The sequence below is a fragment of the Saccoglossus kowalevskii genome, chromosome 15, assembly GCF_978046115.1.
Source record: "Saccoglossus kowalevskii chromosome 15, keSacKowa6.1, whole genome shotgun sequence".
NCBI lineage: Eukaryota > Metazoa > Hemichordata > Enteropneusta > Harrimaniidae > Saccoglossus > Saccoglossus kowalevskii.
Genome location: NC_140655.1, coordinates 18,284,843 through 18,345,790, shown reverse-complemented (window position 1 = coordinate 18,345,790; position 60,948 = coordinate 18,284,843). Strand labels below are relative to the sequence as shown.

Genomic DNA, 60,948 nt, shown 5'->3' with positions numbered 1-60,948 from the left:
AGTTTCCATGGGAACATGGAAACAATGCAGTTTTCAGAACAGCGTAGTTTGTTCCGAGGAACTGGACGTTACATCGCCCGCAAGCAACTTATTATTTTATTATTTTAAAGTGTTCGCCGTTATCAAGCCTTTTCTCAATATTGTTTGAAGGCGGAAAATAAGCAGGCTTTGCAAAACATGGAACACCACATAACTATTTACGGGCTGTTTAGGGCAACACAACTGTGTCAAGTTGGTGCTAATTTTCTTGTCACGTGATTCATGGCCATGACACTGTTTTCAAGTGAAAAATTCGCCTATTAAATCGACGTTGTGTTTTATGATTATGCATATAATGTTAAATCTATGTGAAAATGAGTATTTAATACAATAAAAACTATCTCTACACGATGGGCAACACAATAATAAAACTTCCACCCTTAGAATTTGTGATAATAAGATTTGTCCAACTAAGTTACCGATCGGACAAAACCCTAAGATAGTCTTTGCAGTATCCAATAGTAACTACGATATTGACTTCCCAAGTACCACTAGACAAGTCCATGTTGCTCGTTAAACCACATACTTAAAGCGGCTCATCACAAACCAATTTTATGGCAAGATCGTAAATTGTTTCAGATACTTGCATGAAGTACTTGCCTTGAGTATCACTTAAGTTTAACGGAAATTGCCCGAGACAAGCATACACCTTTGGCTCAAAATAATCCCAAGCATTTGTGCACAGAATGATGTTGATGTACACACTTGCAAATTTGATGACGCAATTTCGATATTCAGTTTTCAGCATCACTAGTAGAACATAACTATGTTCAAAGAATTATATCTTGGCCAACAATTGTTATTAACAGGGTGGGTTTAATGACAAATTTATGAAGCGGAGTGTTACATACATTGGTAATGGCGGGGAAAGGGTTAATATCAACGTTAAATACAATGAAGTTCAAGGGTATGTATCTAAAAGCACGTAATAAGACTAACACTTCGCAATGTTTCTATATCGTTCTCCGGTTGATTTTATTCTGAAGTAAAATAGACAAAGTAAGATACTTTTCATACATCAAATATTTTCAAATTGTAGTTACATGATAATTATAATGACCTGAGCTATTATCAGCAATATAACACATGTACGTGGCCGTAGACTGTGGTTGTTTCCTGAAAAGATAAGATAGAAGCGTTAGCTTGTTTCGTTTCTAAATTAACCTATATTTTCCCGCCAAAATGTTGGTGCAACGTTTTCTACAGTTTTATGTATTGTGTCAGTTAGTTTGTCTACAGGTTTGGACACAGTTATTGACAAAATAATAATCGATTATTTTTATGTTGGGTTTATAGGATTGAGCCTGGTGATAAGTTATTTTTAATTTCCCAAACGAAAAAAGTTATGTTAACTCATCGTTAACTTAGTGCTCGCTAATCTCATGGTATTTGCGTTGGGTACTTTATCATACGTATTGGGTTACGGTATATGTACACTGGTAGGTCGATCGGCAGCACAATAATGACCGATACGCTGAGTGGTCGAGGTGTATAATGTCGGCAATTTAATATTGGTACGATATGAATATTTTAAAATCTAAAGAAAAACAAAATAATGACCCCACTCTTCTGTAGATTATATGATCCAGCAAATCTACATAGGCAAAACCACTAAATAAAATTATCGCAAATATACAAGAGAATTATGTACGAAAAAGTAAAGAATAAACAATATTACCACAGTTTCTTTCACATGTATATTAGTAATCACCACAGTTGCTTTCACATGTATATTAGAAATCACCAGTTTCTTTCACATGCACATTAGCAATCACCAGTTGCTTTCATATGCATTGTAGTGATCACCACAGTTGCTTTCACATGTATATTAGCAATCATCAGTTTCTTTCACATGTATATTAGTAATCACCAGTTGCTTTCATATACATTATAGTGATCACCACAGTTGCTTTCAAATACATTGTAGTGATCACCACAGTTGCTTTCATATACATTGTAGTGATCACCACAGTTGCTTTCATATACATTGTAGTGATCACCAGAGTTGCTTTCAAATACATTGTTGTGATCACCACAGATGCTTTCATATACATTGTAGTGATCACCACAGTTGCTTTCATATACATTGTAGTGATCACCACAGTTGCTTTCATATACATTGTAGTGATCACCACAGTTGCTTTCATATACATTGTAGTGATCACCACAGTTGCTTTCATATACATTGTAGTGATCACCAGAGTTGCTTTCAAATACATTGTTGTGATCACCACAGATGCTTTCATATACATTGTAGTGATCACCTCAGATGCTTTCATATACATTGTAGTGATCACCACAGTTGCTTTCAAATACATTGTAGTGATCATCACAGTTGCTTTCATATACATTGTAGTGATCACCACAGTTGCTTTCAAATACATTGTAGTGATCACCACAGTTGCTTTCATATGCATATTAGTAATCACCAGTTGCTTTCAAATACATTGTAGTGATCACCACAGTTGCTTTCATACGCATATTAGTAATCACCAGTTGCTTTCATATACATTGTAGTGATCACCACAGTTGCTTTCATATACATTGTAGTGATCACCATAGATGCTTTCATATACATTGTAGTGATCACCACAAATGCTTTCATATACATTGTAGTGATCACCACAGTTGCTTTCATATACATTGTAGTGATCACCACAGTTGCTTTCGTATACATGTTAGTGAACACCATAGTTGCTTTCATATACATGTTAGTGAACACCACAGTTGCTTTCATATACATGTTAGTGACACCACAGTAACTTTCATATGCATATAAGCAATCTCCACAGTTGCTCTCATATACATTTTAATGAACACCAAAGTTGCTTTCATATACATAATAGTGAACGCCACAGAAGCTATCATAGGCACATTAGCAATCATCACAGTTGCTTCCATACACATGTTAGTGAACACCACACTTACTTTCATATGCATATAAGCAATCTCCATAGTTACTTTCATGTACATGTTAGTGAACACCACAGATGCTTTCATATACATTGTAGTGATCACCACAGATGCTTTCATATACATTGTAGTGATCACCACAGTTGCTTTCCTATACATTGTAGTGATCACCACAGTTGCTTTCCTATACATTGTTGTGATCACCACAGTTGCTTTCATATGCATTGTAGTGATCACCACAGTTGCTTTCATATACATTGTAGTGATCACCACAGTTGTTTTCATATACATTGTAGTGATCACCACAGTTGCTTTCCTATACATTGTAGTGATCACCACAGTTGCTTTCCTATACATTGTAGTCATCACCACAGTTGCTTTCACATACATTGTAGTGATCACCACAGTTGTTTTCATATACATTGTAGTGATCACCACAGTTGTTTTCATATACATTGTAGTGATCACCACAGTTGCTTTCATATACATTGTAGTGATCACCACAGTTGTTTTCATATACATTGTAGTGATCACCACAGTTGCTTTCCTATACATTGTAGTGATCACCACAGTTGCTTTCCTATACATTGTAGTGATCACCACAGTTGCTTTCATATGCATTGTAGTGATCACCACAGTTGCTTTCATATACATTGTAGTGATCACCACAGTTGTTTTCATATACATTGTAGTGATCACCACAGTTGCTTTCCTATACATTGTAGTGATCACCACAGTTGCTTTCCTATACATTGTAGTGATCACCACAGTTGCTTTCATATGCATATTAGTAATCACCACAGTTGCTTTCATATACATTGTAGTGATCACCACAGTTGTTTTCATATACATTGTAGTGATCACCACAGTTGCTTTCCTATACATTGTAGTGATCACCACAGTTGCTTTCCTATACATTGTAGTGATCACCACAGTTGCTTTCATATGCATATTAGTAATCACCACAGTTGCTTTCATATACATTGTAGTGATCACCACAGTTGTTTTCATATACATTGTAGTGATCACCAAAGTTGCTTTCCTATACATTGTAGTGATCACCACAGTTGCTTTCCTATACATTGTAGTGATCATCACAGTTGCTTTCATATGCATATTAGTAATCACCACAGTTGCTTTCATATACATTGTAGTGATCACCACAGTTGCTTTCATATACATTGTAGTGATCACCACAGCTGCTTTCATATACATTGTAGTGATCACCACAGTTGCTTTCATATACATTGTAGTGATCACCACAGTTGCTTTCATATACATTGTTGTGATCACCACAGTTGCTTTCAAATACATTGTAGTGATCACCACAGTTTCTTTCATATGCATATTAGTAATCACCAGTTGCTTTCATATACCTTGTAGTGATCACCACAGTTGCTTTCATATACATTGTAGTGATCACCACAGTTGCTTTCATATACATTGTAGTGATCACCACAGTTGCTTTCATATACATTGTAGTGATCACCACAGTTGCTTTCATATACATTGTTGTGATCACCACAGTTGCTTTCAAATACAGTGTAGTGATCACCACAGTTGCTTTCATATGCATATTAGTAATCACCAGTTGCTTTCATATGCATATTAGTAATCACCACAGTTGCTTTCATATACATTGTAGTGATCACCACAGTTGCTTTCATATACATTGTAGTGATCACCACAGTTGCTTTCATATACATTGTAGTGATCACCACAGTTGCTTTCCTATACATTGCAGTGATCACCACAATTGCTTTCATATACATTGTAGTGATCACCACAGTTGCTTTCATATACATTGTAGTGATCACCACAGTTGCTTTCATATACATTGTAGTGATCACCACAGTTGCTTTCCTATACATTGCAGTGATCACCACACATGATTTCATATACATTGTAGTGATCACCACAGTTGCTTTCATATACATTGTAGTAATCACCACAGTTGCTTTCATATACATTGTAGTGATCACCACAGTTGCTTTCATATACATAGTAGTGATAACCACAGTTGCTTTCATATGCTTATAAGCAATTACCACAGTTGCTTTCACATACATTGTAGTAATCGCCACAGTTGTTTTCACATACATTGTAGTAATCACCACAGTTGTTTTCATATGCATATTAGCAATGACCACAGTTGCTTTTATATACATTGTAGTGATAAGCAGTTGCTTTCATATACATTGTAGTGATCACCACACATGCTTTCATATACATTGTAGTGATCACCACAGTTTCTTTCATATACATTGTAGTGATCACCACACATGCTTTCATTTACATTGTAGTGATCACCACAGTTGCTTTCATATACATTGTTGTGATCACCACAGTTGCTTTTATACACATTGTAGTGATCACCACAGTTCCTTTCATATAAATTGTAGTTATCACCATAGTTCCTTTCATATACATTGTAGTGATCACCAATTGCTTTCATATACATATTAACAATCACCACAGTTTCTTTCACATGCATATTAGTAATCACCACAGTTGCTCTCATATGCACATTAGCAATGACCACAGTTGCTTTCATATGCATTGTAGTGATCACCACAGTTTCTTTCATATCTATTGTAGTGATCGCCAGTTGCTTTCATGTACAATGTAGTGATCACGACAGTTGCTTTCATATACATTCTAGTGATCACCACAGTTGCTTTCATATACATTGTAGTGATCACCAGTTGCTTTCATATACATATTAACAATCACCACAGTTTCTTTCACATGCATATTAGTAATCACCACAGTTGCTTTCATATGCATATTAGCAATGACCACAGTTGCTTTCATATACATTGTAGTGATCACCACAGTTGCTTTCATATATATACTAGTGATCACCAGTTGCTTTAATATACATTGTAGTGATCTCCACAGTTGCTTTAAAATATACATAGTAGTGATCACCAGTTGCTTTCATATGCATATTAACAAGCACCACAGTTTCGTTCACATGCATATTAGTAATCACCACAGTTGCTTTTATATGCATATTAGCAATGACCTCAGTTGCTTTCATATACATTGTAGTGATCACCACAGATGCTTTCATATACATTGTAGTGATCACCAGTTGCTTTCATATACATATTAACAATCACCACAGTTTCTTTCACATGCATATTAGTAATCACCACAGTTGCTCTCATATGCACATTAGCAATGACCACAGTTGCTTTCATATACATTATAGTGATCACCACAGTTGCTTTTATACACATTGTAGTGATCACCACAGTTCCTTTCATATAAATTGTAGTTATCACCATAGTTCCTTTCATATACATTGTAGTGATCACCAATTGCTTTCATATACATATTAACAATCACCACAGTTTCTTTCACATGCATATTAGTAATCACCACAGTTGCTCTCATATGCACATTAGCAATGACCACAGTTGCTTTCATATACATTATAGTGATCACCACAGTTGCTTTTATACACATTGTAGTGATCACCACAGTTCCTTTCATATAAATTGTAGTTATCACCATAGTTCCTTTCATATACATTGTAGTGATCACCAATTGCTTTCATATACATATTAACAATCACCACAGTTTCTTTCACATGCATATTAGTAATCACCACAGTTGCTCTCATATGCACATTAGCAATGACCACAGTTGCTTTCATATGCATTGTAGTGATCACCACAGTTTCTTTCATATCTATTGTAGTGATCGCCAGTTGCTTTCATGTACAATGTAGTGATCACGACAGTTGCTTTCATATACATTCTAGTGATCACCACAGTTGCTTTCATATACATTGTAGTGATCACCAGTTGCTTTCATATACATATTAACAATCACCACAGTTTCTTTCACATGCATATTAGTAATCACCACAGTTGCTTTCATATGCATATTAGCAATGACCACAGTTGCTTTCATATACATTGTAGTGATCACCACAGTTGCTTTCATATATATACTAGTGATCACCAGTTGCTTTAATATACATTGTAGTGATCTCCACAGTTGCTTTAAAATATACATAGTAGTGATCACCAGTTGCTTTCATATGCATATTAACAAGCACCACAGTTTCGTTCACATGCATATTAGTAATCACCACAGTTGCTTTTATATGCATATTAGCAATGACCTCAGTTGCTTTCATATACATTGTAGTGATCACCACAGATGCTTTCATATACATTGTAGTGATCACCTCAGATGCTTTCATATACATTGTAGTGATCACCACAGATGCTTTCATATACATTGTAGTGATCACCACAGATGCTTTCATATACATTGTAGTGATCACCTCAGATGCTTTCATATACATTATAGTGATCACCACAGTTGCTTTCAAATACATTGTAGTGATCACCACAGTTGCTTTCATATACATTATAGTGATCACCACAGATGCTTTCATATACATTGTAGTGATCACCACAGATGCTTTCATATACATTGTAGTGATCACCACAGTTGCTTTCATATACATTGTAGTGATCACCAGTTGCTTTTATATACATATTAACAATCACCACAGTTTCTTTCACATGCATATTAGTAATCACCACAGTTGCTCTCATATGCACATTAGCAATGACCACAGTTGCTTTCATATACATTGTAGTGATCACCACAGTTGCTTTTATACACATTGTAGTGATCACCACAGTTCCTTTCATATAAATTGTAGTTATCACCATAGTTCCTTTCATATACATTGTAGTGATCACCAATTGCTTTCATATACATATTAACAATCACCACAGTTTCTTTCACATGCATATTAGTAATCACCACAGTTGCTTTCATATGCACATTAGCAATGACCACAGTTGCTTTCATATACATTGTAGTGATCACCAAAGTTGCTTTCATATTCATTGTAGTGATCACCACAGTTTCTTTCATATACATTGTAGTGATCACCACAGTTGCTTTCATATACATTGTAGTGATCACCATAGTTGCTTTCAAATACATTGTAGTGATCACCAGTTGCTTTCATATACACATTAACAATCACCACAGTTTCTTTCACATGCATATTAGTAATCACCACAGTTGCTTTCATATGCATATTAGCAATGACCACAGTTGCTTTCATATACATTGTAGTGATCACCACAGATGCTTTCAGATACATTGTAGTGATCACCACAGTTGCTTTCATATACATTGTAGTGATCACCAGTTGCTTTCATATACATTGTAGTGATCACCACATATGCTTTCATATACATTGTAGTGATAATCACAGTTGCTTTCATATGCATATTAGCAATGACCACAGTTGCTTTCATATACAATGTAGTGATCACCACAGATGCTTTCATATACATTGTAGTGATCACCACAGTTGCTTTCATATACATTGTAGTGATCACCACAGTTGCTTTCATATACATTGTAGTGATCACCACAGTTGCTTTCATATACATTGTAGTGATAACCACAGTTGCTTTCATATACATTGTAGTGATCACCACAGTTGCTTTCATATACATTGTTGTGATCACCACAGATGCTTTCATATACATTGTTGTGATCACCACAGATGCTTTCATATACATTGCTGTGATCACCACAGATGCTTTCATATACATTGTAGTGATCACCAATTGCTTTCATATACATATTAACAATCACCACAGTTTCTTTCACATGCATATTAGTAATCACCACAGTTGCTCTCATATGCACATTAGCAATGACCACAGTTGCTTTCATATGCATTGTAGTGATCACCACAGTTTCTTTCATATCTATTGTAGTGATCGCCAGTTGCTTTCATGTACAATGTAGTGATCACGACAGTTGCTTTCATATACATTCTAGTGATCACCACAGTTGCTTTCATATACATTGTAGTGATCACCAGTTGCTTTCATATACATATTAACAATCACCACAGTTTCTTTCACATGCATATTAGTAATCACCACAGTTGCTTTCATATGCATATTAGCAATGACCACAGTTGCTTTCATATACATTGTAGTGATCACCACAGTTGCTTTCATATATATACTAGTGATCACCAGTTGCTTTAATATACATTGTAGTGATCTCCACAGTTGCTTTAAAATATACATAGTAGTGATCACCAGTTGCTTTCATATGCATATTAACAAGCACCACAGTTTCGTTCACATGCATATTAGTAATCACCACAGTTGCTTTTATATGCATATTAGCAATGACCTCAGTTGCTTTCATATACATTGTAGTGATCACCACAGATGCTTTCATATACATTGTAGTGATCACCTCAGATGCTTTCATATACATTGTAGTGATCACCACAGATGCTTTCATATACATTGTAGTGATCACCACAGATGCTTTCATATACATTGTAGTGATCACCTCAGATGCTTTCATATACATTATAGTGATCACCACAGTTGCTTTCAAATACATTGTAGTGATCACCACAGTTGCTTTCATATACATTATAGTGATCACCACATATGCTTTCATATACATTGTAGTGATCACCACAGATGCTTTCATATACATTGTAGTGATCACCACAGTTGCTTTCATATACATTGTAGTGATCACCAGTTGCTTTTATATACATATTAACAATCACCACAGTTTCTTTCACATGCATATTAGTAATCACCACAGTTGCTCTCATATGCACATTAGCAATGACCACAGTTGCTTTCATATACATTGTAGTGATCACCACAGTTGCTTTTATACACATTGTAGTGATCACCACAGTTCCTTTCATATAAATTGTAGTTATCACCATAGTTCCTTTCATATACATTGTAGTGATCACCAATTGCTTTCATATACATATTAACAATCACCACAGTTTCTTTCACATGCATATTAGTAATCACCACAGTTGCTTTCATATGCACATTAGCAATGACCACAGTTGCTTTCATATACATTATAGTGATCACCAAAGTTGCTTTCATATTCATTGTAGTGATCACCACAGTTTCTTTCATATACATTGTAGTGATCACCACAGTTGCTTTCATATACATTGTAGTGATCACCATAGTTGCTTTCAAATACATTGTAGTGATCACCAGTTGCTTTCATATACACATTAACAATCACCACAGTTTCTTTCACATGCATATTAGTAATCACCACAGTTGCTTTCATATGCATATTAGCAATGACCACAGTTGCTTTCATATACATTGTAGTGATCACCACAGATGCTTTCAGATACATTGTAGTGATCACCACAGTTGCTTTCATATACATTGTAGTGATCACCAGTTGCTTTCATATACATTGTAGTGATCACCACATATGCTTTCATATACATTGTAGTGATAATCACAGTTGCTTTCATATGCATATTAGCAATGACCACAGTTGCTTTCATATACAATGTAGTGATCACCACAGATGCTTTCATATACATTGTAGTGATCACCACAGTTGCTTTCATATACATTGTAGTGATCACCACAGTTGCTTTCATATACATTGTAGTGATCACCACAGTTGCTTTCATATACATTGTAGTGATAACCACAGTTGCTTTCATATACATTGTAGTGATCACCACAGTTGCTTTCATATACATTGTTGTGATCACCACAGATGCTTTCATATACATTGTTGTGATCACCACAGACGCTTTCATATACATTGTTGTGATCACCACAGATGCTTTCATATACATTGTAGTGATCACCACAGATGCTTTCATATACATTGTAGTGATCTCCACAGTTGCTTTTATATGCATATTAGTAATCACCAATTTTTTTTTTCACAAGCACATTAGCAATCACCATGTACAGTTGCTTTTATATGCATATTAGCCATCACCACAATTGCTTTTGTATGCATAAAAACAATCGTCACAGTTGCTTTCACATTCATATTATCAATCTCCACAGCTGATTTCATAAGCATATAAGCAATCACCACAGTTGCTTTCATATACATTGTAGTGATCACCACAGTTTCTTTCATATACATTGTAGTGATCACCACAGTTTCTTTCATATACATTGTAGTGATCACCACAGTTGCTTTCATATACATGTTAGTGATCACTACAGTTGCTTTCATATACATTGTAGTGAACACCACAGTTGCTTTCATATACATATTAGTGAACACCACATTTGCATTCATATACATATTAGTGAACACCATAGTTGCTTTCATATACATGTTAGTGAACACCACAGTTGCTTTCATATACATTGTAGTGATCACCACAGTTGCTTTCATATACATGTTAGTGAACACCACAGTTGCATTCATATACATATTAGTGAACACCATAGTTGCTTTCATATACATGTTAGTGACACCACAGTTGCTTTCATATACATTTTAGTGAACACCACAAAAGCTATCATAGGCACATTATCAATCATCAGTTGCTTTCATATACATATAAGCAATCTCCATAGTTACTTTCATGTACATGTTAGTGAACACTACAGTTGATTTTATATACATGTTAGTGAACACCACAGTTGCTTTAATATACATGTTAGTGAACACCACAGTTGCTTTCATATAAATGTATAAATACTCTGCAAATATTGTGTATGATATGAAAAAAAATACGATAACTGGGGTGCAATAGAACCAAGGTAGATGCTAGTGCAGCCCTCGGATTAGTTGACAATGTGTTTTAGGTTTTTATTTGATTATAACTGTGTGATTGGCGTACAATATATGGTAATACAAAACTGCAAAATATTCTTGTGTATTTTACCAAGTTGAGATATTGAATGGCAATCAAGCATATATATAAACCTAGCTTTTTTATTTTGAAATATTGTGATCTTTTCCCAGGGATTGTCCACTCTCCTCCAAAAGTGCCATTGAGCTTATAGCAAGATGTATAATTATGTTATGTAATACACATTGATTGGGGGGGGGGGCAATAAAAAATGCTACTATAGTACACAGATCTAGCAATCACAGAACTAGCGGGAAGTTTGCAGTAATGCAGTAATGGGTCATATTTATTTGTAGTGTTATGTTAATCAATCACAATATCGCATCGTAGCGACGTTTTAAACGCATGTGTGCTCATTGTGCTCTTATTGAACGTTTTATACTAAAAAAATTTAATTTTGTTCTCAGAATTTAGAACTGAGGCAATTCTAGTTCCAGGGCCCACCCTCGTTGAAAAGGAACGAATAAATAATTTACTTCTGTTTCTCAGATTTAGGACACTTTGTATGTTATGGTCCGTAAAAAGTACACCAAAATTCAAATTTTATTTGTTATATTTTATCGATGTGCATAGACGTATTCTACGAACGAAACTCACTAACCCCCTACCAAATATTATTGTACACCATGTCGAGTGATGCTCCATGTAAGCATGATCGGCAACAACGATCATGATCTGACACACATAAATGCGATCTCCGTGATTTGGTTCATGCCCCAGTATACTTGAACATATCGGAAAAATGCATCATGAGTCAATGTATCCAAAATAGTTTGAGTATATGCATGTAAGTTATGCATTTAACCACTAAATGCAGCTGCAATTGGCATTCAACATTTAATAGCGATTATAGTACCCATTTCTGTTGTTGCTTTCGTTGATAGCGTTTTCCCCCAATCCTGGAGGTATTTTATTTTATTTTATTTGCAGTTGGCGCCTTACAGGAAGTACCTGTTATTTATTGTTTTCACTTTGTGGTACTTTTTTCAACTGGAGAATTTGATTCAGCTGCATTCGTCTTGCATTGCAGTCCCTATTTCTGTCACAATTCGTCAAATTTGGTATAAGCTTCAGTTGATTTTCCGTTTCGAGCCACTGCACCAGTTTTATGTTGATACTGACAATGCATTATTTTGTTAGTTCATGCTTTAGAAATTATAGTGCGCGAGGAAGGACACGGTGGAGGAAATGTCGGCTGTGAAAAAGCTTGAAAACGTGATATTGGGTAGATATGTAGTGAAAATTGTGAAGTGTACAATGGGTTCGTGGTGCTGGTTGACATATCCGGGCACACATAGTTTTCCCGATATCCTTATAATTAGTTATATGCCCTGTACTCAAAAACACGTGAATTTGTTGAAGTAGTGACATTGAGAATATAAACATAGTATGCAGTGGGTATTTGAATCATTACATATGCATGTAAGCCAACCTGAGATGACAAGAAGACATATTGAAAAGCACCCGATAATTCGCTACTACACTATACACCATATAACTCAAAATCGAATAAATTTCTAATTTAGGTTTAGTCGGGAAAGGAAACACGATATTATCATTTTACGCTATATATTATATACGCATATACTGTTATTCTAATATAAAGGAATAATGTGGTTAAGTGCTTATATAACGATATATTGTACATGTGGTTACATTATTAGGAATACATAGTGCTGATGAACTAATATTCTACACGTACCTTCACATACTGGAAGTTCTGGAACATACGTTCCGTTCAGACATTGTACAGTACTAGGACCTTCTCTTAATGCAGGTTCCGTGCAACTTAGTGTGATGTATTCTTCGTGTGTGTACGTGACCCTTGACTCAGTCCATTCCAGATTAGTTACGTTTTTATACATACAGCTCGCTAAAAAGCAAATATATTACATCGTGACATATTTGCTTTAGTCACCGTCAGAAATTAGTGCATGCAAACCTCAAATTGAGGTTTCATTTGTTCGGATATATGCACGCTATAGTGCATGTGCTTTGTTGCCAATTTCGTATTTTTTTAAACGCGTGTAATTTTCACTTACCATAACAAACTGGTACTTCTTTATCCCATGACCCATCGTCTTGACACTGTAATGCAGCAGCAGATGATATCGTGTATCCAGTACCACACGCATATGTTATTGTTCCCCCCGGTTTTGCAGGAAGTGTACATGTGCCTTCTACTAATTCTCCGTTATCAGGTGTACCTGGGTCTTCACATATGCCTGTACATTGAAATGGCCAGTGTGGTAATTTGAGATTGTTCTGACAATTGTACGTGTTTTTCATGTTAGTGTCTCGTCTAATAAAATATTAGTATCAATCTGTTGGCATTTACTACAATATATATGTATATATGTCAGACTGAGTGTTGTGTGCATAAGTTCACAATTTCGAATACGAAAAGTCTTTATCGTAGGATTATTTAACACATTAATGTGCTTTGTTGCCAATTTCGTATTTTTTAAACGCGTGTAATTTACACTTACCATAACAAACTGGTACTTCTTTATCCCATGACCCATCGTCTTGACACTGCAATGCAGCAGCAGATGATATCGTGTACAATGTACCACACTCGTACGTTATTGTTTGTCCCGGTATTGCAGGAAGTGAACCTCCTACCAATTCTCCGTTATCAGGGGTACCTGGGTCTTCACATATCCCTGTGCATTGAAATGACCAGTGTGGTTATATGAAATTGTGTTCGACAAGTGTAGGTGTGTTTTAAGTTATTGTCTCGTCTAATAAAAAATTACGTATAATATAATCGTATCAAGTTGACATATAATATATATATATATATATATATATATATATATATATATATATATATATATATATACTAGGTGTCAGTGGCGTGTGCATGTCCAAAACAATCACAGCGTCGAAAACGAAAAGTCTTTATCGTAGTATTATTGAACACTAACCCTAATGTCTGGAAACATTGTGTGCAACTCAAGCTCGTATATTTCTCGTACTGCGAATACTTGTACTAATAATTTCTTTGTTCTTTGTAAATTGAAGCTTATACACTAGTACATTTCTCGTATGATAAAAACCCTGTAACCATTGTGTAAATATAGACCGTATTATACTTACGCTGACACTCTGGATTACTGGTGGCAAAATTAAATTCCGGGTTCCACCTTACAGAAAGATCGGTAAAATCTAACTGGCATGTAAACGTATCAAGACCGTTAACAAGTTGAAAGCCGTCGTCACATGACAGTGTAATTTGCGTAGTTGCAGCGTAGCATAGGCTTGGATATTGACAAGTCACGCTACCGTTCGTCAGTACTCCTGGGTCTGGACAATTTTCTACAAAAACGAAACAAGATAACATTCAAATATAGGGATGGCATTTTTTTTAAATTCTTGATAGTTTTCCATGTGAACAATAAATATCATAATGCTAAATTTCTTTTCTATAAAGATGTAGTCCATCAGCTGGGTCTAAAAAAAATGAGATTTTGTACTCCTTTCGGGGGACCGGCTGGAATTGCTGTAAATGGCATTTATAGGCCCTAAGCATGAACATGTTGTGCGATAGCCTTGTCCAAGTGGTGGCTTTGAGCTACTATTTGACAATGGCTATCTTACTTTTTTATGCTAGAAAGTGTCAAAGGATAATTTTAGAAATAGTTTCAGCTGGTCCCCTAAGATGAGTACTACCCTCCACAAGGCTGATGGACTAATAGGTATCGCGTCCGCAAAGATTCCCCAGCTCTGTGGTGCTCGGATGTATTTATTCGAGAATACTGTAGTCAAAAAATTACGACAACAGAGCCAAGTTACTACTTTTAGAATGGCGGCCGGACGGGAAAGAAAACACGCATACATTAAATAATGAACTTGATATAGAGACTGTGATATTATTCAAGTAATACAAACTTACCGAAACAGAACACTGCGGACTCTGGATTCTCTGACCACATTCCACTTTCACATTTCAATTCAGGCCCACCAAATAGACTGTAACCATCGGTTGAATTACTCTGGTCACATGCAAGTGTTAAAATATCGCCATCATTATATGGAGCTGAACCGGAAATAATCTGTACTCTTTTTTTTAAAGTGCCGGGTGTGGGACATCCTGGAATATACACATAATACGTATATCTAATTGACTGTCACATTTACTCACAATAATGTGTCATTTCTTTCAGCTCGGTGTGTTATATTCACCACACATATTATATTAACTATTAATAGCATATATCGTGTGACATCTATGGCTATATTTCATTTTAATCTCCACGACTACCATTTACATATCCGTCAGAACAATTACAATATAATTAAAATTCTATGGAATATCAATATTGGAACACGTTTAAACTCATTAGCATTAGATGTGCATCTTGATGTGTTATAACAACGGATTATGTGTGATGGTTAATCGACTAGGCATATTAGTATTAGTGTGCGTCCCGAAAAAGGGAGAGCAGATTAAATTAGACAGGCTTCTCAAATATTCATAGTTTTCGGAGAATACTGTTCACTCGATATAAAAATTTAGATGATGAATTAGCGAACGTTGCGTTCTTCCAATAAATTATATTACAGTTGATATCAAGTAGTTTTGTTATTTTTCAATTTATTATTTTTGCGTCCAAAAAACGTATAGAAATTGAACCGAATATGATACATTTTTGGTAAGAATAATGCTAAAGTTCAACGAACTGTATTTAGACGAGAACGATCAGCCGATTAGATTCTTTCATTTCATCAGTAAACTTTATAACTTTAGATTGTTTTACTTGCCACATGTTATTGTCGTGCATCCTACGAGTGTACTGTCACCATCAAATCCATCAAGCGTGAAATTTGTGTTAGAGCCCTGTCGTAGTTCAGCGCATACGTACGTAGCACATGTTTCAGGGGTCACCGCGTAATCAAAATCGAATGTGATAGCGCCACCTGGCGTCAGATCCTGGTCTGTCTCCTCTTGAGATAAATTGGAATCGGATTCCAAATATCGTGTAGCGCCAGAATTGGATTCACTGAGAAACACTTTAATAACCCAAAGATTGCTCCCAGTAGCACCAGCTCCAAGACTGCTACTTGTAGCATCCACAACTAATGAAAGTGTTGACTCTTGTGTCGGTATCAAAGGTAGGCCACTGTTGACTGTCGTCACAACTTTAGTAATTATAGTACCTGTAATATGACATTTGGTCTATTAAGCAAGAACTATCATCAATTCTAACGTTGTCAGATTTCATAAGAGGTAATACGATTTGATTGTAATCCAACTTACTTCGACATAAAGGTACCGAGTTATCCCATGTTCCATTATAACACGTCAGAGTAGAACTGCCTATCATAGTTTTCCCTCCGTCACACTCGTAAGCAACGGAACCCGCGTGTACGTAACTTGCACCGTCGACTTCTTTGCCATTTTCTGGAGTGTCGGGTTTTTGGCAATTTACTATAAAAGTGAAAACGTTTAAGAATATATGTCTATGATTAATTTGCCATTCGAGCCTTGCACAATTGATTTAATAAAATATGTAATTTTAAGAATGATAATATAGGAATAGTAAGGCGATTGTGTATATTTGTCATAAATACACCACACTCCAAAACCTACAGCGATGTATTAAAATCAATTTATTTATACCGGTATATGATTGGGAATACACTCGGAGAATATTTCGCATCTCTTAATAAGTTTCATTGTCACTTACAGAAACATAATTCTGGTGGAAGAGCTGTTTGTATATTACCCCCGACTGTCCAGTTTCCGTCGTCGCACGTGAACGTGTCTACACCGTACGTCGTGGTATTAACACCACATGTAAACGTAACCTGGTCACCTGTCTCATAATATGAACCATCTACCGTTGGATCTGGACTTCGTGATCCTAAACTTGGATTTCCTGGATCCAGACAAAGCCCTGAAAAATAAAGTTTTACAAAACTATATCACAGATAAACACTTTTGAACAATGTACGTTATTGTTGTACTATTTGTCTTTGAAAAGTGATTTAATAATGCAAAATAACAAAAAATGTAGTGAAACCGTGACCGTTTGTTGAATAATTAGTATAAATTTAATATGTGCGTTAGCATGCTCTTTCGGTAGTTTGTAATAATATCATTCATAAACACCGTAAATAATCGTGATTCACAGATAATAATAATTATTTAGGACAGAATACATTAATACACTAATTTTCACACGTGAAGAATACAAAAGTCAGTCAAAATGTTAAGAATGCAATATACTACACTGGGTTAATTATGCATAATCAACTATTGCGAAATAAATTGAGTGTGAAACAAATCAATGCCTAGACATTCATTCGCAAATTATCAGTCGATGATGGTCTTGAATGCAATTATATTACGTTGCTGGATTTAATACATTTAAGCTAATTTGAGTGCATCGTCCAAAAACATGCCTGACATATAACAGTTTTAAACAGACTTACTTACGATTAATTATGAATACGGCATACAAATTATCAATTACTAGCACAGAATTTTCTTCAATAAAAAAACGTCAATACAGAATATACTCATCATTCCAGATTTTTAATTTGGTCGTGACTATATTACAATTATTCATTGAGCTTTACTTGTATTTGAAATTCCTTTTTAGAACAAAGTATTAATTTAATTCAGCATTTAAACAGTAACGTACATGTCATTTTAGGGTATTCGTAACATATGGCTATCATAAGGGAATATGAGATTGATGAGAAATTCCGTTTTTAGCTCCGCTGTCGACTTTGTGGAGTGGAGCTTACCATATGAGTGATTGTCCGTCGTTGTCGTCCGACGTCTCGTCCATCGTCCGTGTCAATGTTTTTCTTTTCCGACTTCTTCTTGAAAAAATACAAGCCTGAATGCTTTGATACTTGGTGTATATGTACCTTGGGTAGACCCCTCTCAGATTTGTTTGTTTTATGATGATATCTTCAATTCTCTAATTTTTGTGAATATTTGTGTCATTTTTGGTAAAAAGTAATATTTTCAACTTCTTGTTAAAAACCGCATGTCCAATTGCTTTGATATTACATATATAGGTACTACATGTGGTCCTCTCTCAAATTTGTTCATTTTGTGATAATATCTTTAATTCTCTAATTTTAGTGAATATTTTTGACATTTTTGGTAAAAAGTGATATTTTTGACTTCTTGTTGAAACCGCAAGTCTGGTTGCTTTTATATTACATGTATAGGTACTACATGTGGACCTCTTTCAGGTTTGTTAATTTCGCGGTTATATCTTTAATTATCTAATTTTGATGATTATTTTTGCTGAAAAGTGATATTTTTTAATTCTTGTTGAAAACAGCAAGTCATGTTGCTTTGATACTATACATATTGTTCATTTTTTAATGATATCTCCTGTTCTTTAATTGCAATGTGCATTGCTAACAGCGGAGCAATCTCAGCCGACAGGCTACTTGGTTATAGCTCAGTGTGTACTTTCGATTTATGGTGTTACATACATAGGAATTTCCTTCTGAAATTCGAGACATATTCGGGGACACCGTATGCACCAACTTATTGTTTAGGTTTCTAACTATATGTAGATATATTACTGTCACAGTTCAATCATACAACTACTTACTTGCGCAAGCGGAATCACCCAGCCTCGGGGCTATACTAGATGTACCCATAATTGTGAAGCAGCTATACCCTGTATTTGTAGACACAGAACCATTATCACACTGTACATATATGAAATCACCAGTCGCCAGCACAGTGCCGGGTGACGTCACCACGGTTGTGTCGTTACACGATCCATCTATCGCTGTAGTGTAGCAATCCACGTTAGATGGATGTGCTGGAAGGACACAGTTCGCTGTAAAAACAAGTAATAAACACATATGAAGACACTTAGGGGGAGACCGTGACAGTTACACACACTTTTCGTCAGTTTACCAGAGACTTGAGATACTAAAGACCATGATTCACCTAACAACAATGTAGTAATTAATACGTCATGGCGCATGGTACACGGTAATACCAGGGAATGACGTGACCATCACACGTGTACGTTTTGTGTCGCATGAAGTGTTCAGTTGGATCATACAGACTATGGCAAACGTGTGTATATAAAGTATACGAAAGTTACGAATAACAATTTTAGTTCTTATTATGTTGCAGGTTATTATTCCCTGGTCGAGTTCGATGCAAGAGAAATCGAACTATAATTTGAAACAACAATCTTCAAAATGATTCCTAAACTATGATACATAGAAATATATAATGAGCCTGACACACTTGGATGCTGACTTATTTTTATTTAGGATAAAAACATTAACTTTATTAACGCCTTCTTATTTACTATTTCATTTATCATTTGTTAAATCGTGGCTGCATAAAAAGAAGGATGACCGCCAGATTTCAGTATGAAAATGAAACTCGAGCATGGTGCATCGATTCGTGGTGCTTCGCGAAATAACTCTTTTCGGCACTCAGAATGCGCGCGGTACGGTATTTTTGTCGTACGCAACCATAGATATATAAGGGGTACAATTGTGATGTTAGTTTACACGTTGTGCGATATTTCAGCTTAATTCCCGCCTAGAAACAGTAAGAAAGCATGTCAATCATGGGTTTAGTCATATACAGTATATTAGAACTACTATACTGTCTAGGGTTTAAACAAAATCAAAGTGTTAATCACGAGCCTTTTATTCATTCTCTAAGCATAGTACTAATGATGTAAGTGATATGTTCTGAACTCTGCGGAAGGCTGCGGAAATGAAAACGAATTGATCACAACATTCCCGAATAAATTGTTATAAAATTTAAATGTTTTGATGGATTCATACAACACATACTTTCTTGAAGTATGCGACCACAAAGAGACACTAGCGCCACATACATATATATTTATTCTACGTCCGGATTTGGAATACCCTATATCACGTAGAAATACCACGTTGCGGCGACCGAATACAAATAATACTCTTTTTGATTATTAGGAAACTTAGGGGGTCCTTATATGATGCAAGCGTATAAATATATGTAAATCTCTAAGGTTTAATTTCAAAACTAATATACTGAGGAACTTAATGATGTGTGGAATAATTGTGAATAAAATAAAATGCACAAACCGAAAACTGAAATATTACACACGTGTTAACAATGTGCAATATCAATTCTTGGCAATGGACGTTTAGAAATAATGAATGAATATATATATATATAGAGAGAGTGACGTGAGTCTGGGTGTTGATTTTCTAAGTGTGTTTGTTGTCTGTCAAGTCACCTCGGAAAACGAACACGTAAAATATGGTCACTTACGGTCGATTAATCGTGAAGCATTTTTGTGACGTGCGCACATGCAGGTGTGAGTTCCGGGATCAAAAGGTTCAGATGTGTGTCAGTGCCCTTTACTTGGACACCTACAATAGCCGTCAGTCAGTTGACAAGACTGCATCGCGTAATAAATGAAACTCAGATCGCCTGAGCTGCGCGCACACAACGATAAGATAAGCATTCTATCCATTTGTTGATTATGCACCGAATGCAAAATATTAAACCACCACGCTAACCAGCAAGTCAATATTCGACGTTTGTATTTCTGGTTAGACCCATTTAACAGACATTCGGAAAACCTTAAAGAGTGGTTAAATTGATCTAATAAATATAGGTCAAATAAGGTCATCCTGTTACTATCAATCAACGTAGTCAACGCTGGATGGCATATCTGACCAGACACTCTATAGTGTGTGCTTTCACGAAGGCAGTTGCTACGTTGTGAACTGATGTCATTGTTCTTTTTTAAAGCTGATTTCGTGAACAGTCACAATCACAGGTATACAGGCAAAATGTTTAGCATGTGTTGCTATTTTTGTGTTGCCCTGTGAAGAACACTGTCTTCATGCAACACGGGAAGAGACACAAACATTATTGAATAACTTTGTCGTCGACAGATTCGTGCCAGCAAAGTTAAATATTAACCGATGGAAAGTGTCAACACAACACTGATGTGTGTTAAATCGTCACGCTTAAACTAGTAACAGCCTCGTCTTTCAGAGTGTTGACTTGATTAATGCACAGTGTGTCAAAGATCCTATTCAATGAAAAGGTGAGCCTTGTAGACAGTCTCGTATATTTAAAACATGTCAGGTTGATGGTTGCCTATGACAACTACGGCATCACGTGACTAATCAATTAATAATAATTGCGAAGTAAACTTATATAAAAAACATGTGGAGATTTGATTGGCACAAGCAAGTTAATTACTTTATATACTACGCATACGTGATTGTGACATTTAACTGGTATAGAGATACCGTAATGGGAATTGGATTTCATGCGTTGAAATTCCATGAAAAGTACGTGTCATTATCTGTATACAATTGATCCGAGTACAGTGAAATGTACACCCACGCACGTAAAATGATGAGATGATGATGTAAGTCTAATATATGAAATAAAATAAAAATGGCTGACTCTCACCCATTTACTGGCGTTATAGTTTTCAATTTGTAATAAACACTTCAAATATAAGTGTTGAATGTTCGCTAACAAATATTGTACTTTGCTTAAACATATAATGTCGTTATAACTGAGGAGAGAATGTTATTCATTATGGCGGGTGGGCTCGCACCAAATCAAACTTGCCAGAAACTAACTTTAGCATCGGGTAGTTAATTTTGGTGCGACCTCACCGGTTCCCGTACGTGCATGGTACAAAATTAAAGGCCAGGTGCGTTAAAAGGTAGGATCGGATGACTTCACGCAATGAAAGAATATGTAAATTATGTTGACCGGACAATGCGGTGTAAGTTACTTATCAAGAAATATTGTGTAACACGCCCTAAAAATACCCCAAAGCGGCGGAGAAATTGAATTCCAGTAGTTAGTTGGAATGTGTCACGTGTTGCGCACGTTAATCTACATATTAGATTAATACGCAGTTGTATAACAACAATGCATTTGCCTGTATTTGCACTTTATTTGTACGTGCCTTTGCACACTGACGCCAACGTACACTGCTTCGATTTTTTCTTGTTGTAGTTGTGTGTGTTGTTTTTCCGCATCGGTGACGAAAAAAAAGTGCCGTCTACATACAGTCACCTGCAGGTCAAAGGTGAAATCGTGCCTGAATTTAACAAAACTGTTAAAAAAAGCCGTCCGAAAGGGACCCCCGCTGTCTACAGAGATAATAGACTAATAGCATGTTGCATATTTCGATGAAATAGTTTAGTTCAATACGTGTTAATTTCATTGTACATTTGTTATTTCTTTGTCCAAAATGACTACATGTGTGTATGTTTATAGGCGCCACGGACACCGTAGCGTAGCGTGGCGAATATGTTGTTAAAATCGTAGATTTATGATTTGTTAACACATATTTAGGAGCATGGCGATTTTTGAAACTTTTCCAGGAAGTGATAAATTTAAGCTCGTATTGTAAAATTATTTTAGTGAAACATCTACTATTAGGCAAATATGTGTTAAACATTTCTCGATATAGAAATACAACAACGACCGTATGTTAGTTCATTAAATATTTTGATGAAAAAATGTCATTTAAACAAATCGCCAAATTGCATGTTTTGTCTTGCTTACTGTTCCGACATGCATGTATTTGTCGTATCGCCTGCTTTGTGATGATGCATTGTAATGTAACTTTTGTTGTTGTAACCGACAAAACAATAGTTTAGATTATGTATTATACCTAAACATGCGTTCACTGCAAACTATTTCCCCGTGTCGATGGACGTATACAGCTCTATACATTGACAGAAATTTATGCACAAAATATCAGCGTCCATTGTCCATCCATGATCTAAATATAAAGAGTGGCTCACTGTGTCACTATTTTCAGACGGGGCGTGTTTCACAGACTGCTAGTGTGCCGTGACAAGCATCAGACGAAGAAACAGCACGTCTGCGTGACAGTGTTGAGTGCAAACAAAACAAGTGTTCATACATTAACTACTGCATTGTCAGCCAGTATGGTCGAAATAAAATACAGCAGCAGATTCTTTTCACGGTGTATCGGAAAAGTGGTTCCAAACTCCTCTGTAATAAAAGAGCCATATTTGATTGGCAGCTTCTTGGTCAATCAACGGTTCAAACAACAAAATACATGTATGCATATAACTAAAATTGGTTCCCCGTATCCTTTGTCGAAATGTTTTTTTACTAATGTTTCAGTTTTACAGCAAACATGGTCCTACAATAACGTGGTTGCAATCTTTAAACCTTTGTCGGATGTTACCTACGACACAACTGGCGGGTCAATTCCATCCGTCACCCACCACAGATGTAGCCTGGCAGTCACTGGAGTAGTAGCGTGTTTCACGGCGTATAGTAGAGTTTGAGAAACAGATGGTCTGATATTACCTTATATATATTTCACATCTCCAACCTTTCCGGGATATTGATATAAGGAAAGTACTATTAAATGTCCTTCAGGCTAAACTAAGTAATGCGCGCTCAACAGGATATTTATAAAACGTAATAAGAACTCACCTGATATGCTGGATACCATCAGTAAGGTTATACGTATCGGGAAATACTCCTTCCCTGTCATCGTAGTCGTCACGCACAAAAAGAATAAACACGTAGAACTGTTTGGAAGCAATGTTAGTTCATTAACAGTAGCTCAACGCATGAGGAAGTATATGCGGTGGATACCTAAACCTGCCTTTTAGTACTTTGCTTTGTCAGAAGGTATTGACGAAAGTTTTGTTGTCTCATTTATGTTACAGTCACGCCTGGTCAGCTTCTTTCGTTTTGGTAGTGCTCCCAAGATCAAGAGACATATTATATTTGAGTGGTCCCGACAACATGGCAGATAATATTTAGCTGTCCCAAGAACAAAGCAGATAATATTATCCCCGAGATGTTACAAGAACGAAGGGGATAATATTATCCCTGAGTGGTCCCAAGAAAACAAGAGATAAGTTTCCCTCTGAGTTTTCCTAAGGAAAGATTAGATAATATAACCTCTGAGTTGTCGTAATATTATCCCGGAGTGGTGCTAAGAACAAGGCACAGAAACGAAGGAGATAATATTATCCCTGGGTCAGCCCCCCAAAAGAAGAGATAATATTATCCCTGAACGAACTCAAGAAAAAGGGCGATAACATTGAGACAATCATATTCCTCAGTGGTAATAAGAACAAAAGGGATAATATCATTCTTGAGTGGTATTAAGAAAAAAAGAGATAATATTATTCCTGATCATGAGTGAGCCTAAGAAAAGAGGAGATAATATTTTCCCGGAGTGGTTCCACGAACGAAGGACCCAACATTATCCCCGAGTGGTCCTAACTACAACAGAGATAATATAATTAGTGGCCACAACAAGGGAGATATTATTACCCCCGAGTTGTCCCAATAACAGCAATAGTAATACGTAGTTATGTAGTGATTTTTAAAATGTTGTTAATTTTTGGTGACATTGGGCTGAGTGGTCCCAAGAAAAGGAGAGATAATATTATACCTGAGTGGTCCCAAGAAAAGGAGGGATAATATTATCTTTGAGTGGTCACACGAAAATAAGTGATAATCTTATTCCTGAGTGGTCCCGAGAAGAAAGAGATAATATTATCACTCAGTGGACCAATAACAGCGATAGTAATACGTAACTATTTAGTGATTTTAGAAATGTTGGTAATTTTCTGGTAAAATTATGCTGTTTTGATATTGACTGCATTTTCAGCTAAGGGAAGTGAATTATTCATGGGAAAAAATTATTACATAATGCCAGAAAGTAGTGTTTTAAAACGAACGGATGTCCTTCTCGCCGAGGGATGTCAGGCTATGCGGTGCACCGAACGTAAACTTTGACAAACCAAATACATGTGCCCAATTGAATTCCGGGAGTTATCTAGTGGCTTATTGTAAACTACCTATTACATGGGATAAAAATAAGAACCCAAATGTGCAAAAATCTCACGCTAAAATATATTTTACTCGCTCAACTGTGTGCAGACAAAATAAAACTGCCCCCAAGTGCGGAATATTGTTGCAGACGCTGATTTTCTTTACTTATTAATTTCTTTATAAAAAATGAATTTTATTTTGCAAATTACAAATTTCATATAAAGCTCACTATACCAATGTATGTTAGTATTTCTGTTGGAATAGTAATTATTCCGGTAATATAATACCAGTTCACAGCACTAGACTATCACAGTGTACATGACATCACCCGAGAGGGCGCTGTAACATTGGAAATTAGTTTAAGAAGAAGGCAGGGTTGATATATATATTTTGATTAAAACAAATTGAAATTATAAGATTGAAATAAAGCAGTTGTACATGTCAGGATGTAATTTGAATTCTGTAATATCATATATTAAAACATCCAAAATCACTAGTTTTTCAGATAAAATAATCCAGTCGTTTTGACGAAAAAGCTATAAAAACAATAAGATCGTCATTATTGTCGCGTGATGGCGTGTTCTCGTTGATCCTCTGATTGAATTTCCATTTCCAAAATACGAAGACATGTTTGACAGTTTACAACCTGTTTGGTGCAAAATATTAAATAAAAATAGAAGCCGGGATGCTACCGTGATAATTAGCGGCTCTAACAACTCCTCATACTAAAGTCGGCATCGTGTAATATTTAATTAATTAGTAATATTAATATTTGATAGTCGGAATTGGCGTGAATTCGGGAGCATATTGATTGTGTGTTTTTTCTGGATTTGCCTGGTTCCGAATTACTGGTGGACTGTGGTAATTTAGTGAGAAGTGGGACATTGTGAATTCACGTCGGAACACTGAACAAAAAGCATAACCAGGTGGAATTCGGACAAACAATCAAATGAGAAGCCGAAACTATCGCCAACAGCCTTGAATGTGGAATCTTAAAGATAATAATGATGGGTGTGACTTCATGCGAAAGACTACAATGGTTAAGTATTAAGCGGAGCCAGTCCACCTTCTGTTATCTGTGGCATTACGCGATTTCAAAGCCATAAACAACTGATTCGTCTGATCACTGATAACGCTGTTAAACATAGGCGGGGAACATGAACACGCCTAGTTGAATTATTGTACATTATTATACTCGCTGTGTATGTCAAACAATAACACACAGGGTTGATAGTGCAATTTGTTTTTGATATTTAGATTGTGCCTTGTGTCGCAATTTGTTATAATCAACGTGAGTAATTGAACACGCTGTATATCAATATTGCAATTCATCGTACAGTCGTAATAAATCTGGGTCACACCTACAAACACGCCCTGCATTCCTTGTCAAAAGTCGATCGAACAGTTCATTTCACGACACAAAACTGACAATGTGCGTCGGCAAAAGCCATCAGAGATGAATGAAATCACTTCACTGGACGGCAAACATTCTTTCAAACGAACAAGCATTCCAATGTATGTACTCGTATACTGAAAACATAACAGGTGGGCTTTTTCAAGGGCATTGTCTCTAAGACTACAATGCCAGTGTTTCGCCCACATCACTCGGTACATCATCTATTGACAAAAATACTAAAAGGTGCAATTTCTCATATAAGAATACCTCTTTGTACTTTGAGAATATAACTATTGAACAGTAGAGATAGTTTCACAGTATTGTGTGGTTTATTGCGGTGAATGGCGTTATGAATGCAGACTCACAATGTCGTCGATCACAATGGCTGTGGGAAACGGCGCAACACTCGCTATATGCTCAAATAAGTGGATATTTAACAGAATGCGTTATGTTCTGGATATCGGGGAAAATGTAATGTATGTGAAATCTACAGTATATCATTTGTAGGTGTCACGTGATGCCTTAGTTTCCGCCATCTTGTTCACAATACAATGTAGTCGGATGCAGTCGTGTAAAATACACTAAAACGTTATCTAGATAAACATCATCGCGACTTGGTAGTATTCACTTAACAGTTTCGCATAATCCTGAAAAGTGATTTCGAACGAGGATGTTTGTTGCTGACGTAATCAAACGTCATATACGAAGGTCGTTCTTGTCAATTTTTGATCGATTAGATTATGTGTGTAACTTTAACCTTCTGGTCGTCAAATGTTGTCACATTCCTCGCAAACAATAAACAATAGTGGCATTTTCCATGTTTTACACGTCGACATGCAGGCTATGGAAAATTAATAATATTAAATGAATATACAAGAAATAAAATGTGTTTCAGCAAAGTAGAGCAGGTACCATATTTATGTTTACCCATTTAAGATGCTGTGCCGTCATGTTGGTTCAGTGGCAAAAGCATAGTACACAAAAAGCTCAAAGAACGCAGCCTATGCCCCTTTAACTAAAATATTGTCACGAACAATGAACCAGTACAATGTGAGCGTCCCGTACGGCTTCCCATACTGCGTGACTTCAATTGTTAGATCATAAATGAGACGCTCGGTTAATTTAAAGCGGGGGAGTCGTCACCTGTGCATGCGTTTTTAGTTTGTGTTTTATCGTCCCTTGGGACTCAATTACCGCGCGTGCGCAGGTGACGACCCTCCCGCTTTAAAATTTTACGGTATCACTAGTCCGTGTTCGTCTCTAACCGCGCCCTTTTCTCCTTTGTCGTTCACGGTATACGTCACGCTTTTGCGGTTCACATCAATTAGGTCAATGCTCGTCAACGTCTCTTTTATATATGGGTTTTGGTGACAATTCTGTTCGCACCCTTTTCCTGGTCATAAATATCACATCTTTGACAGCAAAACAAAACATTTTAAGTCAGGTTGTTTTCTCGGCGAGTGGTTATTTGTCGCGTAAACTGATAGTTTCCTTAGTGAAACGAAATTTGATTATGAATAAAATAATAGTTATAATGCATGTAAGGCCTCTAGTCCATATCCATATGACATCGTATAAAGCATCGTATGCACATACACACAACACACTTCAGCAAGTAAGCTTATGTTGTGTTAACATAAGTTCCGGAACTGACGTAATGTCACAATTCTCATCTTCCGGGAGATCCTCTCGCAGAGTGTTCTATTTGGAACCCACTAGAACCAAATGATATTCATTTTCCACATTGCAATTTTTGAAACATAAATTATCTTCACAAATGTGGAAAAGATACAGTATTTAGCTTTTCTAACTACAATATACGTATATTTATTTATATGTAGTTCAGGTTTTGGAACGAAGGTGTCCAACCATTGTGAATCGTTCACGTATATAACATTTTCAGTTACCGATGTCAGAATCGTCCTACATTCGCTGACAAATACGCAAGGCATTATAAGCTTGGAGCATAAAATTGAATTGGTACGAGTCAGTAAGTGTGAAATATCTTGGATTTGCTTGTCTTTTTTTCATATCTAGCCCAGTGACAGACTTTGCGAAAATTTACCTTCGCGTGCTTGCTACTTTGAACAGAATACGGTGATAATATCAATAAGTTTCACCTATGTAGTATGATTTAATTTGACATATTTATATTTGATAATATATACTTAGCACCTGACTGTCAAGTGGTTTTAATTCAGTCTGTTACAACATCTAGTACAACTGATAAGAAATAGAACGATGACTAAAAAACGTAACATGACTATGAAATACAGAACACCGTGACGAAACGCTCATCGTGATCGTGTAGTTATTCTACGCGCTTTGGGTGTGGTGGGTTAATACATTAGAGCGTGAATAGGTGTTGATGGTTTCAATGAGACTCGTGAAACGCAGACACCGTGATATTATTTTCACCAGTGCCGTGACGGTACACGCATGAATTGGATTTTGAATCTCGGACATCGTACTGGTCATCCAGGTCTGCACGACTTATGTATCGGTGCTTCCAAACTAAGTGTGAAATGCCCTCAATGCATATGCATTACATCATCATGCTTCTGTCTAACAGGGCAACATCGATAGTTCAACTGTATATTTATTTACTAAAACGTGATTTTAGAGTATAAGTAAAATTCGATCATGTTCAGGCCGAGAAAACATGAGTAAGGCGCAATTTGATGTTGTCTGTCTACTTTGTATTATTCGCAGAACATCCCCCCCCCCACACACACTGAATACTGTGACCACCATGAAATAGATCTTATCTCGAGCACTGGTACGCTGAAGCTAGTCTGAACGTCATGGTGGTTAATTACAAAATCACACATAAATGTTGTGTTTGTTATCACTATAGGTCACTTCACTTTATTTTAGGAGTACCTTCTCAAGATTGCTCGCGAAAGTCGTTGTGATGTTACAGGAGATAGCAAAATTGTGTTCATAATGGTCAGTAAAAAGCGTTGGTCTAGTAGTTTGTAGGTTATTGGCTTAAAGTTCATTTTATCCAGACGGAATTTATCTCTGGTCACGCCATTTAACCGTCGATCGCATTTACAACGAGCCTTACCTATATCTACGCTCAACACTCACAGTTCCTCCGGGCCGTTCTAAGCGATGGACAGATCGAGATTTCCCGTTAAGTAACTGCAGTTCATACGGGCATTTCGATACAAGTTGTACTCTAAGAGGGACAATGGCGGAAAAATTGCGTAATTTTGTTTTGTTTTTTCATTTAATTTAGTGCTAATTTTGTTTCCGTGCCAAATTTGCTGTGATTGTGTTACACTATGTGGAATGATTTTTTGTTTCCCAAGATTTAGGCCTGCAAACTTACTGTTGTTGTTACTGATCCATGCAAGATTGTTTTCCAATTCTGTCACCTCCCGCCCCTTTTCTAATAATTCAAGCAATTAGTACTGCATGGGTATAACTTAATATGTAGAGACACACTGTCAATATTAATATTATAACTGCATTTCATAGAAATAAGGTGCACTTGAACTGACGTAAAACAACCGCTAATTGGCTAATCAGCAAACTGAATTTTGGCGTCACCGCCGTGTTTGCTGTGACTCGTCGTATCTTAGTCGGTTTCACAAAATAGTCAATAGACAGAAATATGTGTGCACAGGTAAACTGCCCCAGTTGTCAGTAATGATAAACCCCTTGTCAAAAGTGACGTTCTATGTACTATAAAACAGAAAGTCAAAGGTTTTATTTTGAATATGCCGTCGGCTGCTACTAGTTTCCTCTCATTAACTTCGACTTCAGAAAAGTTTAATAGAATTTTATCTCTTTTTTAAAAATAATGCTATCTATTTATATGTTAATTTATGCTACATCGAACAAACTGTCACCATGATAAAACAAGCTGTTCTCTAATTGGTCTGTACTGCCAGGTGTTGGAATTGAGTAGCCAATCAGCCACCATCTCGTACGTATCTTCTTATTGACACGTTTTCGATGACCGATTGAGTATTATGCCAACATCAGCGCAGATAATAGCGAGTACTTACATCAAGGAAATAATTGACGGGGTCTAGTCTAAGCTTATCGTTGTGATAAAAGCGACCATACCGTCGCACGAGTGATGTTTCTCTGCGTACTATGCAAGAACACGCATAAAATGATGACGTTCACCGGTGATATTATGACGTTTGCCGTACTATTTCAGCAGTAATGTTTCACATTAAACGTCATATATAGCCGTACTATGGTCAACATCATCATGGCCATAATCTAGAAAAGTAGGATACAGTATAGTACAATACTGTCTATGCTGCAAGCAAGTAACCTTATCCGCTTACGTTGAAAGAAAATAGTTATTGTTTTAATTTGGCGAGTTTCCATGGGAACATGGAAACAATGCAGTTTTCAGAACAGCGTAGTTTGTTCCGACGAACTGGACGTTACAGCGCCCTCAAGCAACTTCGCGTATTATTTTAAAGTGTTCGCCGTTATCAAGCCTTTTCTCAATATTGTTTGAAGGCGGAAAATAAGCAGGCTTTGCAAAACATGGAACACCACATAACTATTTACGGGCTGTTTAGGGCAACACAACTGTGTCAAGTTGGTGCTAATTTTCTTGTCACGTGATTCATGACCATGACACTGTTTTCAAGTGAAAAAATCGCCTATTAAATCGACGTTATGTTTTATGATTATGCATATAATGTTAAATCTATGTGAAAAGGAGTATTTTATACAATAAAAACTATCTCTACACGATGGGCAACAAAATAATAAAACTTCCATCCTTAGAATTTGTGATAATAAGATTTGTCCAACTAAGTTACCAATCGGACAAAAACCTAAGATAGTCTTTGCAGTATCCAATAGTAACTACGATATTGACTTCCCAAGTACCACTAGACAAGTCCATGTTGCTCGTTAAACCACATACTTAAAGCGGCTCATCACAAACCAATTTTATGGCAAGATCGTAAATTGTTTCAGATACTTGCATGAAGTACTTGCCTTGAGTATCACTTAAGTTTAACGGAAATTGCCCGAGACAAGCATACACCTTTGGCTCAAAATAATCCCAAGCATTTGTGCACAGAATGATGTTGATGTACACACTTGAAAATTTGATGACGCAATTTCGATATTCAGTTTTCAGCATCACTAGTAGAACATAACTATGTTCAAAGAATTATATCTTGGCCAACAATTGTTATTAACAGGGTGGGTTTAATGACAAATTTATGAAGCGGAGTGTTACATACATTGGTAATGGCGGGGAAAGGGTTAATATCAACGTCAAATACAATGAAGTTCAAGAGTATGTATCTAAAAGCACGTAATAAGACTAACATTTCGCAATGTTTCTATATCGTTCTCCGGTTGATTTTATTCTGAAGTAAAATAGACAAAGTAAGATACTTTTCATACATCAAATATTTTCAAATTGTAGTTACATGATAATTATAATGACCTGAGCTATTATCAGCAATATAACACATGTACGTGGCCGTAGACTGTGGTTGTTTCCTGAAAAGATAATATAGAAGCGTTAGCTTGTTTCGTTTCTAAATTAACCTATATTTTCCCGCCAAAATGTTGGTGCAACGTTTTCTACATTTTTATGTATTGTGTTAGTTTGGACACAGTTATTGACAAAATAATAATCGATTATTTTTATGTTGGGTTTATAGGATTGAGCCTGGTGATAAGTTGTTTTTAATTTCCCAAACGAAAAAAGTTATGTTAACTCATCGTTAACTTAGTGCTCGCTAATCTCATGGTATTTGCATTCGGTACTTTATCATACGTATTGGGTTACGGTATATGTACACTGGTAGGTCGATCGGCAGCACAATATTGACCGACACGCTGAGTGGTCGAGGTGTATAATGTCGGCAATTTAATATTGGTACGATATGAATATTTTAAAATCTAAAGAAAAACAAAATAATGACCCCACTCTTCTGTAGATTATATGATCCAGCAAATCTACATATGCAAAACCACTAAATAAAATTATCGCAAATATACAAGAGAATTATGTACGAAAAAGTAAAGAATAAACAATATTACCACAGTTTCTTTCACATGTATATTAGTAATCACCACAGTTGCTTTCATATGCATTGTAGTGATCACCACAGTTTCTTTCACATGTATATTAGCAATCACCAGTTTTTTTCACATGTATATTAGTAATCACCAGTTGCTATCATATACATTATAGTGATCACCACAGTTGCTTTCAAATACATTGTAGTGATCACCACAGTTGCTTTCATATACATTATAGTGATCACCACAGTTGCTTTCATATACATTGATGTGATCACCACAGTTGCTTTCAAATACATTGTAGTGATCACCACAGTTGCTTTCATATACATTATAGTGATCACCACAGTTGCTTTCATATACATTGTTGTGATCACCACAGTTGCTTTCATATACATTGTAGTGATCACCACAGTTGCTTTCATATACATTATAGTGATCACCACAGTTGCTTTCATATACATTGTAGTGATCACCACAGTTGCTTTCATATACATTGTAGTGATCACCACAGTTGCTTTCATATACATTGTAGTGATCACCACAGTTGCTTTCATATACATTGTAGTGATCACCACAATTGCTTTCATATACATTGTAGTGATCACCACAGTTGCTTTCATGTACATTGTTGTGATCACCACAGTTGCTTTCATATACATTGTTGTGATCACCAAAGTTGCTTTCAAATACATTGTAGTGATCACCACAGTTGCTTTCATATACATTGTAGTGATCACCACAGTTGCTTTCATATACATTGTAGTGATCACCACAGTTGCTTTCATATACATTGTAGTGATCACCACAGTTGCTTTCATATACATTGTAGTGATCACCACAATTGCTTTCATATACATTGTAGTGATCACCACAGTTGCTTTCATGTACATTGTTGTGATCACCACAGTTGCTTTCATATACATTGTTGTGATCACCAAAGTTGCTTTCAAATACATTGTTGTGATCACCACAGTTGCTTTCATATGCATTGTAGTGATCACCACAGTTGCTTTCATATACATTGTAGTGATCACCGCAGTTGCTTTCATATACATTGTAGTGATCACCACAGTTGCTTTCATATACATTGTAGTGATCACCACAGTTGCTTTCATATACATTGTAGTGATCACCGCAGTTGCTTTCATATACAATGTAGTGATCACCACATTTGCTTTCCTATACATTGCAGTGATCACCACACATGCTTTCATATACATGTTAGCAATCTCCACAGTTGAATTCATATACATTGTAGTGATCACCACATATGCTTCCATATACATTGTAGTGATCACCACAGTTGCTTTCATATGCATATTAGCAATCTCCACAGATGATTTCATATACATTATAGTGATCACCACAGTTCGTTTCATACACATGGTAGTGATCACCACAGTTGCTTTCCTATACATTGTAGTGATCACCACAGTTGCTTTCATATACATTGCAGTGATCACTACAGTTGCTTTCATATACATTGCAGTGATCACGACAGATGCTTTCATATACATTGTAGTGATCACCAGTTGCTTTCATATACATTGCAGTGATCACCACAGTTGCTTTCCTATACATTGCAGTGATCACCACACATGATTTCATATACATTGTAGTGATCACCACAGTTGCTTTTATATACATTGTAGTGATAAGCAGTTGCTTTCATATACATTGTAGTGATCACCACACATGCTTTCATATACATTGTAGTGATCACCACAGTTGCTTTCATATACATTGTTGTGATCACCACAGTTGCTTTCATTTACATTGTAGTGATCACCACAGTTGCTTTCATATACATTGTTGTGATCACCACAGTTTCTTTCATATACATTGTAGTGATCACCACACATGCTTTCATTTACATTGTAGTGATCACCACAGTTGCTTTCGTATACATTGTTGTGATCACCACAGTTGCTCTCATATGCACATTAGCAATGACCACAGTTGCTTTCATATACATTGTAGTGATCACCACAGTTGCTTTTATACACATTGTAGTGATCACCACAGTTCCTTTCATATAAATTGTAGTTATCACCACAGTTGCTTCCATATACATTGTAGTGATCACCAGTTGCTTTCATATACATATTAACAATCACCACAGTTTCTTTCACATGCATATTAGTAATCACCACAGTTGCTTTCATATGCATATCAGCATTGACCACAGTTGCTTTTATATACATTGTAGTGTTCACCACAGATGCTTCCATATACATTGTAGTGATCACCATAGATGCTTTCATATACATTGTAGTGATCACCAGTTGCATTCATATACATTGTAGTGATCACCACAGTTGCTTTCATATACATTGTAGTGATCACCACAGTTGCTTTCATGTACATTGTTGTGATCACCACAGTTGCTTTCATATACATTGTTGTGATCACCAAAGTTGCTTTCAAATACATTGTTGTGATCACCACAGTTGCTTTCATATGCATTGTAGTGATCACCACAGTTGCTTTCATATACATTGTAGTGATCACCGCAGTTGCTTTCATATACATTGTAGTGATCACCACAGTTGCTTTCATATACATTGTAGTGATCACCACAGTTGCTTTCATATACATTGTAGTGATCACCACAGTTGCTTTCATATACATTGTAGTGATCACCACAATTGCTTTCATATACATTGTAGTGATCACCACAGTTGCTTTCATGTACATTGTTGTGATCACCACAGTTGCTTTCATATACATTGTTGTGATCACCAAAGTTGCTTTCAAATACATTGTTGTGATCACCACAGTTGCTTTCATATGCATTGTAGTGATCACCACAGTTGCTTTCATATACATTGTAGTGATCACCGCAGTTGCTTTCATATACATTGTAGTGATCACCACAGTTGCTTTCATATACATTGTAGTGATCACCACAGTTGCTTTCATATACATTGTAGTGATCACCGCAGTTGCTTTCATATACAATGTAGTGATCACCACATTTGCTTTCCTATACATTGCAGTGATCACCACACATGCTTTCATATACATGTTAGCAATCTCCACAGTTGAATTCATATACATTGTAGTGATCACCACATATGCTTCCATATACATTGTAGTGATCACCACAGTTGCTTTCATATGCATATTAGCAATCTCCACAGATGATTTCATATACATTATAGTGATCACCACAGTTCGTTTCATACACATGGTAGTGATCACCACAGTTGCTTTCCTATACATTGTAGTGATCACCACAGTTGCTTTCATATACATTGCAGTGATCACTACAGTTGCTTTCATATACATTGCAGTGATCACGACAGATGCTTTCATATACATTGTAGTGATCACCAGTTGCTTTCATATACATTGCAGTGATCACCACAGTTGCTTTCCTATACATTGCAGTGATCACCACACATGATTTCATATACATTGTAGTGATCACCACAGTTGCTTTTATATACATTGTAGTGATAAGCAGTTGCTTTCATATACATTGTAGTGATCACCACACATGCTTTCATATACATTGTAGTGATCACCACAGTTGCTTTCATATACATTGTTGTGATCACCACAGTTGCTTTCATTTACATTGTAGTGATCACCACAGTTGCTTTCATATACATTGTTGTGATCACCACAGTTTCTTTCATATACATTGTAGTGATCACCACACATGCTTTCATTTACATTGTAGTGATCACCACAGTTGCTTTCGTATACATTGTTGTGATCACCACAGTTGCTCTCATATGCACATTAGCAATGACCACAGTTGCTTTCATATACATTGTAGTGATCACCACAGTTGCTTTTATACACATTGTAGTGATCACCACAGTTCCTTTCATATAAATTGTAGTTATCACCACAGTTGCTTCCATATACATTGTAGTGATCACCAGTTGCTTTCATATACATATTAACAATCACCACAGTTTCTTTCACATGCATATTAGTAATCACCACAGTTGCTTTCATATGCATATCAGCATTGACCACAGTTGCTTTTATATACATTGTAGTGTTCACCACAGATGCTTCCATATACATTGTAGTGATCACCATAGATGCTTTCATATACATTGTAGTGATCACCAGTTGCATTCATATACATTGTAGTGATCACCACAGTTGCTTTCATATACATTGTAGTGATCACCACAGTTGCTTTCATGTACATTGTTGTGATCACCACAGTTGCTTTCATATACATTGTTGTGATCACCAAAGTTGCTTTCAAATACATTGTTGTGATCACCACAGTTGCTTTCATATGCATTGTAGTGATCACCACAGTTGCTTTCATATACATTGTAGTGATCACCGCAGTTGCTTTCATATACATTGTAGTGATCACTACAGTTGCTTTCATATACATTGTAGTGATCACCACAGTTGCTTTCATATACATTGTAGTGATCACCGCAGTTGCTTTCATATACAATGTAGTGATCACCACATTTGCTTTCCTATACATTGCAGTGATCACCACACATGCTTTCATATACATGTTAGCAATCTCCACAGTTGAATTCATATACATTGTAGTGATCACCACATATGCTTCCATATACATTGTAGTGATCACCACAGTTGCTTTCATATGCATATTAGCAATCTCCACAGATGATTTCATATACATTATAGTGATCACCACAGTTCGTTTCATACACATTGTAGTGATCACCACAGTTGCTTTCCTATACATTGTAGTGATCACCACAGTTGCTTTCATATACATTGCAGTGATCACTACAGTTGCTTTCATATACATTGCAGTGATCACGACAGATGCTTTCATATACATTGTAGTGATCACCAGTTGCTTTCATATACATTGCAGTGATCACCACAGTTGCTTTCCTATACATTGCAGTGATCACCACACATGATTTCATATACATTGTAGTGATCACCACAGTTGCTTTTATATACATTGTAGTGATAAGCAGTTGCTTTCATATACATTGTAGTGATCACCACACATGCTTTCATATACATTGTAGTGATCACCACAGTTGCTTTCATATACATTGTTGTGATCACCACAGTTGCTTTCATTTACATTGTAGTGATCACCACAGTTGCTTTCATATACATTGTAGTGATCACCACAGTTGCTTTCATATACATTGTAGTGATCACCACAGTTGCTTTCATATACATTGTAGTGATCACCACAATTGCTTTCATATACATTGTAGTGATCACCACAGTTGCTTTCATGTACATTGTTGTGATCACCACAGTTGCTTTCATATACATTGTTGTGATCACCAAAGTTGCTTTCAAATACATTGTTGTGATCACCACAGTTGCTTTCATATGCATTGTAGTGATCACCACAGTTGCTTTCATATACATTGTAGTGATCACCGCAGTTGCTTTCATATACATTGTAGTGATCACCACAGTTGCTTTCATATACATTGTAGTGATCACCACAGTTGCTTTCATATGCATATTAGCAATCTCCACAGATGATTTCATATACATTATAGTGATCACCACAGTTCGTTTCATACACATTGTAGTGATCACCACAGTTGCTTTCCTATACATTGTAGTGATCACCACAGTTGCTTTCATATACATTGCAGTGATCACTACAGTTGCTTTCATATACATTGCAGTGATCACGACAGATGCTTTCATATACATTGTAGTGATCACCAGTTGCTTTCATATACATTGCAGTGATCACCACAGTTGCTTTCCTATACATTGCAGTGATCACCACACATGATTTCATATACATTGTAGTGATCACCACAGTTGCTTTTATATACATTGTAGTGATAAGCAGTTGCTTTCATATACATTGTAGTGATCACCACACATGCTTTCATATACATTGTAGTGATCACCACAGTTGCTTTCATATACATTGTTGTGATCACCACAGTTGCTTTCATTTACATTGTAGTGATCACCACAGTTGCTTTCATATACATTGTAGTGATCACCACAGTTGCTTTCATATACATTGTAGTGATCACCACAGTTGCTTTCATATACATTGTAGTGATCACCACAATTGCTTTCATATACATTGTAGTGATCACCACAGTTGCTTTCATGTACATTGTTGTGATCACCACAGTTGCTTTCATATACATTGTTGTGATCACCAAAGTTGCTTTCAAATACATTGTTGTGATCACCACAGTTGCTTTCATGTGCATTGTAGTGATCACCACAGTTGCTTTCATATACATTGTAGTGATCACCGCAGTTGCTTTCATATACATTGTAGTGATCACCACAGTTGCTTTCATATACATTGTAGTGATCACCACAGTTGCTTTCATATACATTGTAGTGATCACCGCAGTTGCTTTCATATACAATGTAGTGATCACCACATTTGCTTTCCTATACATTGCAGTGATCACCACACATGCTTTCATATACATGTTAGCAATCTCCACAGTTGAATTCATATACATTGTAGTGATCACCACATATGCTTCCATATACATTGTAGTGATCACCACAGTTGCTTTCATGTACATTGTTGTGATCACCACAGTTGCTTTCATATACATTGTTGTGATCACCAAAGTTGCTTTCAAATACATTGTTGTGATCACCACAGTTGCTTTCATATGCATTGTAGTGATCACCACAGTTGCTTTCATATACATTGTAGTGATCACCGCAGTTGCTTTCATATACATTATAGTGATCACCACAGTTCGTTTCATACACATGGTAGTGATCACCACAGTTGCTTTCCTATACATTGTAGTGATCACCACAGTTGCTTTCATATACATTGCAGTGATCACTACAGTTGCTTTCATATACATTGCAGTGATCACGACAGATGCTTTCATATACATTGTAGTGATCACCAGTTGCTTTCATATACATTGCAGTGATCACCACAGTTGCTTTCCTATACATTGCAGTGATCACCACACATGATTTCATATACATTGTAGTGATCACCACAGTTGCTTTTATATACATTGTAGTGATAAGCAGTTGCTTTCATATACATTGTAGTGATCACCACACATGCTTTCATATACATTGTAGTGATCACCACAGTTGCTTTCATATACATTGTTGTGATCACCACAGTTGCTTTCATTTACATTGTAGTGATCACCACAGTTGCTTTCATATACATTGTTGTGATCACCACAGTTTCTTTCATATACATTGTAGTGATCACCACACATGCTTTCATTTACATTGTAGTGATCACCACAGTTGCTTTCGTATACATTGTTGTGATCACCACAGTTGCTCTCATATGCACATTAGCAATGACCACAGTTGCTTTCATATACATTGTAGTGATCACCACAGTTGCTTTTATACACATTGTAGTGATCACCACAGTTCCTTTCATATAAATTGTAGTTATCACCACAGTTGCTTCCATATACATTGTAGTGATCACCAGTTGCTTTCATATACATATTAACAATCACCACAGTTTCTTTCACATGCATATTAGTAATCACCACAGTTGCTTTCATATGCATATCAGCATTGACCACAGTTGCTTTTATATACATTGTAGTGTTCACCACAGATGCTTCCATATACATTGTAGTGATCACCATAGATGCTTTCATATACATTGTAGTGATCACCAGTTGCATTCATATACATTGTAGTGATCACCACAGTTGCTTTCATATACATTGTAGTGATCACCACAGTTGCTTTCATGTACATTGTTGTGATCACCACAGTTGCTTTCATATACATTGTTGTGATCACCAAAGTTGCTTTCAAATACATTGTTGTGATCACCACAGTTGCTTTCATATGCATTGTAGTGATCACCACAGTTGCTTTCATATACATTGTAGTGATCACCGCAGTTGCTTTCATATACATTGTAGTGATCACCACAGTTGCTTTCATATACATTGTAGTGATCACCACAGTTGCTTTCATATACATTGTAGTGATCACCGCAGTTGCTTTCATATACAATGTAGTGATCACCACATTTGCTTTCCTATACATTGCAGTGATCACCACACATGCTTTCATATACATGTTAGCAATCTCCACAGTTGAATTCATATACATTGTAGTGATCACCACATATGCTTCCATATACATTGTAGTGATCACCACAGTTGCTTTCATATGCATATTAGCAATCTCCACAGATGATTTCATATACATTATAGTGATCACCACAGTTCGTTTCATACACATTGTAGTGATCACCACAGTTGCTTTCCTATACATTGTAGTGATCACCACAGTTGCTTTCATATACATTGCAGTGATCACTACAGTTGCTTTCATATACATTGCAGTGATCACGACAGATGCTTTCATATACATTGTAGTGATCACCAGTTGCTTTCATATACATTGCAGTGATCACCACAGTTGCTTTCCTATACATTGCAGTGATCACCACACATGATTTCATATACATTGTAGTGATCACCACAGTTGCTTTTATATACATTGTAGTGATAAGCAGTTGCTTTCATATACATTGTAGTGATCACCACACATGCTTTCATATACATTGTAGTGATCACCACAGTTGCTTTCATATACATTGTTGTGATCACCACAGTTGCTTTCATTTACATTGTAGTGATCACCACAGTTGCTTTCATATACATTGTTGTGATCACCACAGTTTCTTTCATATACATTGTAGTGATCACCACACATGCTTTCATTTACATTGTAGTGATCACCACAGTTGCTTTCGTATACATTGTTGTGATCACCACAGTTGCTCTCATATGCACATTAGCAATGACCACAGTTGCTTTCATATACATTGTAGTGATCACCACAGTTGCTTTTATACACATTGTAGTGATCACCACAGTTCCTTTCATATAAATTGTAGTTATCACCACAGTTGCTTCCATATACATTGTAGTGATCACCAGTTGCTTTCATATACATATTAACAATCACCACAGTTTCTTTCACATGCATATTAGTAATCACCACAGTTGCTTTCATATGCATATCAGCATTGACCACAGTTGCTTTTATATACATTGTAGTGTTCACCACAGATGCTTCCATATACATTGTAGTGATCACCATAGATGCTTTCATATACATTGTAGTGATCACCAGTTGCATTCATATACATTGTAGTGATCACCACAGTTGCTTCCATATACATTGTAGTGATCACCAGTTGCTTTCATATACATATTAACAATCACCACAATTTCTTTCACATGCATATTAGTAATCACCACAGTTGCTCTCATATGCACATTAGCAATGACCACAGTTGCTTTCATATGCATTGTAGTGATCACCACAGTTTCTTTCATATCTATTGTAGTGATCGCCAGTTGCTTTCATGTACAATGTAGTGATCACGACAGTTGCTTTCATATACATTCTAGTGATCACCACAGTTGCTTTCATATACATTGTAGTGATCACCAGTTGCTTTCATATACATATTAACAATCACCACAGTTTCTTTCACATGCATATTAGTAATCACCACAGTTGCTTTCATATACATTGTAGTGATCACCACAGTTACTTTCATATATATACTAGTGATTACCAGTTGCTTTAATATACATTGTAGTGATCACCACAGATGCTTTCATATACATTGTAGTGATCTCCACAGTTGCTTTAAAATATACATAGTAGTGATCACCAGTTGCTTTCATATGCATATTAACAAGCACCACACTTTCGTTCACAGGCATATTAGTAATCACCACAGTTGCTTTTATATGCATTGTAGTGATCACCACAGGTGCTTTCATATACATTGTAGTGATCACCGCAGTTGCTTTCATATACAATGTAGTGATCACCACATTTGCTTTCCTATACATTGCAGTGATCACCACACATGCTTTCATATACATGTTAGCAATCTCCACAGTTGAATTCATATACATTGTAGTGATCACCACATATGCTTCCATATACATTGTAGTGATCACCACAGTTGCTTTCATATGCATATTAGCAATCTCCACAGATGATTTCATATACATTATAGTGATCACCACAGTTCGTTTCATACACATGGTAGTGATCACCACAGTTGCTTTCCTATACATTGTAGTGATCACCACAGTTGCTTTCATATACATTGCAGTGATCACTACAGTTGCTTTCATATACATTGCAGTGATCACGACAGATGCTTTCATATACATTGTAGTGATCACCAGTTGCTTTCATATACATTGCAGTGATCACCACAGTTGCTTTCCTATACATTGCAGTGATCACCACACATGATTTCATATACATTGTAGTGATCACCACAGTTGCTTTTATATACATTGTAGTGATAAGCAGTTGCTTTCATATACATTGTAGTGATCACCACACATGCTTTCATATACATTGTAGTGATCACCACAGTTGCTTTCATATACATTGTTGTGATCACCACAGTTGCTTTCATTTACATTGTAGTGATCACCACAGTTGCTTTCATATACATTGTTGTGATCACCACAGTTTCTTTCATATACATTGTAGTGATCACCACACATGCTTTCATTTACATTGTAGTGATCACCACAGTTGCTTTCGTATACATTGTTGTGATCACCACAGTTGCTCTCATATGCACATTAGCAATGACCACAGTTGCTTTCATATACATTGTAGTGATCACCACAGTTGCTTTTATACACATTGTAGTGATCACCACAGTTCCTTTCATATAAATTGTAGTTATCACCACAGTTGCTTCCATATACATTGTAGTGATCACCAGTTGCTTTCATATACATATTAACAATCACCACAGTTTCTTTCACATGCATATTAGTAATCACCACAGTTGCTTTCATATGCATATCAGCATTGACCACAGTTGCTTTTATATACATTGTAGTGTTCACCACAGATGCTTCCATATACATTGTAGTGATCACCATAGATGCTTTCATATACATTGTAGTGATCACCAGTTGCATTCATATACATTGTAGTGATCACCACAGTTGCTTTCATATACATTGTAGTGATCACCACAGTTGCTTTCATGTACATTGTTGTGATCACCACAGTTGCTTTCATATACATTGTTGTGATCACCAAAGTTGCTTTCAAATACATTGTTGTGATCACCACAGTTGCTTTCATATGCATTGTAGTGATCACCACAGTTGCTTTCATATACATTGTAGTGATCACCGCAGTTGCTTTCATATACATTGTAGTGATCACCACAGTTGCTTTCATATACATTGTAGTGATCACCACAGTTGCTTTCATATACATTGTAGTGATCACCGCAGTTGCTTTCATATACAATGTAGTGATCACCACATTTGCTTTCCTATACATTGCAGTGATCACCACACATGCTTTCATATACATGTTAGCAATCTCCACAGTTGAATTCATATACATTGTAGTGATCACCACATATGCTTCCATATACATTGTAGTGATCACCACAGTTGCTTTCATATGCATATTAGCAATCTCCACAGATGATTTCATATACATTATAGTGATCACCACAGTTCGTTTCATACACATTGTAGTGATCACCACAGTTGCTTTCCTATACATTGTAGTGATCACCACAGTTGCTTTCATATACATTGCAGTGATCACTACAGTTGCTTTCATATACATTGCAGTGATCACGACAGATGCTTTCATATACATTGTAGTGATCACCAGTTGCTTTCATATACATTGCAGTGATCACCACAGTTGCTTTCCTATACATTGCAGTGATCACCACACATGATTTCATATACATTGTAGTGATCACCACAGTTGCTTTTATATACATTGTAGTGATAAGCAGTTGCTTTCATATACATTGTAGTGATCACCACACATGCTTTCATATACATTGTAGTGATCACCACAGTTGCTTTCATATACATTGTTGTGATCACCACAGTTGCTTTCATTTACATTGTAGTGATCACCACAGTTGCTTTCATATACATTGTAGTGATCACCACAGTTGCTTTCATATACATTGTAGTGATCACCACAGTTGCTTTCATATACATTGTAGTGATCACCACAATTGCTTTCATATACATTGTAGTGATCACCACAGTTGCTTTCATGTACATTGTTGTGATCACCACAGTTGCTTTCATATACATTGTTGTGATCACCAAAGTTGCTTTCAAATACATTGTTGTGATCACCACAGTTGCTTTCATGTGCATTGTAGTGATCACCACAGTTGCTTTCATATACATTGTAGTGATCACCGCAGTTGCTTTCATATACATTGTAGTGATCACCACAGTTGCTTTCATATACATTGTAGTGATCACCACAGTTGCTTTCATATACATTGTAGTGATCACCGCAGTTGCTTTCATATACAATGTAGTGATCACCACATTTGCTTTCCTATACATTGCAGTGATCACCACACATGCTTTCATATACATGTTAGCAATCTCCACAGTTGAATTCATATACATTGTAGTGATCACCACATATGCTTCCATATACATTGTAGTGATCACCACAGTTGCTTTCATGTACATTGTTGTGATCACCACAGTTGCTTTCATATACATTGTTGTGATCACCAAAGTTGCTTTCAAATACATTGTTGTGATCACCACAGTTGCTTTCATATGCATTGTAGTGATCACCACAGTTGCTTTCATATACATTGTAGTGATCACCGCAGTTGCTTTCATATACATTATAGTGATCACCACAGTTCGTTTCATACACATGGTAGTGATCACCACAGTTGCTTTCCTATACATTGTAGTGATCACCACAGTTGCTTTCATATACATTGCAGTGATCACTACAGTTGCTTTCATATACATTGCAGTGATCACGACAGATGCTTTCATATACATTGTAGTGATCACCAGTTGCTTTCATATACATTGCAGTGATCACCACAGTTGCTTTCCTATACATTGCAGTGATCACCACACATGATTTCATATACATTGTAGTGATCACCACAGTTGCTTTTATATACATTGTAGTGATAAGCAGTTGCTTTCATATACATTGTAGTGATCACCACACATGCTTTCATATACATTGTAGTGATCACCACAGTTGCTTTCATATACATTGTTGTGATCACCACAGTTGCTTTCATTTACATTGTAGTGATCACCACAGTTGCTTTCATATACATTGTTGTGATCACCACAGTTTCTTTCATATACATTGTAGTGATCACCACACATGCTTTCATTTACATTGTAGTGATCACCACAGTTGCTTTCGTATACATTGTTGTGATCACCACAGTTGCTCTCATATGCACATTAGCAATGACCACAGTTGCTTTCATATACATTGTAGTGATCACCACAGTTGCTTTTATACACATTGTAGTGATCACCACAGTTCCTTTCATATAAATTGTAGTTTTCACCACAGTTGCTTCCATATACATTGTAGTGATCACCAGTTGCTTTCATATACATATTAACAATCACCACAGTTTCTTTCACATGCATATTAGTAATCACCACAGTTGCTTTCATATGCATATCAGCATTGACCACAGTTGCTTTTATATACATTGTAGTGTTCACCACAGATGCTTCCATATACATTGTAGTGATCACCATAGATGCTTTCATATACATTGTAGTGATCACCAGTTGCATTCATATACATTGTAGTGATCACCACAGTTGCTTTCATATACATTGTAGTGATCACCACAGTTGCTTTCATGTACATTGTTGTGATCACCACAGTTGCTTTCATATACATTGTTGTGATCACCAAAGTTGCTTTCAAATACATTGTTGTGATCACCACAGTTGCTTTCATATGCATTGTAGTGATCACCACAGTTGCTTTCATATACATTGTAGTGATCACCGCAGTTGCTTTCATATACATTGTAGTGATCACCACAGTTGCTTTCATATACATTGTAGTGATCACCACAGTTGCTTTCATATACATTGTAGTGATCACCGCAGTTGCTTTCATATACAATGTAGTGATCACCACATTTGCTTTCCTATACATTGCAGTGATCACCACACATGCTTTCATATACATGTTAGCAATCTCCACAGTTGAATTCATATACATTGTAGTGATCACCACATATGCTTCCATATACATTGTAGTGATCACCACAGTTGCTTTCATATGCATATTAGCAATCTCCACAGATGATTTCATATACATTATAGTGATCACCACAGTTCGTTTCATACACATTGTAGTGATCACCACAGTTGCTTTCCTATACATTGTAGTGATCACCACAGTTGCTTTCATATACATTGCAGTGATCACTACAGTTGCTTTCATATACATTGCAGTGATCACGACAGATGCTTTCATATACATTGTAGTGATCACCAGTTGCTTTCATATACATTGCAGTGATCACCACAGTTGCTTTCCTATACATTGCAGTGATCACCACACATGATTTCATATACATTGTAGTGATCACCACAGTTGCTTTTATATACATTGTAGTGATAAGCAGTTGCTTTCATATACATTGTAGTGATCACCACACATGCTTTCATATACATTGTAGTGATCACCACAGTTGCTTTCATATACATTGTTGTGATCACCACAGTTGCTTTCATTTACATTGTAGTGATCACCACAGTTGCTTTCATATACATTGTTGTGATCACCACAGTTTCTTTCATATACATTGTAGTGATCACCACACATGCTTTCATTTACATTGTAGTGATCACCACAGTTGCTTTCGTATACATTGTTGTGATCACCACAGTTGCTCTCATATGCACATTAGCAATGACCACAGTTGCTTTCATATACATTGTAGTGATCACCACAGTTGCTTTTATACACATTGTAGTGATCACCACAGTTCCTTTCATATAAATTGTAGTTATCACCACAGTTGCTTCCATATACATTGTAGTGATCACCAGTTGCTTTCATATACATATTAACAATCACCACAGTTTCTTTCACATGCATATTAGTAATCACACAGTTGCTTTCATATGCATATCAGCATTGACCACAGTTGCTTTTATATACATTGTAGTGTTCACCACAGATGCTTCCATATACATTGTAGTGATCACCATAGATGCTTTCATATACATTGTAGTGATCACCAGTTGCATTCATATACATTGTAGTGATCACCACAGTTGCTTCCATATACATTGTAGTGATCACCAGTTGCTTTCATATACATATTAACAATCACCACAATTTCTTTCACATGCATATTAGTAATCACCACAGTTGCTCTCATATGCACATTAGCAATGACCACAGTTGCTTTCATATGCATTGTAGTGATCACCACAGTTTCTTTCATATCTATTGTAGTGATCGCCAGTTGCTTTCATGTACAATGTAGTGATCACGACAGTTGCTTTCATATACATTCTAGTGATCACCACAGTTGCTTTCATATACATTGTAGTGATCACCAGTTGCTTTCATATACATATTAACAATCACCACAGTTTCTTTCACATGCATATTAGTAATCACCACAGTTGCTTTCATATACATTGTAGTGATCACCACAGTTACTTTCATATATATACTAGTGATTACCAGTTGCTTTAATATACATTGTAGTGATCACCACAGATGCTTTCATATACATTGTAGTGATCTCCACAGTTGCTTTAAAATATACATAGTAGTGATCACCAGTTGCTTTCATATGCATATTAACAAGCACCACACTTTCGTTCACAGGCATATTAGTAATCACCACAGTTGCTTTTATATGCATTGTAGTGATCACCACAGGTGCTTTCATATACATTGTAGTGATCACCGCAGTTGCTTTCATATACAATGTAGTGATCACCACATTTGCTTTCCTATACATTGCAGTGATCACCACACATGCTTTCATATACATGTTAGCAATCTCCACAGTTGAATTCATATACATTGTAGTGATCACCACATATGCTTCCATATACATTGTAGTGATCACCACAGTTGCTTTCATATGCATATTAGCAATCTCCACAGATGATTTCATATACATTATAGTGATCACCACAGTTCGTTTCATACACATGGTAGTGATCACCACAGTTGCTTTCCTATACATTGTAGTGATCACCACAGTTGCTTTCATATACATTGCAGTGATCACTACAGTTGCTTTCATATACATTGCAGTGATCACGACAGATGCTTTCATATACATTGTAGTGATCACCAGTTGCTTTCATATACATTGCAGTGATCACCACAGTTGCTTTCCTATACATTGCAGTGATCACCACACATGATTTCATATACATTGTTGTGATCACCACAGTTGCTTTTATATACATTGTAGTGATAAGCAGTTGCTTTCATATACATTGTAGTGATCACCACACATGCTTTCATATACATTGTAGTGATCACCACAGTTGCTTTCATATACATTGTTGTGATCACCACAGTTGCTTTCATTTACATTGTAGTGATCACCACAGTTGCTTTCATATACATTGTTGTGATCACCACAGTTTCTTTCATATACATTGTAGTGATCACCACACATGCTTTCATTTACATTGTAGTGATCACCACAGTTGCTTTCGTATACATTGTTGTGATCACCACAGTTGCTCTCATATGCACATTAGCAATGACCACAGTTGCTTTCATATACATTGTAGTGATCACCACAGTTGCTTTTATACACATTGTAGTGATCACCACAGTTCCTTTCATATAAATTGTAGTTATCACCACAGTTGCTTCCATATACATTGTAGTGATCACCAGTTGCTTTCATATACATATTAACAATCACCACAGTTTCTTTCACATGCATATTAGTAATCACCACAGTTGCTTTCATATGCATATCAGCATTGACCACAGTTGCTTTTATATACATTGTAGTGTTCACCACAGATGCTTCCATATACATTGTAGTGATCACCATAGATGCTTTCATATACATTGTAGTGATCACCAGTTGCATTCATATACATTGTAGTGATCACCACAGTTGCTTTCATATACATTGTAGTGATCACCACAGTTGCTTTCATGTACATTGTTGTGATCACCACAGTTGCTTTCATATACATTGTTGTGATCACCAAAGTTGCTTTCAAATACATTGTTGTGATCACCACAGTTGCTTTCATATGCATTGTAGTGATCACCACAGTTGCTTTCATATACATTGTAGTGATCACCGCAGTTGCTTTCATATACATTGTAGTGATCACCACAGTTGCTTTCATATACATTGTAGTGATCACCACAGTTGCTTTCATATACATTGTAGTGATCACCGCAGTTGCTTTCATATACAATGTAGTGATCACCACATTTGCTTTCCTATACATTGCAGTGATCACCACACATGCTTTCATATACATGTTAGCAATCTCCACAGTTGAATTCATATACATTGTAGTGATCACCACATATGCTTCCATATACATTGTAGTGATCACCACAGTTGCTTTCATATGCATATTAGCAATCTCCACAGATGATTTCATATACATTATAGTGATCACCACAGTTCGTTTCATACACATTGTAGTGATCACCACAGTTGCTTTCCTATACATTGTAGTGATCACCACAGTTGCTTTCATATACATTGCAGTGATCACTACAGTTGCTTTCATATACATTGCAGTGATCACGACAGATGCTTTCATATACATTGTAGTGATCACCAGTTGCTTTCATATACATTGCAGTGATCACCACAGTTGCTTTCCTATACATTGCAGTGATCACCACACATGATTTCATATACATTGTAGTGATCACCACAGTTGCTTTTATATACATTGTAGTGATAAGCAGTTGCTTTCATATACATTGTAGTGATCACCACACATGCTTTCATATACATTGTAGTGATCACCACAGTTGCTTTCATATACATTGTTGTGATCACCACAGTTGCTTTCATTTACATTGTAGTGATCACCACAGTTGCTTTCATATACATTGTTGTGATCACCACAGTTTCTTTCATATACATTGTAGTGATCACCACACATGCTTTCATTTACATTGTAGTGATCACCACAGTTGCTTTCGTATACATTGTTGTGATCACCACAGTTGCTCTCATATGCACATTAGCAATGACCACAGTTGCTTTCATATACATTGTAGTGATCACCACAGTTGCTTTTATACACATTGTAGTGATCACCACAGTTCCTTTCATATAAATTGTAGTTATCACCACAGTTGCTTCCATATACATTGTAGTGATCACCAGTTGCTTTCATATACATATTAACAATCACCACAGTTTCTTTCACATGCATATTAGTAATCACCACAGTTGCTTTCATATGCATATCAGCATTGACCACAGTTGCTTTTATATACATTGTAGTGTTCACCACAGATGCTTCCATATACATTGTAGTGATCACCATAGATGCTTTCATATACATTGTAGTGATCACCAGTTGCATTCATATACATTGTAGTGATCACCACAGTTGCTTCCATATACATTGTAGTGATCACCAGTTGCTTTCATATACATATTAACAATCACCACAATTTCTTTCACATGCATATTAGTAATCACCACAGTTGCTTTCATATGCACATTAGCAATGACCACAGTTGCTTTCATATGCATTGTAGTGATCACCACAGTTTCTTTCATATCTATTGTAGTGATCGCCAGTTGCTTTCATGTACAATGTAGTGATCACGACAGTTGCTTTCATATACCTTCTAGTGATCACCACAGTTGCTTTCATATACATTGTAGTGATCACCAGTTGCTTTCATATACATATTAACAATCACCACAGTTTCTTTCACATGCATATTAGTAATCACCACAGTTGCTTTCATATACATTGTAGTGATCACCACAGTTACTTTCATATATATACTAGTGATTACCAGTTGCTTTAATATACATTGTAGTGATCACCACAGATGCTTTCATATACATTGTAGTGATCTCCACAGTTGCTTTAAAATATACATAGTAGTGATCACCAGTTGCTTTCATATGCATATTAACAAGCACCACACTTTCGTTCACAGGCATATTAGTAATCACCACAGTTGCTTTTATATGCATTGTAGTGATCACCACAGGTGCTTTCTTATACATTGTAGTGATCACCACAGTTGCTTTCATATACAATGTAGTGATCACCAGTTGCTTTCATATACATATTAACAATCACCACAGTTTTTTTCACATGTATATTAGTAATCACCAGTTGCTTTCATATACATTGTAGTGATCACCACAGTTGCTTTCATATACATTGTAGTGATCACCACAGTTGCTTTCATATACATTGTAGTGATCACGAAAGTTGCTTTCAAATACATTGTTGTGATCACCACAGATGCTTTCTTATACATTGTAGTGATCACCTCAGTTGCTTTCATATACAATGTAGTGATCACCACAGTTGCTTTAAAATATACATAGTAGTGATCACCAGTTGGTTTCATATGCATATTAACAAGCACCACACTTTCGTTCACAGGCATATTAGTAATCACCACAGTTGCTTTTATATGCATTGTAGTGATCACCACAGGTGCTTTCTTATACATTGTAGAGATCACCACAGTTGCTTTCATATACATTGTAGTGATCACCAGTTGCTTTCATATACATATTAACAATCACCACAGTTTTTTTCACATGTATATTAGTAATCACCAGTTGCTTTCATATACATTGTAGTGATCACCACAGTTGCTTTCATATACATTGTAGTGATCACCACAGTTGCTTTCATATACATTGTAGTGATCACGAAAGTTGCTTTCAAATACATTGTTGTGATCACCACAGATGCTTTCATATACATTGTAGTGATCACCTCAGTTGCTTTCATATACATTGTAGTGATCACCACAGTTGCTTTCATATACATTGTAGTGATCACCAGTTGCTTTCAAATACATTGTAGTGATAACCACAGTTGCTTTCATATGCATATTAGTAATCACCAGTTGCTTTCATATACATTGTAGTGATCACCACAGTTGCTTTCATATACATTGTAGTGATCACCATAGATGCTATCATAGGCACATTAGCAATCATCACAGTTGCTTCCATACACATGTAAGTGAACACCACACTTACTTTCATATGCATATAAGCAATCTCCATAGTTACTTTCATGTACATGTTAGTGAACACCACAGATGCTTTCATATACATTGTAGTGATCACCACAGATGCTTTCATATACATTGTAGTGATCACCACAGATGCTTTCATATACATTGTAGTGATCACCACAGTTGTTTTCATATACATTGTAGTGATCACCACAGTTGCTTTCATATACATTGTAGTGATCACCACAGATGCTTTCATATACATTGTAGTGATCACCACAGTTGCTTTCCGATACATTGTAGTGATCACCACAGTTGCTTTCAAATACATTGTAGTGATCAACACAGTTGCTTTCCGATACATTGTAGTGATCAACACAGTTGCTTTCCGATACATTGTAGTGATCAACACAGTTGCTTTCCGATACATTGTAGTGATCACCACAGTTGCTTTCAAATACATTGTAGTGATCACCACAGTTGCTTTCATATGCATATTAGTAATCACAACAGTTGCTTTCATATACATTGTAGTGATCACATCAGTTGCTTTCAAATACATTGTAGTGATCACCACAGTTGCTTTCAAATACATTGTAGTGATCACCACAGTTGCTTTCATATGCATATTAGTAATCACAACAGTTGCTTTCATATACATTGTAGTGATCACCACAGTTGCTTTCAAATACATTGTAGTGATCACCACAGTTGCTTTCCTATACATTGTAGTGATCACCACAGTTGCTTTCATATGCATATTACTAATCACCAGTTGCTTTCATATACATTGTAGTGATCACCACAGTTGCTTTCCTATACATTGTAGTGATCACCACAGTTGCTTTCATATACATTGTAGTGATCACCACAGTTGCTTTCATATACATTGTAGTGATCACCGCAGTTGCTTTCATATGCATATTAGTAATCACCACAGTTGCTTTCATATACATTGCAGTGATCACCACAGTTGCTTTCATATACATTGTAGTGATCACCGCAGTTGCTTTCATATACATTGTAGTGATCACCACAGTTGCTTTCATATGCATATTAGTAATCACCAGTTGCTTTCATATACATTGTAGTGATCACCACAGTTGCTTTCATATGCATATTAGTAATCACCAGTTGCTTTCATATACATTGTAGTGATCACCGCAGTTGCTTTCATATACATTGTAGTGATCACCACAGTTGCTTTCATATGCATATTAGTAATCACCAGTTGCTTTCATATACATTGTAGTGATCACCGCAGTTGCTTTCATATGCATATTAGTAATCACCAGTTGCTTTCATATACATTGTAGTGATCACCACAGTTGCTTTCATATACATTGTAGTGATCACCACAGTTGCTTTCATATACATTGTAGTGATCACCACAGTTGCTTTCATATACATTGTATTGATCACCACAGTTGCTTTCATATACATTGTAGTGATCACCACAGTTGCTTTCATGTACATTGTTGTGATCACCACAGTTGCTTTCAAATACATTGTAGTGATCACCACAGTTGCTTTCATATACATTGTAGTGATCACCACAATTGCTTTCATATACATTGTAGTGATCACCACAGTTGCTTTCATGTACATTGTTGTGATCACCACAATTGCTTTCATATACATTGTAGTGATCACCACAGTTGCTTTCATATACATTGTAGTGATCACCACAGTTGCTTTCATATGCATATTAGTAATCAGCAGTTGCTTTCATATGCATATTAGTAATCACCACAGTTGCTTTCATATACATTGTAGTGATCACCACAGTTACTTTCATATACATTGTAGTGATCACCACAGTTGCTTTCCTATACATTCTAGTGATCAGCACAGTTGCTTTCATATACATTGTGGTGATCACCACAGTTGCTTTCATATACATTGTAGTGATCACCAGAGTTGCTTTCCTATACATTGCAGTGATCACCACAGTTGCTTTCATATACAATGTTGTGATCACCACAGTTGCTTTCCTGTACATTGCAGTGATCACCACACATGCTTTCATTTATATTGTAGTGATCACCACAGTTGCCTTCATATACATTGTAGTGATCACCACAGTTGCTTTCATATACATTGTAGTGATCACCACAGTTGCTTTCATATACATGTTAGCAATCTTCACAGTTGATTTCATATACATTGTAGTGATCACCACATATGCTTCCATATACATTGTAGTGATCACCACAGTTTCTTTCACATGCATATCATTAATCACCACAGTTGCTCTCATATGCACATTAGCAATGACCACAGTTGCTTTCATATACATTGTAGTGATCACCACAGTTGCTTTTATACACATTGTAGTGATCACCACAGTTCCTTTCATATAAATTGTAATTATCACCATAGTTCCTTTCATATACATTGTAGTGATCACCAGTTGCTTTCATATACATATTAACAATCACCACAGTTTCTTTCACGTGCATATTAGTAATCACCATAGTTGCTTTCATATGCACATTAGCAATGACCACAGTTGCTTTCATATACATTGTAGTGATCACCACAGATGCTTTCATATACATTGTAGTGATCACCACAGATGCTTTCATATACATTGTAGTGATCACCACAGTTGTTTTCATATACATTGTAGTGATCACCGCAGTTGCTTTCATATGCATATTAGTAATCACCACAGTTGCTTTCATATACATTGTAGTGATCACCACAGTTGCTTTCATATACATTGTAGTGATCACCGCAGTTGCTTTCATATACATTGTAGTGATCACCACAGTTGCTTTCATATGCATATTAGTAATCACCAGTTGCTTTCATATACATTGTAGTTATCACCACAGTTGCTTTCATATACATTGTAGTGATCACCACAGTTGCTTTCATATACATTGTAGTGATCACCACAGTTGCTTTCATGTACATTGTTGTGATCACCACAGTTGCTTTCAAATACATTGTAGTGATCACCACAGTTGCTTTCATATACATTGTAGTGATCACCACAATTGCTTTCATATACATTGTAGTGATCACCACAGTTGCTTTCATGTACATTGTTGTGATCACCACAGTTGCTTTCAAATACATTGTAGTGATCACCACAGTTGCTTTCATATACATTGTAGTGATCACCACAGTTGCTTTCATATACATTGTAGTGATCAGCACAGTTGCTTTCATATGCATATTAGTAATCACCAGTTGCTTTCATATGCATATTAGTAATCACCACAGTTGCTTTCATATACATTGTAGTGATCACCACAGTTGCTTTCATATACATTGTAGTGATCACCACAGTTGCTTTCCTATACATTGTAGTGATCAGCACAGTTGCTTTCATATACATTGTGGTGATCACCACAGTTGGTTTCATATACATTGTAGTGATCACCACAGTTGCTTTCCTATACATTGCAGTGATCACCACAGTTGCTTTCATATACAATGTTGTGATCACCACAGTTGCTTTCCTGTACATTGCAGTGATCACCACACATGCTTTCATTTATATTGTAGTGATCACCACAGTTGCCTTCATATACATTGTAGTGATCACCACAGTTGCTTTTATACACATTGTAGTGATCACCACAGTTCCTTTCATATAAATTGTAGTTATCACCATAGTTCCTTTCATATACATTGTAGTGATCACCAGTTGCTTTCATATACATATTAACAATCACCAGTTTCTTTCACGTGCATATTAGTAATCACCACAGTTGCTTTCATATGCACATTAGCAATGACCACAGTTGCTTTCATATTCATTGTAGTGAGCACCACAGTTTCTTTCATATACATTGTAGTGATCACCACAGTAGCTTTCATATACATTGTAGTGATCACCACAGTTGCTTTCATATACATTGTAGTGATCACCACAGTTGCTTTCATATACATTGTAGTGATCACCACAGTTGCTTTCATATACATTGTAGTGATCACATCAGTTGCTTTCATATACATTGTAGTGATCACCACAGTTGCTTTCATATACATTGTAGGGATCACCACAGTTGCTTTCATATACATTGTAGTGATCACATCAGTTGCTTTCATATACATTGTAGTGATCACCACAGTTGCTTTCATATACATTGTAGTGATCACCACAGTTGCTTTCATATACATTGTAGTGATCACCACAGTTGCTTTCATATACATTGTAGTGATCACCACAGTTGCTTTCATATACATTGTAGTGATCACCACAGTTGCTTTCATATACATTGTAGTGATCACATCAGTTGCTTTCATATACATTGTAGTGATCACCACAGTTGCTTTCATATACATTGTAGTGATCACCACAGTTGCTTTCATATACATTGTTGTGATCACCACAGATGCTTTCATATACATTGTTGTGATCACCACAGATGCTTTCATATACATTGTAGTGATCACCACAGATGCTTTCATATACATTGTAGTGATCAACACAGTTGCTTTCATATACATTGTTGTGGTCACCACAGATGCTTTCATATACATTGTAGTGATCACCACAGTTGCTTTCATATACATTGTTGTGATCACCACAGATGCTTTCATATACATTGTTGTGATCACCACAGATGCTTTCATATACATTGTAGTGATCACCACAGATGCTTTCATATACATTGTAGTGATCAACACAGTTGCTTTCATATACATTGTAGTGATCACCACAGATGCTTTCATATACATTGTAGTGATCACCACAGATGCTTTCATATACATTGTAGTGATCACCAGTTGCATTCATATACATTGTAGTGATCACCACAGTTGCTTTCATATACATTGTAGTGATCACCAGTTGCATTCATATACATTGTAGTGATCACCAGTTGCATTCATATACATTGTAGTGATCACCACAGTTGCATTCATATACATTGTAGTGATCACCAGTTGCATTCATATACATTGTAGTGATCACCACAGTTGCATTCATATACATTGTAGTGATCACCACAGATGCTTTCATATACATTGTAGTGATCACCACAGATGCTTTCATATACATTGTAGTGATCACCAGTTGCATTCATATACATTGTAGTGATCACCAGTTGCATTCATATACATTGTAGTGATCACCACAGTTGCTTTCATATACATTGTAGTGATCACCACAGTTGCATTTATATACATTGTAGTGATCACCAGTTGCATTCATATACATTGTAGTGATCACCACAGATGCTTTCATATACATTGTAGTGATCACCACAGATGCTTTCATATACATTGTAGTGATCACCAGTTGCATTCATATACATTGTAGTGATCACCAGTTGCATTCATATACATTGTAGTGATCACCACAGTTGCTTTCATATACATTGTAGTGATCACCACAGTTGCATTTATATACATTGTAGTGATCACCAGTTGCATTCATATACATTGTAGTGATCACCACAGTTGCATTCATATACATTGTAGTGATCACCACAGATGCTTTCATATACATTGTAGTGATCACCACAGATGCTTTCATATACATTGTAGTGATCACCACAGTTGCTTTCATATACATTGTAGTGATCACCACAGTTGCTTTCATATACATTGTAGTGATCACCACAGTTGCTTTCATATACATTGTAGTGATCACCACAGTTGCTTTCATATACATTGTAGTGATCACCACAGATGCTTTCATATACATTGTAGTGATCACCAGTTGCATTCATATACATTGTAGTGATCACCAGTTGCATTCATATACATTGTAGTGATCACCACAGTTGCTTTCATATACATTGTAGTGATCACCAGTTGCATTCATATACATTGTAGTGATCACCAGTTGCTTTCATATACATTGTAGTGATCACCACAGTTGCTTTCATATACATTGTAGTGATCACCACAGTTGCTTTCATATACATTGTAGTGATCACCACAGTTGCTTTTATATGCATACTAGTGATCACCACAGTTGCTTTCATATACATTGTAGTGATCACCACAGTTGCTTTCATATATATGTTAGTTAACACCACAGTTGCTTTCATATACATTGTAGTGATCACCACAGTTGCTTTCATATACATTGTAGTGATCACCACAGTTGCTTTCATATATATGTTAGTGAACACCACAGTTGCTTTCATATACATGTTAGTGAACACCACAGTTGCTTTCATATACATATTAGTGAACACCACAGTTGCATTCATATACATATTAGTGAACACCATAGTTGCTTTCATATACATGTTAGTAAACACCACAGTTGCTTTCATATACATTGTAGTGATCACCACAGATGCTTTCATATACATTGTAGTGATCAACACAGTTGCTTTCATATACATTGTTGTGGTCACCACAGATGCTTTCATATACATTGTAGTGATCACCACAGTTGCTTTCATATACATGTTAGTAAACACCACAGTTGCTTTCATATACATTGTAGTGATCACCACAGATGCTTTCATATACATTGTAGTGATCAACACAGTTGCTTTCATATACATTGTTGTGGTCACCACAGATGCTTTCATATACATTGTAGTGATCACCACAGTTGCTTTCATATACATTGTTGTGATCACCACAGATGCTTTCATATACATTGTTGTGATCACCACAGATGCTTTCATATACATTGTAGTGATCACCACAGATGCTTTCATATACATTGTAGTGATCAACACAGTTGCTTTCATATACATTGTAGTGATCACCACAGATGCTTTCATATACATTGTAGTGATCACCACAGATGCTTTCATATACATTGTAGTGATCACCAGTTGCATTCATATACATTGTAGTGATCACCACAGTTGCTTTCATATACATTGTAGTGATCAACACAGTTGCTTTCATATACATTGTAGTGATCACCACAGTTGCTTTCATATACATTGTAGTGATCACCAGTTGCATTCATATACATTGTAGTGATCACCAGTTGCATTCATATACATTGTAGTGATCACCACAGTTGCATTCATATACATTGTAGTGATCACCAGTTGCATTCATATACATTGTAGTGATCACCACAGTTGCATTCATATACATTGTAGTGATCACCAGTTGCATTCATATACATTGTAGTGATCACCACAGATGCTTTCATATACATTGTAGTGATCACCACAGTTGCTTTCCTGTACATTGTAGTGATCACCACAGTTGCTTTCATGTACATTGTTGTGATCACCACAGATGCTTTCATATACATTGTAGTGATCACCACAGATGCTTTCATATACATTGTAGTGATCAACACAGTTGCTTTCATATACATTGTAGTGATCACCACAGATGCTTTCATATACATTGTAGTGATCACCACAGATGCTTTCATATACATTGTAGTGATCACCAGTTGCATTCATATACATTGTAGTGATCACCACAGTTGCTTTCATATACATTGTAGTGATCAACACAGTTGCTTTCATATACATTGTAGTGATCACCACAGTTGCTTTCATATACATTGTAGTGATCACCAGTTGCATTCATATACATTGTAGTGATCACCAGTTGCATTCATATACATTGTAGTGATCACCACAGTTGTATTCATATACATTGTAGTGATCACCAGTTGCATTCATATACATTGTAGTGATCACCACAGTTGCATTCATATACATTGTAGTGATCACATCAGTTGCTTTCATATACATTGTAGTGATCACCACAGTTGCTTTCATATACATTGTAGTGATCACCACAGTTGCTTTCATATACATTGTAGTGATCACATCAGTTGCTTTCATATACATTGATGTGATCACCACAGTTGCTTTCATATACATTGTTGTGATCACCACAGATGCTTTCATATACATTGTAGTGATCACCACAGATGCTTTCATATACATTGTAGTGATCAACACAGTTGCTTTCATATCCATTGTTGTGATCACCACAGATGCTTTCATATACATTGTAGTGATCACCACAGTTGCTTTCATATACATTGTTGTGATCACCACAGTTGCTTTCATATACATTGTAGTGATCACCACAGTTGCTTTCATATACATTGTAGTGATCACCAGTTGCATTCATATACATTGTAGTGAT

General features: G+C 36.1%; 1 protein-coding gene across 1 annotated transcript; it reads right to left on the bottom strand.

Moving 5' to 3' along the window:
* Positions 1 to 835: 835 nt before the first annotated feature.
* Positions 836 to 24,317, bottom strand: LOC102810287 (CUB and sushi domain-containing protein 1-like). The gene is made up of 11 exons (XM_085490526.1): positions 24,102 to 24,317; positions 19,231 to 19,464; positions 17,335 to 17,544; positions 16,905 to 17,075; positions 16,409 to 16,804; positions 15,540 to 15,737; positions 14,744 to 14,962; positions 14,131 to 14,307; positions 13,684 to 13,866; positions 13,344 to 13,514; positions 836 to 1,155 (listed from the first exon to the last, which is right to left on the bottom strand). Exons 1-11 carry the CDS (start codon positions 24,160 to 24,162, stop codon positions 1,079 to 1,081), a joined length of 2,097 nt encoding a protein of 698 aa, XP_085346652.1. The 5' UTR covers positions 24,163 to 24,317; the 3' UTR covers positions 836 to 1,078.
* Between the last annotated feature and the right edge of the window lie 36,631 nt (positions 24,318 to 60,948).

Coding starts and splice junctions, on each gene's coding strand:
- LOC102810287 (XM_085490526.1), bottom strand. CDS start 24,162: ATGACAGGGAAGGAGTATTTCCCGATACGTATAACCTTACTGATGGTA. Junction 15,738..16,408: donor ATGCACGACAATAACATGTG/GCAAGTAAAACA, acceptor TGTATATTCCAG/GATGTCCCACACCCGGCACT. Junction 13,515..13,683: donor AGAAGTACCAGTTTGTTATG/GTAAGTGAAAAT, acceptor TTTGCTTTTTAG/CGAGCTGTATGTATAAAAAC.